Source organism: Triturus cristatus, chromosome 8, assembly GCF_964204655.1.
Source record: "Triturus cristatus chromosome 8, aTriCri1.1, whole genome shotgun sequence".
NCBI lineage: Eukaryota > Metazoa > Chordata > Amphibia > Caudata > Salamandridae > Triturus > Triturus cristatus.
Genome location: NC_140591.1, coordinates 455248041 through 455320129, shown reverse-complemented (window position 1 = coordinate 455320129; position 72089 = coordinate 455248041).

Sequence of the window (72089 nt, the reverse complement as noted above, 5' to 3'; positions counted from 1 at the left end):
TCTGTACTGGGGTGAATGTATGACATTGTTCTGCATTCTGTCCATCAATTGTTGTTGTTGCATTTGCCACCCCGAGTGGGACGGGTATGCTCAGACGTGAGTCCCGTGCTCTCCATGCCACTGGAATCAAGCTATTCTGGCTGAAGAGGGGTGAAACCCCGAAACCGGTCCTAGGATGCTTGTTTCCAGTCCAGGGAGGACCTGGCTTGGCAGTTCGGGCTGGACTGTTCCCATGAGGCACAGGGTCAAGACTGATTTGCATATGGCTGGGTTCAAACTGGAATGGCATGGTGAGCAAAAAAACGATGGATTTAGGCCCTGATCTCTGTACTGGGGTGAATGTATGACATTGTTCTGCATTCTGTCCATCAATTGTTGTTGTTGCATTTGTCACCCCGTGTGGGACGGGTATGCTCAGACGTGAGTCCCGTGCTCTCCATGCCACTGGAATCAAGCTATTCTGGCTGAAGAGGGGTGAAACCCCGAAACCGGTCCTAGGATGCTTGTTTCCAGTCCAGGGAGGACCTGGCTTGGCAGTTCGGGCTGGACTGTTCCCATGAGGCACAGGGTCAAGACTGATTTGCATATGGCTGGGTTCAAACTGGAATGGCATGGTGAGCAAAAAAACGATGGATTTAGGCCCAGATCTCTGTACTGGGGTGAATGTATGACATTGTTCTGCATTCTGTCCATCAATTGTTGTTGTTGCATTTGTTACCCCGAGTGGGACGGGTATGCTCAGACGTGAGTCCCATGCTCTCCATGCCACTGGAATCAAGCTATTCTGGCTGAAGAGGGGTTAAATCCCGAAACCGGTCCTAGGATGCTTGTTTCCAGTTCAGGGAGGACCTGGCTTGGCAGTTCGGGCTGGACTGTTCCCATGAGGCACGGGGTCAAGACTGATTTGCATATGGCTGGGTTCAAACTGGAATGGCATGGTGAGCAAAAAAACAATGGATTTAGGCCCAGATCTCTGTACTGGGGTGAATGTATGACATTGTTCTGCATTCTGTCCATCAATTTTTGTTGTTGCATTTGTCACCCCGAGTGGGACGGGTATGCTCAGACGTGAGTCCCGTGCTCTCCATGCCACTGGAATCAAGCTATTCTGGCTGAAGAGGGGTGAAACCCCGAAACCGGTCCTAGGATGCTTGTTTCCAGTCCAGGGAGGACCTGGCTTGGCAGTTCGGGCTGAAGTGTTCCCATGAGGCACTGGGTCAAGACTGATTTGCATATGGCTGGGTTCAAACTGGAATGGCATGGTGAGCAAAAAAACGATGGATTTAGGCCCAGATCTCTGTACTGGGGTGAATGTATGACATTGTTCTGCATTCTGTCCATCAATTGTTGTTGTTGCATTTGTCACCCCGAGTTGGACGGGTATGCTCAGACGTGAGTCCCGTGCTCTCCATGCCACTGGAATCAAGCTATTCTGGCTGAAGAGGGGTGAAACCCCGAAACCGGTCCTAGGATGCTTGTTTCCAGTCCAGGGAGGACCTGGCTTGGCAGTTCGGGCTGGACTGTTCCCATGAGGCACAGGGTCAAGACTGATTTGCATATGGCTGGGTTCAAACTGGAATGGCATGGTGAGCAAAAAAACGATGGATTTAGGCCCAGATCTCCGTACTGGGGTGAATGTATGACATTGTTCTGCATTCTGTCCATCAATTGTTGTTGTTGCATCTATCAATCCTGAGGGCAGGGTGCTTGGTTTGCAATGTGAGGGGGTGCCTCTGCCTGAGCAGGGCCCCTCTGCAGCTGGCAGGGTCTATTCCTTGTGGCTGTTTGTGGATGCGGTTACACCATATACTCTTAAGTGCATTATAAATGCTAACTTTGGAATGACTGCATCAAAACATGTCGTGTATGGTGTCAAACAACTTGCAATCATACCCCCACATCAGTCCATGATGTGAGGGCATTATCCCACCCTTCGAGAGGGGACGACATGTGCCTACTGTGGTAAAACGGTAGAAATCTGAAAGAGCCCTGGCATCACCAAAATGGATGCCACCAGCACAGACACTGGGCTGCCCTCCTGCTGCTGACTGAAACTCGCAGTGGAGGAGGCCCAACAATAGGCATCCTGTCACAGGGAGGTGTCACCACCTTCCAGACAGGATTTAGTGTTGGGGTTGGGTGGGTGCACTCCTAGAGTGCTTTGAAGGCCTGCACTGGGGGAGCAGTATGCTCCCCTGTGCATATGCCAGCTCAAACCGGTTCAGGGGCTACCTGCCCCTGCTCTGGCGCAAAACTGGACAAAGGGAAGTGGGTGTAACCACCCCCTACCCTGACCCTCCCAGGGGAGTGGTCTTAGAGCTAGTCCCTCCCCTATCTTCAGTATAAGATAGCAAACCTTGCCATTGCAAAGCTGATAACCCTGGACGACGCTCTACAAAGAAGAATCCTGGCCCTTTGATGTTCCACTACCTTTGAAAGACAGAAGAATCTCCCTTGGAGTCAAGGAGTGACTCCCCTGCTTGGCAGGCACCAAAACTTGAATCAACGGTCGCAAACTTTCCCGCTCCCGCCGGAGTCCGAAGTGCCTGCAGCCCTGGAAGTGTATTTTCGGACTTCTCGACGGCCATTGTGTGTCCCCAGCAGAGCTGAGGTGAGTGGACCCCACGAGTGACCAGGAACAGCAATACCCGGGTACCGTGCACTATTGTCGAGTGCAACCCCTTCACGACAATCTACGAACTTGTGCTTTGGACCACTTGTGGCCCAAGCCTCCAGCAGGTTTTGCAGCGAAAATCAGAGGCCTACCCGTCCCGAGTGACCGTGGGCTCCTGTGAAGCATTTCCTCAAGAGGCGCCTTCGCGATCACTTGCCCGTTGGCTTGTGGGTCCCCCGAAGACTTTCTTATTGACTAAAAGGGCTCCCCTGATTGCTCTAGGCCTGCCCTCACTCACCCTCACTGGGTGAGTCCCTCAGACCTTGCTGGTCTGCACCATCGACTTTCTTCACTCTAAACAAGACTTGCTGTTGCCAAGGCTTGTTGGCTCCAATCCGGTTGCCGACACCGCCATCAGCTGTAGACGTTGTGGGACACTCCGAATCCAGCTGCTGGTCATCGTCGATCTCTCCTGGACCTCGTGAGCGAAGAGTCAAAACACCCTTGATCACCTGAAATCACCCGACAACCGTGGGCATCGATCATCCTGGCCCCGGGTCACTGGCAAGTGACTGTGAACACTGTCCCTTCAATTTTCAGGTCATCTGCATCTAGAATCCTCCCTTGGATTCCACCGGAGACGTCTTCAGTCGCCGTAAGCAGCAAGTCTTCTTTGGTTTCCATAGAAAACAGCGACTCAACCCGACACCAAAAGACACCTATGCACCTGGCTTCCCTGGGTGAGGTAACTCTGGCACTCCGGTGCCCTAGTGTGTGTTGGCCCTCAAATTACTTACCTTGTAAGTGGCTTGCTTGTAGGTTTCCTCGAAGTACCCTAAAACTTTAAAAATCAAACCGCGACTTGCTTCTTTGTAATCAATAGGGAACCCGCGGCTGTGTTCAAACACTGCATGCGTCTCCCGTGGGTCTGTTACTTACCTGCTTTCACTACAGTAGTGAAGCCCCAGCGATTCTACAGGCCCTAGGCCTTGCCATTCTGCAAGTCAACTTTCCTAAACCTCTTTTTTAGTATATGGTCTGGTAGGCCCGAGGGCCCCACCCATATTTGTGCTTAAATTATTGTGAAACGTTGATATTTGAATGTGTTCCTGGCTTCTAATCTCATAAAGAGATTAGTAGAGTGTGTCGAGAAATAAATACATATATATTTGATATATATACCTGTGTGGTGTCCTTTCATTTGGTAATTCAAGAAATTATAAGGTAAAACAAGCTGCTTTACATTCCTCTGAGACTTAGCCTGAAGGCTGCTCTCCACAGCTACCACTAGGATAGCTTTCTTTAAAAGGTTGTCTTTGTCAGGTTATCAGGAGCTCACCTGTATTTTCTGCAGAAATGCCCAGGAACTGAAGACAAGATCCGCAACTTCCCTCAATCACCTATTGCGCCGATCAGACTTTATGCTACAATGGTGACTAGGGGAAGAAGGGAGACAAAACAAGGAAAAAAGGGGAAGAATCCCTTGTGTGATTTCAGCATCTGGGAGACTCTCTTCAAAGGAACTAAAAGAAAGTAGGGGTGGGTTAGATGACAGTGTCGGTAATCATTTATGTATCTAACTATATGTAACCACTCTTAGTACCTTAATTCTCCCTTCTTCCTAACTGTATCTGAAAAACAATAACTCTGTGCAGAATGCGGGGCTGTGAAAAGAAGGAGAGAAAGCAGGACTATCATACAGTTTGTGCCTATATTCTATTAGTAGTCACTATTATCAATGATCATGCTCACCAGTCTAATTACCCGATGGCTTGGTGAAAATTCTCGTGATCTAACCTTCTGTGATACACTACTGGTTAGACGTCTGTACTTCTTTGCTTAAGAAACTGTTCCTTCTATCTTCAGGGACAAAGGAAGTTTAAATGCATGAAGAAAAAATAAGAAAGCAGCGAATCCTCGCTGTTACCGTTACTCAGAGTCCACTTGGTAGTTCATACTGCAGCTCGGGGCATGCACCAGAGATCCACAAGAATGTTCAGGGCTACTTTACAAGAACCTGTAGCAGTATTCAGATGGGTAGAAATCCAGCGTGGTCCGCCACTGGTTTACCAGGAGTCTTTGCAATACCGTGAAGAGCCGTAGGTGGGAAGTGATATGGTGGCAGTGTGGCGGGACCACAGAGTAGAGGTAGTCCGGCAGACAAGCAGAGCGGCAAACCCGTAGTCCGGCCGGCGGGCGGGACAACTAAGTCCGGCTGACAGGCGGAACCAAAAGCCCCCGCTCTACCCGACCACGGAACTCCCCTCTCTGGAAACCGGCCACCGGGCAGAATGGATACCACTCCTTGTCGGGCGGACCGCACTGCTACACAAACGGTCCGAGAGCACTGAGGTCTCACTTCTGAGAGACCATTCGGGGAAAACCAGGTCCGTAGAAAGCAAGGGACAGGAGTTCCAAGTACTAGAAAAGTTACGGGACGTAGATCAGGCTTCGGGAAACTGAGGTTCGGGAATCTCGTACGCAAAGCGCGATATCCGGTGGAAGCCAGGCTTTTGTGCCTGCCTGACTTCCTCGCGCATGCGCAGTCTTGGGCCGCCATCTTGGATCAGGAACGACGGCAATCGTGACAGTACAGCCCTCCTAACGACCCTCCCACAGGTTTGGGTTTATCCGGATATCTTCTATGAAAAGTACGCAGCAAACAGGGTGCATGCACATTACTTGCAGGTTCCCATGTGCGTTCTTCAACTCCATACCCTTTCCAATGTATTAAATATTGCAATTTTCGTCTAACTCTCCTAGAATCTATGATTTTCTCAACCTCATATTCAGGTTCTCCATCAATAATCTCTGGAGCAGGGGTAAGTGGAAGACGAGTTCCTGGCTCTAATGGTTTCAATAAGGAGACATGGAAGACGGGGTGTATCTTTAGTGATGTTGGGAGGTCTAATTTCATGGCCACCGGGTTTACTACCTTGAGTATTTCATACGAGCCTATGTATTTGGATTTAAACTTACAAGACCCTCTCAATGACAAGTTCTTAGAAGACAACCATACCTTGTCTCCCTGTTTATACTCGGGTTCTGGTTTTCGGTGTGCGTCTGCGCCTTCCTTATACCTAGCCTTCGCGTGTTCTAGATTTGTTCTAGCTGTCTTATGTAGTGTTTGTAGTTCTTGTATTAACTCAATTGCAGTTGGCGTTGAACAAGAGGAGTATGCCGGACTACATATTGTTCGTGGATGATAACCATAAGTGCACAAATACGGTGTGGCTTTGATTGACATATGGTAACTGTTGTTATAGGAGATCTCTGCTAACCAAACCAATTCATCCCAATCCCTAGGGGAATGCATGATCTGACATCTAATGTATTGCTCAAAACACTGGTTCACCCTCTCTGTTTGTCCGTCTGTCTGGGGATGGTGACTGGAGGACAAACGGGCATCTATGTGTAACAGGGTACATAATCCCTTCCAAAATTTAGAAAGGAACTGAGCTCCCCTATCTGAAATTAACACCGATGGAAGGCCATGTAAGCAGACTACCTGTTGCCAAAACACTGAAGCTAATTTCTGTGAGGTAGGGAGTTGTGTCAGAGGAATGAAGTGAGCCAGTTTAGTGAATAAATCCGCTACCACCAATAAGGTGTTATGTCCCCTTGCAGTAAGTGGTAAGTCTACTATAAAGTCTAGGGATACAGTATGCCATTGGCGACTAGGTGTAGGTAATGGTTGTAATAGTCCCACCGGTCTTTGGTGAGAAGACTTGCCTTGAGCACATATACTACACTGTTGAATGAACTGCTTTGTGTCCTTTCCCATCTCTGGCCACCAAAAGTGTCTACGTAGGGACTCTAGTGTCTTCTTGTACCCTGGATGACCTGCAAGGGGATGCGAGTGACACCACTCCAACGCTTGTCTTTGTAACTCTGATGTGGGAAATACCAGGCCTCCGTCTACATAGAGACACCCTGAATCCTTCGTGGCTACATGTGTACCTATTATTCTCTCCATGTTTATAGAGATTTTTCGTGCTGGACCCTTTCGAAATAGTCTTCTTCAGAACAGATCCCTCCAACTATTCTCTCCCTGGCTATAATGAGTGGTGGTTCAGTTGGTGTCTCTTCATGACCATATCCAAAGCGGGATAATGCATCCGCCTTCCCATTCTTCCTCCCTGCATGGTATCGAATAAGGAAGTCATATTAGTTGAAAAATTGAGTCCATCGCAATTACCTCAAGGAAAGGGCTCTTGCAGACTTTAGGAACTGCAAATTACGATGGTCTGTTAACACAGTAATGGTGTGATTGGCGCCCAATAAATACTGCCTCCATTCCTCAAAAACCTTTTTTATGGCCAAAAGTTCCTTATCCCCTATGGTGTAATTGATCTCCGCGGGGGTAAGTGTTCGTGAAAAAAAAGCCACCGGATGCAGTATCCCTGACTTGGGGTCAGTCTGTGAAAGAACACCCCCCACTGCCACTTGGGAGGCGTCCGCTTCAACCACGAAAGCGTTAGCATAATTTGGATGGCGCAATACAGGGGCCTGGGTAAATGCCTCTTTCAACTTCTGGAAGGCCTCTTCTGCTTCTGGAGTCCAGAGGAACTTAACTCCCTTTCTTAACAGTCTAGTGATGGGAGAGACTAGGTGGGAAGAGTTACATATAAACCGTCTATAAAAGTTGGCAAAGCCGAGGAAGCTCTGCGTCTCTTTTACAGTTTGTGGTGCTGGCCATCGGTGGATTGCTGTCACCTTTTGTGGATCCATACTGAGACCTTGCGGGGAGATAATGAATCCCAAAAAGGCCACTTGTTGTACATGAAATAGACATTTCTCTAGTTTACAATAGAGCTTGTTGTCTCTTAGCCGCTCTAAGACGTTTCTCACATGTTTTTCATGTTCTTGCATGGAGGAGGAAAAAATCAACAAATCATCAATGTAAGCAATGACATAGTCGTCTATCATCTCTTTGAGGGTTTCATTGATAAAAAATTGGAAGGCGAAAGGGGCCTTACACAGCCCAAACGGCATCACTAAGTACTCATATAATCCATACTTAGTGCAAAAAGCCGTCTTTCATTCATCCCCCTCCCTGACACGTACAAGGTGATAGGCTCCGCGTAAATCCAGTTTAGTGAAAATCTTCGCATCCCTTACTCGGTCAAGGAGGGCAGAAATCAAAGGCAAAGGATACCTATTCTTTATGGTGACGTTGTTTAGTGCTCTATAATCGATGCAACACCTCAGGCCACCCTCTCTCTTAGGTATAAAAAAAAGAGAAGGAGCGGCAGTAGACCGAGAAGGACGAATGAAACCTATCTGGAGCATTTTGTCTAGATACTCTCGTAGATATATATTTTCCTTTTCTGTAAGAGTATACACCCTACTACAAGGAATACAAGCTCCTGCCTGCAGATCAATCCGGCAGTCATAGACTCTGTGCGAGGGAAGACTTGTGGCTTCTTTTTCATCAAAGATAGATCAAAGATCTTGGTAGATGAGAGGCAAGGACCCTTCTTCAACCGTAGCAGAGGCTACGTGATTTGTAACAGTGTTCGTAAAAGAGGGAATATGGTCGCTACAGAGGTCAGACCTAAATTCCAAGGTCAGTTCTTTCCAATTTATCTGGGGTTGTGCAGTCTTAACCAAGGTAATCCTAATATGACCGGAAACTGCGGTGAACTTATTAAGTCAAATACCACAAGTTTGGAGTGTTTTTGTTCTATGTCTAACCGTAGAGGAATGGTGCTGTGGGTGATGGGACCAGATTTTAAGGTGCTACCATCAATTGTTGTTACGTCTTCCCATATCTTCTTGGATACACAATCTATGTTACACTTCTTAGCCCAAAGAAGGTCAATGAAATTACCTGACGCGCCTGAATCTATCATTACCCGGACCTCTAAATTCTTTTGTTCCCAAGATAGACAGGCAGAGACAAAAAAATGACGAGACTGACATAAGGATATGTCTGAGGAAGAGACAATTAACCCAGAAGTACCCGAGGACCCTGTCTCCTTAGGCCTCGGGTTCGTTAGTTTTCTGACTTTTTTGTCTGTTTCGGTTTCACTGGGCATTCTCTAAGGAAGTGACCTTGTTTCCCACAAAATAAACATAATTTGTTGTCTCTCCTTCTATGTCTTTCTTCGCCACTTAAAGGTCCCCTCAATATCCCGATTTGCATGGGTTCTGGGTCTTCTATACTCTTCTCTGTTTCAGGTTTCTTTTCTCGGTACGTTACCCATTTGTTGTCTCCCTTACTTTTTTCTCTTTTTCTCTCATTTAGACAATGGTCCAGTTTCACTACCAGATCAATTAAGGCTGAACAAGTTTCAGGAGGGTTCACTACCTGCGCCAAGGCGTCCTTTAATTCGTCCCTCAAACCCTTATAGAACAGTGCACTTCGCTTCTCCTCGGGCCATCCCACTTCTGCTACTAATCTATGAAACATAGTAATATAGATAGCTAATTCCTTGGTTCCCTGTCTTAAATTCAAGAGGTCCTTGTCTGCTGAATGAGTAAATGTATGCCTGTCAAACAATTTTCTAAGTTCTCTTCGGAAAGCGTTGTAATCGTGTAATAAGGGATCGTCTCTCTCAATTAGAGGTATGGTCCAATTAGCCGCAGCACCCCCTAGATACGAAATAACAAAAGCCACCTTGGCCTGGTCTGTTGGAAAACAAGCAGCCTTGCACAAAAAATGCAGCTGACATTGACTAATAAACGCAGCAAATTTAGCAGTGTCACCTAGAAAACGTTCAGGGGGGGCTAAAGGAATGGTCTGGGGAGTGGACACATGTATCACCGACGGAGACGTGCTAGAACCTGGTCGATTTAAATCACCTTCCACTCTCCTCTCCCTCTGCAGGGCATCTACATGGGTTGCTAGGGATTGGGTTTCTGCCTGTAGGTTTCCGATCATGTTGGCCAAATCTGCCAACGTCACTTGGCTCAGTTCCATGGCGCTTGGGCAGAATTTATTTTCTATTTTGTTTGGGCTTTGCGTTCTGTCAGGTTATCAGGAGCTCACCTGTATTTTCTGCAGAAACGCCCAGGAACTGAAGACAAGATCCGCAACTTCCCTCAATCACCTATTGCGCCTATCAGACTCTATGCTACAATGGTGACTAGGGGAAGAAGGGGGAATGATTTCAGCATCTGGGAGACTCTCTTCAAAGGAACTAAAAGAAAGAAGGGGTGGGTTAGATGACAGTGTCGGTAATCATTTATGTATCTAACTATATGTAACCACTCTTAGTACCTTAATTCTCCCTTCTTCCTAACTGGATCTGAAAAACAATAACTCTGTGCAGAATGCGGGGCTGTGAAAAGAAGGAGAGAAAGCAGGACTATCATACAGTTTGTGCCTATATTCTATTGGTAGTCACTATTATCAATGATCATGCTCACCAGTCTAATTACCCGATGGCTTGGTGAAAATTCTCGTGATCTAACCTTCTGTGATACACTACTGGTTAGACTTCTGTACTTCTTTGCTTAAGAAACTGTTCCTTCTATCTTCAGGGACAAAGGAAGTTTAAATGCATGAAGAAAAAATAAGAAAGCAGCGAATCCTCGCTGTTACCGTTACTCAGAGTCCACTTGGTAGTTCATACTGCAGCTCGGGGCATGCACCAGAGATCCACAATAATGTTCAGGGCTACTTTACAAGAACCTGTAGCAGTATTCAGATGGGTAGAAATCCAGCGTGGTCCGCCACTGGTTTTCCAGGAGTCTTTGCAATACCGTGAAGAGCCGTAGGTGGGAAGTGATATGGTGGCAGTGTGGCGGGACCACAGAGTAGAGGTAGTCCGGCAGACAAGCAGAGCGGCAAAGCCGTAGTCCGGCCGGCGGGCGGGACAACTAAGTCCGGCCGACAGGCGGAACCAAAAGCCCCCGCTCTACCCGACCACGGAACTCCCCTCTCTGGAAACCGGCCACCGGGCAGAATTGATACCACTCCTTGTCGGGCGGACCGCACTGCTACACAAACGGTCCGAGAGCACTGAGGTCTCACTTCTGAGAGACCATTCGGGGAAAACCAGGTCCGTAGAAAGCAAGGGGCAGGAGTTCCAAGTACTAGAAAAGTTACGGGACGTAGATCAGGCTTCGGGAAACTGAGGTTCGGGAATCTCGTACGCAAAGCGCGATATCCGGTGGAAGCCAGGCTTTTGTGCCTGCTTGACTTCCTCGCGCATGCGCAGTCTTGGGCCGCCATCTTGGATCAGGAACGACGGCAATCGTGACAGTACAGCCCTCCTAACGACCCTCCCACAGGTTTGGGTTTATCCGGATGTCTTCTATGAAAAGTACGCTGCAAACGGGGTGCATGCACATTACTAGCAGGTTCCCATGTGCGTTCTTCAACTCATACCCTTTCCAATGTATTAAATATTGCAATTTTCGTCTAACTCTCCTAGAATCTATGATTTTCTCAACCTCATATTCAGGTTCTCCATCAATAATCTCTGGAGCAGGGGTAAGTGGAAGACAAGTTCCTGGCTCTAATGGTTTCAATAAGGAGACATGGAAGACGGGGTGTATCTTTAGTGATGTTGGGAGGTCTAATTTCATGGCCACCGGGTTCACTACCTTGAGTATTTCATACGAGCCTATGTATTTGGATTTAAACTTACAAGACCCTCTCAATGACAAGTTCTTAGAAGACAACCATACCTTGTCTCCTTGTTTATACTCGGGTTCTGGTTTTCTGTGTGCGTCTGCGCCTTCCTTATACCTAGCCTTCGCGTGTTCTAGATTCGTTCTAGCTGTCTTATGTAGTGTTTGTAGTTCTTGTATTAACTCAATTGCAGTTGGCGTTGAACAAGAGGAGTATGCCGGACTACATATTGTTCGTGGATGATAACCATAAGTGCACAAATACGGTGTGGCTTTGATTGACATATGGTAACTGTTGTTATAGGAGATCTCTGCTAACCAAACCAATTTATCCCAATCCCTAGGGGAATGCATGATCTTACATCTAATGTATTGCTCAAAACACTGGTTCACCCTCTCTGTTTGTCCGTCTGTCTGGGGATGGTGACTGGAGGACAAACGGGCATCTATGTGTAACAGGGTACATAATCCCTTCCAAAATTTAGAAAGGAACTGAGCTCCCCTATCTGAAATTAACACCGATGGAAGGCCATGTAAGCGGACTACCTGTTGCAAAAACACTGAAGCTAATTTCTGTGAGGTAGGGAGTTGTGTCAGAGGAATGAAGTGAGCCAGTTTAGTGAATAAATCCACTACCACCAATAAGGTGTTATGTCCCCTTGCAGTAAGTAGTAAGTCTACTATAAAGTCTAGGGATACAGTATGCCATGGGCGACTAGGTGTAGGTAATGGTTGTAATAGTCCCACCGGTCTTTGGTGGGAAGACTTGCCTTGAGCACATATACTACACTGTTGAATGAACTGCTTTGTGTCCTTTCCCATCTCTGGCCACCAAAAGTGTCTACGTAGGGACTCTAGTGTCTTCTTGTACCCTGGATGACCTGCAAGGGGATGCGAGTGACACCACTCCAACGCTTGTCTTTGTAACTCTGATGTGGGAAATACCAGGCCTCCGTCTACATAGAGACACCCTGAATCCTTCGTGGCTACATGTGAACCTATTATTCTCTCCATGTTTATAGAGGCTTGTTCGTGCTGGACCCTTTCGAAATAGTCTTCTTCAGAACAGATCCCTCCAACTATTCTCTCCCTGGCTATAATGAGTGGTGGTTCAGTTGGTGTCTCTTCGTGACCATATCCAAAGCGGGATAGTGCATCCGCCTTCCCATTCTTCCTCCCTGCATGGTATCGAATAAGGAAGTCATATTAGTTGAAAAATTGAGTCCATCGCAATTGCCTCAAGGAAAGGGCTCTTGCAGACTTTAGGAACTGCAAATTACGATGGTCTGTTAACACAGTAATGGTGTGATTGGCGCCCAATAAATACTGCCTCCATTCCTCAAAAACCTTTTTTATGGCCAAAAGTTCCTTATCCCCTATGGTGTAATTGATCTCCGCGGGGGTAAGTTTTCGTGAAAAAAAAGCCACCGGATGCAGTATCCCTGACTTGGGGTCAGTCTGTGAAAGAACACCCCCCACTGCCACTTGGGAGGCGTCCGCTTCAACCACGAAAGCATTAGCATAATTTGGATGGCGCAATACAGGGGCCTGGGTAAACGCCTCTTTCAACTTCTGGAAGGCCTCTTCTGCTTCTGGAGTCCAGAGGAACTTAACTCCCTCTCTTAACAGTCTAGTGATGGGAGAGACTAGGTGGGAAAAGTTACATATAAACCGTCTATAAAAGTTGGCAAAGCCGAGGAAGCTCTGCGTCTCTTTTACAGTTTGTGGTGCTGGCCATCGGTGGATTGCTGTCACCTTTTGTGGATCCATACTGAGACCTTGCGGGGAGATAATGAATCCCAAAAAGGCCACTTGTTGTACATGAAATAGACATTTCTCTAGTTTACAATAGAGCTTGTTGTCTCTTAGCCGCTCTAAGACGTTTCTCACATGTTTTTCATGTTCTTGCATGGAGGAGGAAAAAATCAACAAATCATCAATGTAAGCAATTACATAGTCGTCTATCATCTCTTTGAGGGTTTCATTGATAAAAAATTGGAGGCCGAAGGGGCGTTACACAGCCCAAACGGCATCACTAAGTACTCATATAATCCATACTTAGTGCAAAAAGCCGTCTTCCATTCATCCCCCTCCCTGACACGTACAAGGTGATAGGCTCCGCGTAAATCCAGTTTAGTGAAAATCTTCGCATCTCTTACTCGGTCAAGGAGGGCAGAAATCAAAGGCAAAGGATACCTATTCTTTATGGTGACGTTGTTTAGTGCTCTATAATCGATGCAACACCTCAGGCCACCCTCTCTCTTAGGTATAAAAAAAAGAGAAGAAGAGGCAGGAGACCGAGAAGGACGAATGAAACCTATCTGGAGCATTTTGTCTAGATACTCTCGTAGATATATATTTTCCTTTTCTGTAAGAGTATACACCCTACTACAAGGAATACGAGCTCCTGCCTGCAGATCAATCCGGCAGTCATAGAGTCTGTGCGGGGGAAGACTTGTGGCTTCTTTTTCATCAAAGATAGATCGAAGATCTTGGTATATGAGAGGCAAGGACCCTTCTTCAACCGTAGCAGAGGCTACGTGATTTGTAACAGTGTTTGTAAAAGAGGGAATATGGTCGCTACAGAGGTCAGACCTAAATTCCAAGGTCAGTTCTTTCCAATTTATCAGGGGTTGTGCAGTCTTAACCAAGGTAATCCTAATATGACCGGAAACTGCGGTGAACTTATTAAGTCAAATACCACAAATTTGGAGTGTTTTTGTTCTATGTCTACCCGTAGAGGAATGGTGCTGTGGGTGATGGGACCAGATTTTAAGGTGCTACCATCAATTGTTGTTACGTCTTCCCATATCTTCTTGGATACACAATCTATGTTACACTTCTTAGCCCAAAGAAGGTCAATGAAATTACCTGACGCGCCTGTATCTATCATTACCCGGACCTTTAAATTCTGTTGTTCCCAAGATAGACAGGCAGAGACAAAAAAATTACGAGACTGACATAAGGATATGTCTGAGGAAGAGACAATTAACCCAGAAGTACCCGAGGACCCTGTCTCCTTAGGCCTCGGGTTTGTTAGTTTTCCGACTTTTTTGTCTGTTTCGGTTTCACTGGGCATTCTCTAAGGAAGTGACCTTGTTTCCCACAATATAAACATAATTTGTTGTCTCTCCTTCTCTGTCTTTCTTCGCCACTTAAAGGTCCCCTCAATATCCCGATTTGCATGGGTTCTGGGTCTTCTATACTCTTCTCTGTTTCAGGTTTCTTTTCTCGGTACGTTACCCATTTGTTGTCTCCCTTACTTTTTTCTCTTTTTCTCTCATTTAGACAATGGTCCAGTTTCACTACCAGATCAATTAAGGCTGAACAAGTTTCAGGAGGGTCCACTACCTGCGCAAAGGCGTCCTTTAATTCGTCCCTCAAACCCTTATAGAACAGTGCACTTCGCTTGTCCTCGGGCCATCCCGCTTCTGCTACTAATCTATGAAACGTAGTAATATAGATAGCTAATTCCTTGGTTCCCTGTCTTAAATTCAAGAGGTCCGTGTCTGCTGAATGAGTAAATGTATGCCTGTCAAACAATTTTCTAAGTTCTCTTCGGAAAGCGTTTTAATCGTGTAATAAGGGATCGTGTCTCTCAATTAGAGGTATGGTCCAATTAGCCGCAGCACCCCCTAGATACGAAATAACAAAAGCCACCTTGGCCTGGTCTGTTGGAAAACAAGCAGCCTTGCACAAAAAATGCAGCTGACATTGACTAATAAACGCAGCAAATTTAGCAGTGTCACCTAGAAAACGTTCGGGGGGGCTAAAGGAATGGTCTGGGGAGTGGACACATGTATCACCGACGGAGACGTGCTAGAACCTGGTCGATTTAAATCACCTTCCACTCTCCTCTCCCTCTGCAGGGCATCTACACGGGTTGCTAGGGATTGGGTTTCTGCCTGTAGGTTTCCGATCATGTTGGCCAAATCTGCCAACGTCACTTGGCTCAGCTCCATGGCGCTTGGGCAGAATTTATTTTCTATTTTGTTTGGGCTTTGCGTTCTGTCAGGTTATCAGGAGCTCACCTGTATTTTCTGCAGAAACGCCCAGGAACTGAAGACAAGATCCGCAACTTCCCTCAATCACCTATTGCGCCTATCAGACTCTATGCTACAATGGTGACTAGGGCAAGAAGGGGGAATGATTTCAGCATCTGGGAGACGCTCTTCAAAGGAACTAAAAGAAAGAAGGGGTGGGTTAGATGACAGTGTCGGTAATCATTTATGTATCTAACTATATGTAACCACTCTTAGGGCCATATGTAGGTAGCCTCACATTTACCGATTCATAAATACCGAATTTTACCGATTCGGTATTTATGAATTGGTAAATGTGATGTAGGTAATGATTCGGTAAAGTTTACCGAATCGGAAAAATTCGGTACTTATGAATCGGTATTTACCGATTCGGTAATGAGGTATACCTTCCCATTGATTCCTATGGGCATGGCGGCAAAAATCGGCTGACCAACAAGGAAACGAACGGATACTCCGCTCCGGAAACCCTCTGACTTATACAGAGTCGGCTAAGAACTCTCCTGAGGAAAAGCAGCGTCCATACACCGAACGTACAGACCCAAAATAACCACAAGATACTTCTACTAAAGTTTTCCAACGAGGACTAGCCCAACACGCTCCCTTCCTGTTTTTCTTAAGCATAAAGCAATCTCTTTTCGGTCGAGTCACTCCACACCACAATTTATTCCGTCCGTCTCCATCTGATACAAGGTCCTGACGAGAGACCCAATGATCTAAGGGTCTCGAAACGCGTAGACCTTATATTGTGACCACAAGAAGTTAAAACACTGAAAATTAAGAATTGTCTGTAGCTAAGCTTGTTACTCTAACAATTGACTCTGTGGCCCTTTGACTGTAAAAAACGTTTTTCTATTTGTGTGCCAATGAACAAGCCTGTGTGAGTGTAGGAATGGATGTGAATGCATGAGACGTGTTTGTGATATGACAGTATTGAATGTATAATTGTTGTAATGTAAATATTGTATTAATCATTTTTTCTAAAATTCAGCCCCTCTGGCAACAGGAAGGTTCTAAAAATCTATAAATTAGATTACTAAAACATTGATTTAATCAAACAAAAGAATAAATTCATTTTTTGTGACACATTTCGTTTCATTTTCTCTAAATGTGTCTTCCAGAATAATACGGAAGCTTTAAATTTTAGGGCAGTATTAGCACTCTAATCGTTTACAATGGTGACTAGGGCAAGAAGGGGGAATGATTTCAGCATCTGGGAGATGCTCTTCAAAGGAACTAAAAGAAAGAAGGGGTGGGTTAGATGACAGTGTCGGTAATCATTTATGTATCTAACTATATCTAACCACTCTTAGGGCCATATGTAGGTAGCCTCACATTTACCGATTCATAAATACCGAATTTTACCGATTCGGTATTTATGAATTGGTAAATGTGATGTAGGTAAAGATTCGGTAAAGTTTACTGAATCGGAAAAATTCGGTACTTATGAATCGGTATTTACCGATTCGGTAATGAGGCATACCTTCCCATTGATTCCTATGGGCCTGGAGGCCCATAGCAATCAATGGGAAGGTATGCCTCATTACCGAATCGGTAAATACCGATTCGGTAATGGGGGGAGCATATGCAAGGGTGGCAGGGTGTCACATTGACACCCTGTTGCACCCCTGAATCTTGCATGTGTGCACATGTGGCGCACATACATGCCCTAAGGGCATGTATGTCTGCCACATGGCACTCTTAAATCTGCAAAATATTGCTTTTTGCAAGGTATTCGTTATTTATCACCAACCTATATTTGGTGGTAAATAACGAATTTCTAATACTAATTTTCACTCTTTAGAGTGCTCCCTACATCTGATTTCTGGATTCGGTATTTACCGAATCGGTATTTTACCGATTTCTTAATTTCCGATTCGGTAAATACCGAATCCAGAAATCAGCCCCCTACATAGCAAATGCCTAAATACCGGTCGGTAACGGGATATTTACCGAATTTCGGCCGTTACCGACCGGTATTTGGCTTCCTACATGAGGCCCTTAGTACCTTAATTCTCCCTTCTTCCTAACTGGATCTGAAAAACAATAACTCTGTGCAGAATGCGGGGCTGTGAAAAGAAGGAGAGAAAGCAGGACTAACATACAGTTTGTGCCTATATTCTATTAGTAGTCACTATTATCAATGATCATGCTCACCAGTCTAATTACCCGATGGCTTGGTGAAAATTCTCGTGATCTAACCTTCTGTGATACACTACTGGTTAGACTTCTGTACTTCTTTGCTTAAGAGACTGTTCCTTCTATTTTCAGGGACAAAGGAAGTTTAAATGCATGAAGAAAAAATAAGAAAGCAGCGAATCCTCGCTGTTACCGTTACTCAGAGTTCACTTGGTAGTTCATACTGCAGCTCGGGGCATGCACCAGAGATCCACAAGAATGTTCAGGGCTACTTTACAAGAACCTGCAGCAGTATTCAGATGGGTAGAGATCCAGCGTGGTCCGCCACTGGTTTTCCAGGAGTCTTTGCAATACCGTGAAGAGCCGTAGGTGGGAAGTGATATGGTGGCAGTGTGGCGGGACCACAGAGTAGAGGTAGTCCGGCAGACAAGCAGAGCGGCAAACCCGTAGTCCGGCCGGCGGGCGGGACAACTAAGTCCGGCCGACAGGCGGAACCAAAAGCCCCCGCTCTACCCGACCACGGAACTCCCCTCTCTGGAAACCGGCCACTGGGCAGAATGGATACCACTCCTTGTCGGGCGGACTGCACTGCTACACAAACGGTCCGAGAGCACTGAGGTCTCACTTCTGAGAGACCATTCGGGGAAAACCAGGTCCGTAGAAAGCAAGGGGCAGGAGTTCTAAGTACTAGAAACGTTACGGGACGTAGATCAGGCTTCGGGAAACTGAGGTTCGGGAATCTCGTACGCAAAGCGCGATATCCGGTGGAAGCCAGGCTTTTGTGCCTGCCTGACTTCCTCGCGCATGCGCAGTCTTGGGCCGCCATCTTGGATCAGGAACGACGGCAATCGTGACAGTCTTAAACCTATCTACCATAAGAATTGTGACTTCATACCTGGTGCCACCTCCATTTTCTTCATCTATCTACCATAAGAGTCAAATTGGACTGGTGCAAGGTGGCCACTATAACTAGTGACCAGCATATGCCAGGCCAACTTCTCACATTGGTGGGCCGCATGTGGAATTCCAGCTTGCCATTGGTTTACCAGAAAATCTCTATTTGAATTACTAACTGAAAACCACTAAAGGTACTCAAGGTACATATAAAAGTCAAGCTTAGTATCAGTAAGTTCTACTGAACTTAGAGTTGTTTGTGAAGGGATAGCACACCCTTGCTACAGCTCAAGCTAGGATCAGTAGGCCACAAACTAGTGTAGGTAGTGCAACACTGCATAGCACTAGAATGTCCTCAAGGGATGGAGCCAGTGGGTCCACCCAACCCCAGTATAAGAACATGACCTTCTTTGACTTGAGGGCCATGTGTGTTGCAAGACACCTGGGATTAGGACAGAGTCCCTCCACACAACACCTGATAAATCTACTAGTAGCAGATGATCTTAGACTAGCTATAGGAGCTAGTGGATCTGGATCAGGGGATGGGTCAGCCATAGTCTCTGGGTCTGATGATGAAAATCAAAATGACCTGGAGTCTGTGATTGAATGGCCAGACCCAGAAAGGTCTGAACAGGACAGAGGAATTCTCCCTAAGAGAGTTGACAGAGTGGGAGAGAGGCCTAGGTCCCCTTTAAGGGAATCTAACCATTCATATCACTCTGGCAAGGATTCTGTCCATCAGAGGAACTCCTACTTCCATAGGGAGACCTCCTCTGAAAGAAGGTACAAGATGCTCCAGTATGAGGAAGCTAGGCTTGCCCTCAGAACCAAGCAATTGGCCTTAAATAGAGAAGCCTTTGAGCTCCAGAGAGCTTCTAGAAAAGAGGGGTTAGATACCCCTGGTGGCAGCAACAGTGTCCCTAGAGGCAGAGATTACATTCCAGACCATAGGAACCTGTCCAAGGTTGTTCCTCCCTACCAGAGTGGGGATGATATCCACAAATGCATAACTGCTATGGAGAGGGCCTGTAAAGTTCAACAGGTCCCCCAGAAACAGTGGGCAGCAATCTTGTGGCTCTCCTTTTCTGATAAAGGAAGAGACAAGCTCCTCACTGTTAGAGAAGAGGATGCTAATTACTATGAAGCCCTGAAGAGTGCATTAATAGATGGGTTTGGCTTAACCACTGAACAGTACAGGTTGAAGTTCAGAGATACCCAGAAAGCACAGACTCAGGATGGGACTGACTTTGTTGATTGTGCAACCAAGGCTCTGGAAGGTTGGCTGGTTGGTAGTAGAGTTACTGATTTTAAGGGATTGTATAATCTTATCATGAGAGAACAGATCCTTAATAATTGCCAAAACCAGTTGTTGCATCAGTACCTGGTGGACTCTGATCTGACCTCTCCCCAAGAATTGGGAAAGAAGGCAGACAAATGGGTCAGAACCAGGGTGAGGCAGAAAACCCAGAACCAAGGGGGATGACACTAAGAAGCGGGATTCTAAAGGCTCAGATAAAGGTGGGGTTAAGGCAAAAGACCAGAAGTCTTCACAAGGACCCCAAAAATCTGCATCTGGTAGGGATTCACAGTCGACAAAGGGAAAAGGCCCAAAGAAGCCCTGGTGCAAATTCTGTAAACAGAAAGGGCACTGGACTTCTGATTGTGCCAAGTCCAAAGACCAAACCACCACCACTCCAGCCCCTAAGGCAGCTGTTCCCCCTAGTGCAGTCATTGGTGGAGGTGGTAATCAGAATAAGGGTGTAGTAGGGGTGACCCTGGGTTCTGATGTGGACTCTGGTCTAGTCAGAGTACCAACCCAGGCATTGCTAGTTTGTGATGGAGACCTTGATATGTCCTTCCTAGTAAGCCCCAGTAATCTGGGCAAGTACAAACAGCAGCCTATAATAAATGGCAAACAGGCTTTGGCATTCAGGGACACAGGTGCTAGTGTCACCATGGTGGCAGATGATCTAGTGGACCCTGCACAGATCATCCTGGGTGAAATGTACCAGGTTACCAATGCAAGCAATGTCAGGACCAACCATAGTCTGGCAGTTGTGACTTTCTCCTGGGGAGGGGTAACTGGCCTTAAGAAAGTAGTAGTCAGTGCAGACCTCCCTGTCGATTGTTTGTTGGGCAATGATCTGGAGACTTCAGCCTGGCCTGAAGTGGAGTTATGGACTCATGCTGAGATATTGGGCATACCTGCAGAGGTATTTGCTGTGACCAGGTCACATGCCAAAATGCATAAAACTGAACTAGCTCTGGATCCTGAAACTATGGACCAGATGCTACCCTAGAGGAGGAGCAGTAGGGTTAAGGCTGTGCCTTCCCCTCTGTCTCAGATCTCAGATTCCCCTCCTGAGGGAGGAGAAGCAGAGCCTGAAGAAGGACCTGCCCCAGAGAAACTTGAGCCTGGTCAGGTTGAGTTCTTGGTGGCAGGGGGACCTTCCAGGGAAGGAGCAATAGTGCTGCCCCTCTCTTGAACCCCTCAGACAGCAAGCTGCTGCTGAGGCTGCTGGGAGTGCTAGTGGGTCCCATAACGTTTATTGGGATGAGGGACTCCTATATTCTGAGGCTAGAGATCCTACCCCTGGAGCCACCAGGAGGTTGGTAATACCTCAGAAGTTTAGGGGGTTCCTCTTGACCCTAGCACATGATATCCCATTGGCAGGACACTTGGGCCAAAACAAGACTTGGGACAGGCTTGTCCCTCATTTTCATTGGCCACACATGTCAGAGGACGCCAAGGAGTTTTGTCGCTCCTGTGTCACTTGCCAAGCCAGTGGCAAGTCAGGTGGCACAACAAAGGCCCCCCTGATACCACTACCTGTGGTGGGGGTTCCCTTTGAAAGGGTAGGGATTGGCATAGTTGATCCCCTTGACCCTCCAACAGCATCTGGGCACAGGTTTATCCTGGTGGTAGTGGATCATGCCACCAGGTACCCATAAGCAATTCCCCTCAGGACCACTACAGCCCCTGTAGTGGCAAGAACCCTTATTGGAGTCTTCTCCAGAGTGGGTTTTCCTAAGGAGGTTATATCTGACAGAGGTACAAACTTCATGTCAGGGTATCTAAAAGCAATGTGGAAGGAGTGTGGTGTAAACTACAAGTTCACTACTCCCTATCACCCACAATGCAATGGGTTAGTTGAAAGGTTCAACAAAACCCTAAAGGGAATGATTAAAGGCCTCCCAGAAAAGCTTAGGCGAAAATGGGACCTTTTACTTCCCTGCCTTCTGTTTGCATACAGGGAGGTCCCACAGAAGGGGGTTGGCTACAGCCCTTTTGAACTTCTGTTTGGGCTCCCTGTCAGAGGCCCATTATGTTTGGTGAAGGAGGGCTGGGAGTTACCTCTCAAACCTCCCAAACAGGATGTGATGGACTATGTACTTGGTCTCCGCTCCCGGATGGCAGAGTACATGAAGAAGGCAACCAAAAACCTTGATTCTAGCCAAGAATTACAAAAACCTTGGCATGACCAAAAGGCTGTCCTGACCGTTTATCAGCCAGGCCAGAAAGTGTGGGTGTTGGAGCCTGTGGCCCCAGCAGCTCTCCAGGACAAATGGAGTGGCCCCCATACAATTGTTGAGAAAAAGGGAGAAGTTACCTACCTGGTGGATCTTGGAACTCCCAGGAGCCCTCTTAGGGAGCTCCATGTCAACAGATTAAAGCCATATGTGGACAGGGCTGACATGAGCTTGCTCATGGCAACTGATGAGGACTAGGAGGAGGAGAGTGACCCTCTCCCTGACCTGCTCTCACAGAACCCTGATGATGGGTCAGTTGATGGTGTTGCTTTGGCAAGCAGCCTCACTGATCATCAGCAAACTGAATGCAGACAAGTTCTGCAACAGTTCAGACATATGTTTAGCCTGACCCCAAGTCAGACTTCCTGGTGCACCCATGAGGTGGACACTGGAGACAGTCTGCCTGTCAAGAATAAAATCTACAGGCAACGTGACCATGTCAGGGACTGTATCAGGACTGAAGTCCAGAAAATGTTGGAACTAGGTGTTATTGAGCCTTCAGATAGCCCTTGGGCTAGTCCAGTAGTCCGTGTGCCCAAACCTCATACCCAGGGTGGTAAGAAAGAAATTAGGTTTTGTGTTGACTACAGAGGCCTCAATGCAGTCACCAGGACTGATGCGCATCCAATACCCAGGGCAGATGAACTAATAGATAATTTGGCCTCAGCCAAGTACCTCGGTACATTTGACCTAACTGCTGGCTACTGGTAAATCAAGTTAGCTGATGATGCCAAGCCCAAAACAGCATTTTCGACCCCTGGTGGGCACTATCACTTTGTGGTAATGCCCTTTGGTTTGAAAAATGCACCTGCCACTTTTCAGAGGTTGGTGAATAAAGTTCTGACTGGTATGGAAACTTATTGCTCAGCTTATCTAGATGATATTGCTGTCTTTAGTTCCACCTGGCTGGATCACCTGGTCCACCTCAGGAATGTTTTGGAGGCCCTGCAAAAAGCAGGCCTCACTATCAAGGCCACTAAGTGCCAGATAGGGCAGAGGTAGGTTGTGTACCTGGGCCACCTTGTAGGTGGAGGCCAGGTTCAACCATTGCAGAGCAAAATCCAGACCATAATGGAATGGGTAGCTCCAACAACCCAGACACAGGTTAGAGCCTTTTTAGGCCTGACTCGGTACTATAGGAGGTTTGTTAAGGGATATGGATCTATAGTGACCCCCTTAAATGATCTAACCTCTAAGAAAATGCCAAAAAAGGTTCAGTGGACAGCTAGCTGTCAAAAGGCATTTGATGACCTAAAGCAGGCATGGTGCACTGCCCCCATCTTGCAGAGTCCAGACTACAAAAAGAAGTTCATTGTCCAAACAGATGCTTCAGAGCTAGATGTGGGAGCTGTACTGTCTCAACTAAATGACAAAGGTCAAGACCAGCCAGTAGCTTTCATAAGCAGAAGGCTGACCCCTAGAGAGAAACGTTGGTCAGCTATATAGAGGGAGGCGTTTGCTGTGGTGTGGGCCCTGAAGAAGCTGAGGCCATACTTGTTTGGCACTCACTTCATAGTTCAGACTGACCACAAGCCCCTCCTATGGCTCAAACAGATGAAAGGTGAAAATCCTAAACTGCTCAGGTGGTCCATTTCCCTACAGGGGATGGACTATACAGTGGAACATAGACCTGGGACCCAACATGCCAATGCAGATGGACTCTCAAGGTATTTCCACTTAGAACATGAAGACTCAACTGGTCAAGGTTAGTTTAATGTCCCTAAGTTTGGGGGGGAGGGGGTTGTGTAGGAGAGTAGGATCTGCACTTATGTTGCCCCCACTTTTTTTCTGATGTATACACTGGTTTCTGGCTATAGTCTGGCTGGGTCCCTGCTAATCAGGGCCCCAGTCTCTCTGTTCTCTCTAAACAACTTTGAGTGCATACTAGATGCACTAGTGATTGGGTACTGTGGTACCTTATGAGCCCCTAGTATATGGTACCCTAGGTACCAAGGGCATAGGTACTTCACAGGCCTACCAGTGGCTGAAGCATGTATTATGCCACCCCTGGGAAGCAGACTAAATCTGACACCACAGGCCTGCTACTGCAGCCTGGGTGGGGTAGTGTTAGCACTCCTCACTGAGGTATAGGTTTCTATATCTCACCATACACACACATATAAATCTATCAGTCACCCCTAAGGCAGGCCCTATCAATCCTGAGGGCAGGGTGCTTGGTTTACAATGTGAGGGGGTGCCTCTGCCTGAGCAGGGCCCCTCTGCAGCTGGCAGGGTCTATTCCTTGTAGCTGTTTGTGTCAAACAACTTGGAATCATACCCCCACATCAGTCCATGGTGTGAGGGCATGATCCCACCCTTCTAGAGGGGACGACATGTGCCTACTGTGGTAACACGGTAGAAATCTGAAAGAACCCTGGCATCACAAAATGGATGCCACCAGCACAGACACTGGGCTGCCCTCCTGCTGCTGACTGAAACTCGCAGTGGAGGAGGCCCAACAATAGGCATCCTGTCACAGGGAGGTGTCACCACCTTCCAGACAGGATTTAGTGTATTGGGGCTGGGTGGGTGCACTCCTAGAGTGCTTTGAAGTCCTGCACTGGGGGAGCAGTAGGCTCCTCTGTGCATATGCCAGCTCAAACCGGTTCAGGGGCTACCTGCCCCTGCTCTGGCGGAAACTGGACAAAGGGAAGTGGGTGTAACCACCCCCTACCCTGACCCTCCCAGAGGAGTGGTCCTAGAACCAGTCCCTACCCTATCTTCAGTATAAGATAGCAAACCTTGCCATTGCAAAGCAGATAACCCTGGACGATGCTCTACAAAGAAGAATCCTGGCCCTTCGACGTTCCACTACCTTTGGAAGACAGAAGAATCTCCCTTGGAGTCAAGGAGTGACTCCCCTGCTTGGCAGGCACCAAAACTTGAATCAATGGTCGCAAACTTTCCCGCTCCCGCCAGAGTCCGAAGTCCCTGCAGCCCCGGAAATGGATTTCCTGACTTCTCGACGGCCATTGTGAATGAACCGCACGAGTGACGAGGAACAGCAATACCCGGGTACCATGCACTATTGTCGAGTGCAACCCCTTCATGACGTTCTACGAACTTGTGCTTTGGACCACTTGTGGCCCAAGCCTCCAGCAGGTTTTGCAGTGAAAATCAGAGGCCTACCCCGTCCCGAGTGACCGTGGGCTCCTGTGAAGTATTTCCTCAAGAGGCGCCTTCGCGATCCCTTGCCCGTTGGCTTGTGGGTCCCCCGAAGACTTTCTTATCAACTAAAAGGGCTCCCCTGGTTGCTCCAGGCCTGCCCTCACTCACCCTAACTGGGTGAGTCCCTCAGACTTTGCTGGTCTGCACCATCGGCTTTCTTCACTCTACACAAGACTTGCTGTTGCCAAGGCTTGTTGGCTCCAATCCGGTTGCCGACACCGCCATCAGCTGTAGACATTGTGGGACACTCTGAATCCAGCTGCTGGTCATCGTCGAGCTCTCCTGGACCTCGTGAGCGAAGAGTCAAAACACCCTTGATCACCTGAAATCACCCGACATCCGTGGGCATCCATCTTCCTGGCCCCGGGTCACTGGCAAGTGACTGTGAACACTGTCCCTTCAATTTTCAGGTCATCTGCATCTAGAATCCAGCCTTGGATTCCACCGGACACTTCTTCAGTCGCCGCAAGCAGCAAGTCTTCTTTGGTCTCCATAGAAAACAGCGACGCGACCCGACACCAAAAGACACCTATGCACCCGGCTTCCCTGGGTGAGGTAACTCGTGCACTCTGGTGATCTAGTGTGTGCTGGCCCTCGAATTACTTACCTTGTAAGTGGCTTGCTTGTAGGCTTCCTCGAAGTACCCTAAAACTTTAAAAATCTAACCGCGACTTGCTCCATTGTAATCAATAGGGAACCCGCGGCTGTGTTCACACACTTCATGCATCTCCCATGGGTCTGTTACTTACCTGCTTTCACTGCAGTAGTGAAGCCCCAGCGACTCTACAGGCCCTTGGCCTTGTCATTCTGCAAGTCGACTTTCCTAAACCTCTTTTTTAGGATATGGTCTGGTACACCCCTAGGGCCCCAGCCATATTTGTGCTTAACCTATTGTGAAACGTTGATATTTGAATGTATTCCTGGCTTCTAATCTCATAAAGAGATTAGTAGAGTGTGTCTAGAACTAAATACATATATATTTGATATATATACCTGTGTGGTGTCCTTTCATTTGATAATTCAAGATATTATAAGGTAAAACAAGCTGCTTTACATTCCTCTGAGACTTAGCCTGAAGGCTGCTCTCCACAGCTACCACTAGGATAGCTTTCTTTAAAAGGTTGTCTTAAACATATCTACCATAAGAGTCGAATTGGACCGGTGCAAGGTGGCCACTATAACTAGTGAAACCAAAGGGAATGATGGACGGAGTGTTGAACATTGCAAGCACTCACCCCCAGTCAACTAATCTGGGTTTAATCCATCACCGTTCTTTAGCCCACTCTGCCACCCCAGTTCGGACATGGCCATATGCAAATCAGTCTGACTCTGTGCCTCATGGGAACAGTCCAGCCCGAACTGCCAAGCCATGCCTTCCCTGGACCGGAAACAAGCTTCCTAGGACCGGTTTCTGGCATTTCAGCCGTCTTCAGCCAGGCTTGCTTGAATCCAGTGGCAAAGTGAGCAAGGGACTCACGTCTGAGCATACCCTGCCAACTTATGGCGAACAAAGCAAAACCAAAGGGAATGATGGACGGAGTGGTGAACATTGCAAGCACTCACCCCCAGTCAACTGATCTGGGTTTAATCCATCACCGTTCTTTAGCCCACTCTGCCACCCCAGTTCGGACATGGCCATATGCAAATCAGTCTGACCCTGTGCCTCATGGGAACAGTCCAGCCCGAACTGCCAAGCCATGCCTTCCCTGGACTGGTAACAAGCTTCCTAAGATCGGTTTCTGGCATTTCAGCCGTCTTCAGCCAGACTTGCTTGAATCCAGTGGCAAAGTGAGCAAGGGACTCACGTCTGAGCATACCCTGCCAACTTATGGCGAACAAAGCAAAACCAAAGGGAATGATGGACGGAGTGGTGAACATTGCAAGCACTCACCCCCAGTCAACTGATCTGGGTTTAATCCATCACCGTTCTTTAGCCCACTCTGCCACCCCAGTTCGGACATGGCCATATGCAAATCAGTCTGACCCTGTGCCTCATGGGAACAGTCCAGCCCGAACTGCCAAGCCATGCCTTCCCTGGACCGGAAACAAGCTTCCTAGGACCGGAGTCGAATTGGACCGGTGCAAGGTGGCCACTATAACTAGTGACCAGCATATGCCAGGCCAACTTCTCACAGCTCGTCTGAAGATTGGCACTCTGGCCCTGGGCTCAGCTTGCCCATGCCAAAAGCCGACCCTGTGACCAATTAACCAAGTTCAACAGGGCGATTTAGATTTGAATATTTTATAAGGAAGTGATCTGACAAGAAAGAGTGGCATAGCAGTACGATTTCCGAGTGAAAGAATCATGTAAAATTCGAAAACATTATCTGAAACAAATTATTTAATAATTCAAAGTAAGACGGAACTTGGTAAACCTGCACCTTGCACATCAGCCCCCCCCCCCCCCCCCACACCCATCACTGTAGTTTCCATCAGGGATCCATGATATCTCCTCATATTCAACTTCTACCTAACCCCCTGTTTAAACTCACCTGTTACAACAATGCAAATGAATCACAAATCATTCTTAAAAGGGATAGCCCAGAAGACCTCTACAAATCAAGACGTGACATGGCTGAAATGCATGGTTGATGAATAGCCACCAAAAATGCAACACCGCAAAGACAGAGATCATGACATATGAATAATGGTGCAAATACCAGCATACTGGTGCTCTTCAAACTACCTCAACAGAAATAAGAAACCTAGTGGTAACCTTAGATTCAGAACTATCCTCAAAACCACATTTCAACAAGGTCACAAAGCTCACCTTCTGCACATCTGTGCATCTTTGCATCTTCCCCATACCTTGGATACCAGCAAAAGCTACAATCTATCCTCAAACTCGTAATCTTCAAGCTTGACAACAGCTTATACCTCAGTGCCTCCAGTTTCCTCATACACAAAATACAATTAATCCAGAACGCTGATGCAAGATTCCTTCTCTGCCTTTAGCTCATAGAATGCATTACTTCAGTACTGCTAGCGCCCTACATGTGTAGCTTGGCAAGCAATGTGCATGACACGTTACGTCGTCAACAGAGCCTTTCAAGGAAAAGGACCACTGTACGTACAAATTAAATTTAAGTAATATAGGTAAAGTGGGATACTGTGCTCCAGGCTGGCCCTTAGGTCTTCGTGATGCTTTACTTTACAAACTGCCAAGCTCTGGAACTCATTACTAGACAAGATTCAAAGCATCCAGGAGCATTTACAGTTCAGAAGAGAGGTTAAAACATTGCTGTTTACAAGATACCAACACCATCTCATAACCCTGAGTAAGAAGCTGGAACAATAATCGCTCCTTTATGTTCAACTACAGTCCCCAGATCTGGAATAGCTCACCCATCACACTCTCCTCATATTGGCAAACACTCTAACAACTTTCTATGTCCAGGTAAGTTATGAAGGACTGATCTGTGTCTAGCCAGGGCATCATATAGTAATGTAAATTCATACATAATCCACTGGCTGTCACTAATACTATGATACTCAGCAATCATGCAGATGACTGTAGTTCAAACACGCTGCATAATAATTACCTTACACTGCTTGGCTCTCTTACACTTATATTAGACTGAACCCTGACGGGTCAATTGTGTCACACAGTATTGTACCTCTTAACAGCAGCAAACCATCCATCATCAAGTGAAAAAGCATTGAATACCTGTTGGCCACCCGAAGACTCTAATTTAGACCACCAATGCAGGTCCCAACTAACTACATATAGGGGTAACAAACACTATATACATGTTACCATTCAGTACTACTACCACAACAAGACCATTGCACAAGCACAAATTGCAATCATAAATGTAAGTCCTTAAATGATAATATATAAGATCAAACTTATCAGTAGGATATCCTACTTAACTATCAAATACAACAGCGAACCCAATACATTTCTCTCCTAATGGATCAATTCTGTTTATTCAAAGCCATAGCAAGTCGTAAACATGCACAGCTGGTCGCCTACAACCCAGGGGGCCAGCAGCATCAATTAAAACATTCAGATCTCAGTTAACACAGCTGCTGAGGCAATTTTGAAATGGTAAGACACTAAGAACCCAAACAACCCTTCACCCCACATATTCCTTCATAAGATATATCTGAGTGGTCTATGCTGGAAGTTTTTTGAGGCACGTGAAGGATATTTAGGTGTGTGATAGTTCAACCCCAGCTTAATCCTACTGCCTATCTGTGGGCTTGGCCACTGAGCACAATCGGAGCAGTTTAAGATAAGTCGGGCAGGTTAGTTAGTTGAATTCATATGAGAGTATGTAAATGAATGGTGTCCACATGTGGGGGTAAGTGGCGCCCTTTTGGTCAACAGCTAGGAACAATTTTTCCATTCCCAATATGAACCATAATTTATGGAGCCAAGCAGTGTAGTCTGGGATCTGGTCATTGCCCCATAAGACGAGAATCACCTGGTGGGCTGCCCCCAGTGCTATGGCGATTTATTTCCCTCTCATCGAGTAAAGTGGGTATGTCATTGTATTAGGAAGCCACAGAATGGTGTCAGGCGGTAACCTTGGGATTGCGGTATTGAAGGCTTGATCTATGTCATTCAGTATTTGATCCCTGTAGCTGGCTAGTTTTGGACAATGCCGTAGGTGATGGAGCAAGGTGCCCATACCCCCACAACCTCTCCTGCACTCTATCAAGCATTCAGGGTTCCATGCCTGGAGGCGTGCTGGGGTCAGGTACCAGTGTGGCACTTGTACGCTGATTCGGTGCTTGCCATGTTGTGGGCCGTGTGCTGGGCTCTGTAATAGATGTCTTCCCACACTTTGTCAGAGCGTGCCAAACCAAGTTCAGCCTCCCATCTAGTTTGTCCCACAGTTCTGGTCGGTAATACCCATTTACCCAGGATGGTGTAAAGCTCTATAGTGAGTGGCTTGTCGGTTTTTATAAAGAAGTACCCATTTTTCAAAGGGCTTAAGGCGCCTCTGTGTGTGGCTTCAGCCAGTGTCGTACCTGGAGCTATTGGATACGGTCTGCTTCTACCAGGCCATATGCAAAAAGAAAAGATGATGGAAGAAATGCTGAACAAATCAAAAATTCACCTCCAGTCACAGATCTGGGTTAAATCCATTGTTTTTTTTGCTCACCATGCCATTCCAAATTAGACCCATCCATCTTGACCCTGCTCCCCATGGGAACAGTCCAGATTAAGCTGCCAGGCCAGGTCCTCTCTGGACTGGAAACAAGCATCCTGGGACTGGTTTGGGGGTATCACCCTTCATTATTCAGACTAGCTTGAATCTGGTGGCATATCGAGCATTGGACCCACGTCTGAGCATACCCTTCCCACTTAGGGTGACAAATGCAAAAAGAACAGATGATGGATGGAATGCTGAACAAATCAAATATTCACCCCCAAACACAGATCTGTGTTTTATCCATCGTTTTGTTTTGCTCGCCATGACATTCCAGTTTGGACCAAGCCATATGCACATCAGTCTTGACCTTGCTCCCCATAGGAACAGTCCTTCCCAAACTGCCAGGCCAGGTCCTCCCTAGACTGGAATCAAGCATCCTGGGACTGGTTTCGGGTATCACCGCTCATCAGCCAGTCTAGCTTGAATCCAGCGGCATAGCGAGCACGAGACTCACATCTTGGCATACCCTTCCCACTTAGGGCAACAAATGCAAAAAGAACAGATGATGGATGGAATGCTGAACAAATCAAACTGTGACGGGGCGGGGTCAGACCACGAGAGATCCGAGGCTCATACAAACTGGTGGTCTCCAGTGCATCTCTCTCCCCCTCTTGTCTCCCTCCAGCAGGACGACTGGTGATCACACCACATCCCCCTGTGGAAGCCGTCACACGAGGAAGAAAATGCTGGTTCCTTTAACTGGGGCTACGAGGAGGTCGAAGCCCCGCCCCCGCCCGACGTCAGTGCCTTTCCAACAATAAGAACGGACGGATCCCGGAAGTCAGTGTGTGATGACACCGACCTGGAGGAGGTGGATTCGAGCAGAGCGGCACTTGGAGGAGGAAATGAAGACCGAGGACCAGAGCTGGGAACGAGACCCCCGGGTTCCGGAGCTGTGCCAGGAGGCCAACGTCCCCACAATTCGCCAAGCCACGCTCCAGGAGGAGCGTGGCTTAAGCAGGTACGAGACCGCGTCTCGGGGTGGGTGGGGAGGAGGGACCCTCCTAACACCTAGATCTAACGCCCCAAAGACCCGCTTGAGGAAACCTGCCCACTCCTTTTGTTGTATACACTTTTAGCACCGAGCACGCCTTTCTCTTAGACTCCGTTTTTTAAATTTGTTTAAGAGCACAAGAGTGTGTGGTGCCCCTTCACTCCCCGGCTCCTTGCCTGACTGTCATAAATAGGATACTGTCCTGACACTACTGTTCTCTCCCTTCTCTTTGCACGCCATTGAGACGGAGGACTCCACCCAAGTGCCCCCGACCCGGAGAACAAGAACTAAGGACCACGGATAGGAGCCAAAGAACTCGCGGCACGACGGATCCGGCGACCTTTGCCTCAAACAGACTGACCAGTCGGCACAAACGTGCTTTTGGGAAAATAAAACCATATATCGGTAGACCTGGCCTCAGACCCGTTATTTCAACCCCGCCACACAAACTTTCACCCTCAGTCACAGATCTGGGTTAAATCCATTGTGTTTTTGCTCACTATGTCTATCCTGCCAGGGCCGGAACCTGCCCTGTGTCTTCTCTGGAGTGAAATTTGGTTAGACAGGATTGGGGTCATAGGGGACAGAAAGGAGTTCAATCCAGCTTTGGTTGCTTCAGCATCTCATGTTCAGAAGACTGAGCTAGTCACCGGCGAGGAATAGAGACCCCAAGCCCTATGCTAACAGGGCAGTCAGGGTTCTTTCCATATAGGAGAGCCTGCTATAGCCTGATCCATGAAGCACATTGTTTCTCAGAGAGTGAATGGCTTCACTCTACTGGAAAGCAGAGCTGAGAGTCCTGGTAGTAGCGCATTAGAAGGGGCCCTGCGAGTCTGCCTTCCTACATCGAACGATATAGTAGGTGGTTCTGAAGGCAGGGTTTCTTCCCATCCCAGATAAACTTGTTAAGTTCTAATTGCAGGGACTGCAATGTGTGTTTCTCAGTGGGGTCAGTGGAAGGGCCCGAAAGAGGTAAAGAATCCGTGGCAAGATTGTCATTTTAATAGCCACTATTCTGCCGAGCGATGAAAGGTGGCGGCGGCACCAAGTGTTTAAGTAAGCTAATATTTGCAAGGAAAGGGCCACATAATCAAGTGTGATGGTTTTAGGTACAGAGTGCGCCAACTTGATCCCAAGGTAGGGTATAGAATCTTTTGCCCATGCAAAAGGGAAGTGTGAGCGAAGATGAGCTTCATGATGTGGTGTTACAGAGAGGTTTAAGATCTGAGACTTTTGCATATTTACCTTAAGATCGGATAGATTCCCAAAAGTTTGGAGTTCTGCTACGAGGACGGGGAGAGATGACATTGAGTCAATGATGGCTAGAATCACTTCTTTGACATGGAGGCTGATGGGATGGTGGTCTCTGCTGAACTGTATCCCAGAGATGGCTGGGTTGGACCTTATCTTTTAGGCTGGGAGTTCCATGTATATGGCGAAAAAGAGGGGGGAGTTGGGACATCCCTGTTGCCTGCCTTGAATAGGGAAGGGCTGACACATCTCCCCGTTGACTCTCACTTATGTCCTAAGATCACTGTAGATACAACTGGCCCATCTACTGAGTGGTAAAGGCGTGTGAGTACTGGGACCAGGTCTTGGCAAATGACCTTGTAGAATTGTGGGGAAAAGCCGTCGGGTCCAGTGGACTTCATCAGTTTCAGGTTGGCAATGGCTGATGTTACCTTCTCTATTCGTATGGGTTTCTCTAGCGCCTCAAAATCGTAGGGTGCAAGGGGGTAAGCAAGCTTTCCTCAAAATAACCCGAAAACGAATCGAAAGTGCCATTTGAAGCTATGTATAGTGTGCTACAGAAGTTCTGAAAAGTCTATGCAATTTTTGCATCTGTGTGCACCTCGCGGGCCGTGTGGGTTGAATCACTTGGACCAATCTTGTATGAATTTTGGCCCTGAGCGGTTGCTCTCTAGGTAGAATTTGTGCTTCAGTCATGCCATTGCACATTCTGCCCTATACAGATCTAGGCGCTTGAGGAGTAGTCGTGTTTTTTCCAGTTCCCTCCACATCCTTGGGGCCCAAGGGCGTTTGTGTATGACCTTAAGTTCTAAGACTTTCTGTTGTAAGCTCTGTTGTTTTTTTCCTCTGGTGGCAGTTGTCTACCGCTGATATAGCTATGAGTTCCCCTCGTACGGCTAGTTTCAACATTTCCCAAAGGGATGCCTCCCCAGTATCATTGTTTTGGAGATAGTCAGCGATCACCTCGCAGAGGAATGTAATCTTGGGTTGGAATTGGAGTAGGCTTTCTCTGAGATGCCATGACAAATGTCCTATTCTGATTAGAGTCGGTGCATGCCACTAGGGTCAGGGGGCATGGTCTGATAGAGATCTTGGCGCAATGAAAGTGTCGCAGTTGGGCTGGTGTTGCTAAGAAATGGTCGATATGGGCATATGAATGTGTCCTCGTGTAATGCAACTGGTGCTATGTAATGCGCTCTGATACCCGATTCGGGTCAAGTTCGTGCTATATAAAACTGTAAAATAAAAAAATAAAATATATGCTTTTTGGACAGCAGAGTAGAAGGTATAGTCCCGTGTGTTGGGATGTGAGCGCCACCAGACATCTCTTAGCCCACAGTCATCTAACCAGTGAAGCCCCTGAGCCGAAAAGGACCCAGTTTGGTTGAAGCATTGGCCAGATTGGTCTTGGTGATTGTCCATTACTGGATTCATGTCACACCGACTAATATGGCAGCATCAGGTGAGCGGAACACAGGTGCGAGTGCGCCTGTGAGAAACACCTCTTGTTGTTCATTGAGTATGTAAATGTTAGCAAGAGTAAAGTGAAAAGTGCCCACCTGAAACCTGTATGCTATGTGTCATCCCTTGATTTTGTCTATCTTAGATAGGATCTCGCCTTTTCAAACCTCTTGATAAAAGAATTGCCACCCCACCTTGCTTCTAGGAGTCGAAGGACCAAAGCTGGCATGGGAACCACGGTGTTTGCATTCTAGGAATATCTTTGGTGAGAAAATGGGTCTCTTGTAGGAAGCATAGATACAGGCATGGATTGGAAAGATGGTTCGTTCGACAGGCCGAGAACACGGCGGGCATCCCAGAATGTTTTGAGTTGGTGGAGCTGACCCTTCCTGCAGAAGACCAGTCTGAAGGAGTGCCCCTAATAGTAGGATTCTTCCTTGGAGCGCAGGAAGTCGATGATTGGTTTAAATTCCCTGCGATGCTGGAGGGTGAGGAGAGAGATATCTTGAAAAGTCAGATGGTGTGGCCGCGGAGGTGGATAGGGTGTTTGGCTCTGGCTTTCTTCAAAATGTCCTCTTTGGATTGGAAGATGTGCACACAGGCTAAGATATCCAGTGTTTTGGTGTTGGGACCCACAGGTCAGCTGACCTGATGGACTGTATCCAGCCGTAAGTAAGTCCTCCTCCCATTCCAGGATGGAGCGGAATAGCAACTGGGTGTATCCTCAGATGTCTGAGCCCTACGTGCCCATGGGGACCTCTATGAGGCGAATGTTATTGCTGCAAGACCTATTTTCGAGGTCTTTTGCTTGGGCTCTGAGGTGGTTGTGTTCACGAAGGCGGATGATCTCTTGGGGCAGCATTTCCACTTCTTCGCCTCTCGTGGTCTCATTATTCTCCAGGAGTTATCGTTTACTGCCAGCACTGATCGTGCTGCAGGCTCCTTGAATTCCTTTTCTGAGGTTCCCCGACCGCTTTACAAGACCAATGTGGGCAGCTGTGCTGGTAGGGGTCTGAAGGGGCCCTCCACTGCCACGGCTTCAGCCGCCCTCAAGTGATTGCTTCCTCAGGGGTCAGAGAGCTTCTTTGTAGAGCGGGCACTCATCGATGGGCCCAGGGTTCTGAGTGTGCGTGTTGGTGAGCAGGGCCTGGGCCTTCGTTGCGACACTGCGAGCCCCAGTGAGTCTGGGCATCCACAAGGTCACTGTCTGTGACCTGGAGTGCGCCAGATTTCAGGGACAGAGTTGGGCCTTCGTTGTGGGGATGGCGGTGTCCAGGAAAGCAGTCAGCACACCGCTCGCCCGAGCCCCAGTGGGGAGATAGCCTGCAGCACAGGTGGAGCTGCAAATCCTATGCGGCCACCATTTTAGGTGATCTCAGAGCACCACTCTGGGCAACCACAGCGGCCTAGCCAGGTGCCTCAATCCTGCACGGACCCCCCACCTCTCATGAGCTTTGTCAGCAGTCCAGGCAGGTGGAGGGAGCTAATGTCAGTCATGGGCTCGGAGCACCGCTTTACGCTGTGATTATAGGCCTGGGCAGCTGAGGAGTGTGAAGCACGACCTACTTCACTGCCACCTTGGCCATACCCTCCCCCATTTCTCTCCTTATAAAAGAAAAAGTCCAGTACAAAGATTTAATACATCAGTACACAACAAAATCTTCAAAACATTTAGGGCGTCTAAAAAATCTGGCAACATACAACCCTGTCCTCAACAAAACTCGCACTTTTCACAAACGTTCCTAGTCCCACCTTCCAACATCCACATAATCATCAACCCTCTGTGTCATCTTACGTGTTTGGACTCCACCTTTCTTGACCCCTGTTATGACACTATTCACACGAAGTCAACATCGCAATGGTAACCATTCAAAACTATGTGCTCTCTGGACAAATGCTGAAATACCTTTAACAGGCTGTAAAATCAAAATGTGATACTAATCCAGTTTGGATACCCACTGTCAACACTCTATTGACTTTTTCCTCCAGTTCAATTGATTTTGCACCATTTTCTGATACCAAAACCTACGAAATACCTTCTTTCACAAACAGGTCTTGCAAAAATCATATGACAACTTCTGTGGTAGGCCTCCTTACGAAATTGTAATGCACCCACTTTGAATAATATCCAACCACAACTATCAAATTGAGTAAGTGCTCAGGCAATCTGTTCAAAAGTCATCAAAGCCAAAAGCGACCCTATCCTAAGGTACTTTAAGCAACAGTAACTCTTGCAGTAGTATGTCCTCAACCTTCCAATTCTTATTAGAAAGCAAATACTCTCAGCAGGTCTCAGTAAATGGGTCTTTATCATAGTACATATGCTGTCATCAGTAGTAATCTCTTAGCATTTCCTTTGTGGAAGTGATGAAATGATGTCCTTGTTCTGTCAGGACCACAGTTTCACTCAGTCAATCGTGCATGCTTCGTTTCTACAGAGTTGCACAGAAATAGAGAGACGGGTGTTTCAATAAAAAGGGTTTATGGAACAGTCTTATTTCTCATGCAAGAGATATGAACTGCTACAATCGTGAGTACAATATGTACAGAGTTAGCAGTAAGATAAAATAATACTGCAATAGCATGGTTTGTAGCTATGACATATATATTAATTAAAATACATAAATAAATAACACAGCCTAAAATGTGGATACTCATCTGATGCTTCGAAATAGGTCTACCCCAGTGTACCTAACCTAAGTGTAGTACGAGGTAAGAAGTAGGTGCTGTTTTCTAAAGTATAGCTAGCTATAGCTATAGTTTTAGTTTAGCCAAGAGTTGCCAAAAGTTTCTCTAAGTTCTAGTCTGCTCCATACCTTAGAATGTGCGAGGTTGGAATCTCTTTCCGCGACTCGATATCTAACACCCCGCAAGGGGAGTCAGAAACACTGGAGCTTGATTCTCTGCGAGGAGGATGACAGCGTCTGGTCAGTGCATCAGGTTGGAACTCAATCTCCTTCCGAACTTGCTGTGGTGAACCGCATGTAGGCAGTCGAGCTGGACAGTACCGGAACCGTGGTTTGCCAGGGCAAGTGCAGGTATATTTATACCTTGAAGGTGTTTAGGAATGCCTGTATTGACGTAAAAGTTGGGCATCGGAACGTCATGAACGAACCCCTAAGGAATAGATGTTCATGCATACTAAATGAGTTCCTGGAGAAATCAATATCCAAGCAAGGGAAATTCCTAAAGGCTTAAGAGTCTGGTTTTCCAAGAACTCGTTGTGACGTGGATGGACGGATGTAGGAGACCATGCCTGTATTTGGTTTCCATGGACAATGCCTAAATAAGGGCTGGATTTTCTATGCCTAAATAAGGGTAATATGAATTGTACCTATATAAGGGCATAAATCAGGAAACCTATATACGGAATCTAAATCTACACACAACACCCACTCCAGTTTCTTATGAACGACATTACTAAATCCTAAACATACTAAACATGTCTAAAAGAGAATATCGCATGATAATCGAAAACATGCTAAAACATATCTAAAAACATATGTCCTAAAAATGCATTACAAACCCATTGATATGCATAAGGTGCTGTACATATTAAAAGCAATGTTTCATTCTAAGTATATGAGTGCATTGAAAATGCCAACAAGAATGAACCAGAAATATATACATATGATGAAATGGCTCAAGAATGAACCAGAAAGATATACATATGATGAAATGGCTTGTTAATACAGAAGAAAAAGGGCTGAAACCATTTCATATCAGGTTAACACAAGTCAATTGTTGATGTGACAAGGTGGGATAATGTCCCTGGAACAATTTCAAAGAATCCTGTTCTCTATGAATAGTTCTACTATAAGCAGATTACTGTGCCAAAAAATGAAAAAATACAAATTTGGATAAAAAAAATTAATCCTAGGAAAAAGTTCCAAAGTTAGTCCCTTGTCTGAAAAGAATGAAGGCCAAATTCAGAGTATCATTGGAACACTGTGTGCCTGAATCAAAAGTCAGTGTGTGGATCTGGAGAAAACATAAAATCGTCTAATCCTGTAGTCAAAAAGTCGTCTACCGCTGTAGGTGAAAGTTGGAATACCTTGTTTAGAAGATTAACTGCACATAGATGTGAACTATCGCCTTCAGTATTGGTTGCATCAGCAATGTTCGAATCGGATGTTACCTGTGTGCCTGTTGTTTCCTCTCGTACCTCAGCAGTAGCAATTTGCGTCTGTGAGATCTCAATGAATGCCGTCATCAGGATTGGTAGTCGCTGGGGACAACACAGAGCATGGGCCGTCACCGGGTCCAGCAGAGTATCGATATCCGTAGGCATGACTGATGGGAGTGTTAGACAGATGTCTAGCACGCATTCTTCACCGCAAAGCAGGCAGCGTAGAACAGGTAAGATGCAATCTTGCCAGATTGGTCTGAATGACAGAAATCATGTGGTGTTTAATTCTCGTAGATGAGGTAAACCCAAAATTTGGACGATGCGCTCACGACACTTCATCTCCAATAGAGCTCTCTCTATGGTGCCTGGAGTGACGCCGGTAATGAGGCTTGGTATATCGTAGCAAAAGAAGAAAAAATAGGATCACTGCAACGAGTGCTAAAAGGAGCGGCAGTCTGCCAAACACAGAGTGCACGAAATTTGGAAAAATTCCGAGGACTGCTTGAAAAGGTGCTAACAGTCCTGCACACACGTTCTTAAATACATGTATAATACCGCTTGTATCAGACATGTTTAAGATACGACCTAACATTTCCGAGAAATGTACAGGGCAGTTTGTATACAAAAGGGTATGTATCTCCGCAGAAGTCCTTGCGACTTGGAGATCATAGGTTTTTCTGGCCGAGGTCAGTGGCACTGTTTTGTGTAAAAGAATGGCTTTCATTGTGCTTAGAGTATCAATTCGTATAGAAGAGATGTTCAGTGAAGGCCACAAAGGCGACTCCCTGACTGTGTCTATTTGTGGAAACTAGACTTGCATACAGCAAGTGACCCTGGATGTAACCGTAACTAGATATGGAATACCTGGCAACATGCCACAGCAGCTGTGATCATTCAACATAATGTAACTCCCATTAGAAAGTTGGCAAAAAAGTGGATTAATCACTGCAGCCGGTGAACCTTGCAGGTGACAGGATAAGTTTGTCGTGGAACCATCACAGGCCCCGTGTAAGTTAATACCCTGACAAAGGAGAGAACCACTTAGTATGTGTTCACAGCTTTCACCGCTAAGAAACACTTCACATTCCCCACTCCAACATCCATGTGTGTAAGGTAAATCCCAGGATGTCTTGATGTATCCTTTACCCAACCTTTCATATTTGCCAACTGGTATATGTTTTAGGCAATACTGAAAATGGAAAGTTGTAACAGGCAGAGTAATTTTACCATGTATGATCAGTAGCTGGTTTTTCTGCCACTGTGAATGGTAATTTTTCCAGTTTTTCAATGCTCAGCATAGTGTAGTCTGCTCCCCTTTGTGCCAGTCTGATCTGTTTATCAGTGAGATTGAATTCTGAAAACAGTGGCGTAGTGTTGATTAAACGCCTATGCACATAGCCTGCACGCATGTTTTGTAGCGTCCAGCCCAATAGCATGATAGAACGTAGCTGAGACTGACCATGTTGCAACATGACCAAGTCCTGTTCCATGATGTCTATGACAGAAGACACAATGCTGTCCAATTAATATATTCTGGACGACAGAGTTGTTAACCCATTATCTACTACAGAGAGAGTGTTCTCTAAATGAATACGATCAATTTCTCGTATTCATTCTGGAGTCTCTGCTTGGGTAACCTTCCATGCTTCATTATAAGCAACGTAGATACCGGCATATATGAAACGTTTTTGACGCGGTTTTCTTGGTCCTAGCAAGACTTCCCTAAGGTCTGCGCCTTCTTGAAGTAAAGTTAAGTGTTGTTTAACATCCTTCTGTGTAGCTTTCTATAGCCAATCAAGGCAAAGTTTCCCTACACTGTATGTTGTTACTACCCCTGGATGCTGTCTTTGAACATAGCGTGGGTCTGGCCTATTGATAGTGAAACCCTGTGTTTTGTTCAGGAATCGATATTGACAGTTGTTTGTGTCTGTGGGCCAGAGCAAACATTTTTTCCATTCTGGATCTGATCTGTTGTGATGCAAAATATTATGTACGTCGACCTCCCTCTGTGTAGTGCTATTACTTGCAGGTATAGGTATGGTTGGTGTGTTCATGTCTTTGATCTTAGCTAACCCAAGACACGACGTCTGTTGGATAGTGTCATTCAAAAACATAATTTGCTCAGGTATGATACACGCTCCAAACAAAGCTTCTACTCCTTGCACTTGCCAATCTTTTGTACCCCAGACAGATTTTGCCTCAATGTTGTCTTTCCAAAAGTCGAAACCCTATCTAGACAGTTGGGCAATAAAGACTGCAGAATAAATCTGTTTTGTATTGGATAACATATTTTTTGTTCCTGTCTTGTTCACATTTTTAAAGTAAAACGTTTCTGGATTAGACAAATTAAACCCCGAAAAATATGGAAATTTCATTGCAAAAGTTTTTGAGCTACCCTTTGGAGGTGTAGGACAATGTTCCCATTGGTTATACATAAATACATTTGTAGGTGTTGCAGATTTATGTAAGAAATGATGACCATAGTGGTTATAACAATACATTTGTTCATAGTCTGATGAACCCTCTAAATATTCATGATTTGTGAATACTGTAGACATCTCTAGATCAGACATCATGTTATTAACAGTCTCGCAGTCCCAATCATCAGAAAAGGTACTAGAGGTAATAAAGTCACTTAATGAAATCTTAAATAAATGTGGAATGTTCAAAAGCTCAGACGGGCCAAAAATGTCATATTTGTTTTGGTCCCAAACTATACCATCATGTATAGGAACGGCTGTGATGTTCACTGCTGACAAGTCTCTTGCTTCACGATGGGATGATTTGTGTGGCTGGAGAAGTAAGTTCACTCGTTTACTTGCTGTGTCCATTTGAATATATCTTCCATTTATCAGCATACCCAGAGTTATTACCAGAGCTAACCATAGTAGAAAGAAGAATATTCCCAAAACAATCCATAGTTCAATCCATGGTGAAACCAGATAAGTATTTTTCAGGAGATGAAAAAAGTCTGTTGCTTGTTCTTTGAAAGTTCTTTGTGCTGGCGTCGTTTCAGGTTCGCTGGGATCCTCAGAAAACGTATCAAAGTTCATGAAATAGCCGGAGGCAGTTAGGTCAATGGTTGGAATTGCATCAGGATCTGTTGAATTCGCTGGAACCAGTTGATCACTTGTTACTTCATTGTACACCTGTGTACCAGGACGAACTGTTATTTGGGTTTCAAGAGGAACAAGTTTCATAGCTTTGTTGCTTAGTCCTTTACTTCTCACTGCAGAATCTTCAAAGGTGATGAGTCTCTCAGTTTGAACCTCTTGGATTGTAGCTAGAGGAGTGCGTCTGCTACATTGGCGGAGTCCACTTGGCCTACTGCTTAGTATCGGCCACATAGTGTGGTTTGATCAGGTCGATGGACACAAATCTTTTCTCCTTTTTACAAGCAAGGGGTGGCAAAAGTACTGTTCTTGATCCGTGGATTGCTAGGACAGGTACTGGTTGTCTGTAAGAGGGCCCAAATTCCTTCTTGTCCGCGATCTATTCTCTGACTAGATCACCAAGCTTTGGGATTCAGACAGGCCTTGCTGGAACGGCCGGTTTTTCCTCAGTGATGGTTGGCTTCAGGATCACATTGCTTTGTTTCGTTCTCAGTTCATTTAAGTCCTGTAAGACTGCCAAACGATCTTTGATATCAAATTTTTTATTTTCCATCACTGTGCCTTGCATATCAAGATCCGGTACCAACATTCTAGTTCCAAATAGAACTTCATATGGAGTGACACCCCCTAGAGAACTTCTTGGCAAGTTATTAAGTGCGCTCTGGATCCCATAAAGATGTTTGACCCACCCATCACCCGAACCTAATACCCTAGCTGTTATAGACTGCTTTATGTCCCGGTTTTTTCTTTCCACAACAGAATTTCCCTCAGGATGGAATGGAGAAGAATACCGCAATGCTACGCCCAAACAGGCCATGGCTTCTTTGTAAGCTCAAGAGCTAAACACAGGACCCTGGTCAGAATGTAGTGTGCCAATTGCGTATGTACCGATAAAGACTCGCAAATCTTTTATAACAGTTCGAGCGACAGCCGAGCGCTGAGGCCACATCCATAGGAACCTTGATTTAGTGTTTGTGGGACTGCATTTGTCCAAGAGGACGCCTGCACATAGATAGTCTAATGCTGTCTAATAATGGTGTCTGAACTGGGCTGGCTATGTTGTAGTCCGGTATCTGGTGGCGTTCTGTACTGCGATCTCTATTACAGTCTATGCAGTTATTGATGAAGATATGAATTAGTGTATTCATTCCTGGCCACCAGTACATCTCTTTTAGTTCTAAAATTGTCTTAGAGATCCCTTGATGTGTTAGACCCTCTCCCAGATGTGCTTCGCAAATCAAAGCTGCTCTTCGTTCCATGTTTGGTATTACCCTATCCCCCACTGCAGGGTTTTGAGCAAACGGAACATTGTTTGCATCAATTATATATGAGTATTTGAGTGGACATTTTTTAGGTAACACTGCACCGATGCCTTTGCTTGAAGCATTGACAGCCAGCATTATTTCACTGTCTATTTTTGTTTTTGAACGAGTGATTGCAGCTACGGAAGCCGTTTGCACATCTGCTTTCGCGGCTTCATCAGCCAATGAATTCCCTTCAACGTGAACGCCATCACGTTGATGACTCAGCATGTGCATCACGTGAGTGTTTTGTAGTCCGTTTCGCAACTGAACTACTTGCTCCCAAAGCATTTTATGCTTGATTGTGCCACCTTTTGCATCCTTGAAACCATTTTGAAGCCAATTCTGTAAATATTAATTGTAAGATTGAACACAGTAAAAAGAATCGCACACTATGAGTGTGGGGAATTTGCGATCCGTGTTTTCAAGTGCCATCTTGAATGCTTGTAGTTCAGCTCGCTGAGCTGTACAATCTCCTAGAGATTGCGTTTTTTTGACCATTGGTCTGAATTTGCCATCGCGCATATAACCTTTAACGATCGCGCATGCCGCACTGTAAGCTTGCTTACTCCCCATAGTGGGTTGTGCAGATCCGTCAGTATAAATTATAAATTCGTGCTGATCAAGAGGGAGAATTTCAGTAGGCAGAGGACATTCGTGTTCGTATTGCAGGAATGCTTGTGTTTTCAAATAAGGATCAAAAACATATTCAACATCAGTTACAGCAAGAGAATTAACCCTTTGTATCCATCTCAGATGTAAAGCTTTTGCATTTGGAATGCTAGCTTTGGTAACTGCCTCTAAGGCTGGTACAGGAGTCACGACCATTATGCGTTTCCCCTGTGCTAGGGCTCTTTCTTTTGCTACAGCGGTTTAAACTGCTGTTAGAATCTTTTCTGTAGAAGTGAATTTCATTTCTACTTGTGTATACAAGTGTGAATTGTATGCAATTGGTACTTTTTCACCTTCGTTAAAAGTTAAGTCAGTGAATCCGCATTGACCCGGAATGATTCGGATCACTAAGTTGCGTACGTTTACGCGTGTTTGCAAGTGTTTAGTTGCTAACATGTCTCTTTGAAGTGAACGCAGAATTTCTGTGTGTCCTTGTGTCCAAGTTGTGGCTTTGAAATCAGGTTTGATTAATTTGTAGAGAGGTTAACCCTATCTGCGTAGTTTAGAATGTATGTTCTTCCAAAATTCAGGAAACCTAGAATCGACTGTAAGTTCTTCAGCGTTTTTGGAGGTTGGAGCAGCGCACACTTTCCTAAAAAGTTGGCTGCCAGGCTTTTGCCTTCACTTGAAAGTTCATATCCTAAAAAAAGGACGTTGAGATGGGCAATTCTGGACTTTTTAACGTTGAATTTGTAACCCTCAGAGGCGAAGCCCAATATAATGGTGTTCACCCTGTTCAAATGTCTGTCCAGGTCCTCGTCTGTCAGATATATATCATCGACATATGACAATACCTCGTCATCATAAATTTGTAGTAACTCTGTTACTCTTGCTGAGAATAACCCCGGGCTGTTCTTGAACCCCTGTGGGAGTCGACAAAATTGACGCTGAGTCCCCATTATTGAGAAAGCGGTCAAATATCTACTTTCAGGTGCAATATTTTGACTAAAGAGACCATTTGAAATGTCTAATGTGGTTTTGTACTTTTTATGCACAATGTTATTCATTAATGCTGTACTGTGTGCATTTTGCACTGCAAATGTTTTACAACATGAGTTTAGGTGTCTGTAATCCAAAACTAGACGATATGTATTGTCTGGTTTGGAAATAGGAAACAAAGGATTGTTCATTGATGAGGTACATGTTTCAATCACCCCCTGGTATTCAAGTTGATCTAAGATCTCCCTGACTTGTTTTTTAGCTTCTTGCTTAATTGGGTACTGCCTTTGTACAGTTGGTTGATTTTGTAACTGGATTTTGGGGTGAGGTGAGTCCTCATCCCATCCTACATGATTCTTGTACAATGCTGGGGCTTGGGCCACTGCCCATTTCCTGGCATAAGTATATTTTAAATGTATTGGAACATCGTTGGAGAAGGCTGGCATACTGATGTCTTCGCCATGTGGGCACACCCTGACAAATTCTGGTGGCCAGTCTCATTCTGCTAGAAGTATATCATAACCCCTTGAAAGATGCTCCCAAAAGAGTGCTTTCACTTTTCTTGGTATGTCTCCCTCCATCCGGAGTGTTATTTCATATAACCTATGCGGAGAACTAACCCTGGTGTCTGCAGTTTCAACTTGAATATCCTCATTAATGTCCACTGTCTCCAGAAGCCCCTTCAGGTTCTGGCAAGCTACTGTAACTTCTGCTGCACTGTCCAACATTGTCTGAGCCCATTCTCCGTTCTTGAGTTGCGTTCTCAGAATCCTCGGCATGTCTGATCTTCAGACCTGCTACCTTCTTTTTGGAGAATTGAGGTTTCTGTTTGTTTTTCTGAACGTGTTAATCGTCTTTGGACTTCACGCGTTCTTGTTTGTTCTCTGACCGTCCTCTTCTTTCGGATGTCTGTGATGATATCTGAAAGGTACGAGAGGAACGTGTATCAGTGTCTTGATATCTGTCAGGTTTTCTCAAATTATCCCTATTCCTGAGGTTGTACCTCCTTTCAGAGGGCTCCTTTTGAGGAGACCTACCTCGGGATTGAGAACGTTTCTCTTTGGAATGCTGTTTGCTATTTTCCCACTTCTTTTTAGAAGAGGTAGGAGTGTTTTTAGGAAAGACCTTATCAGGACTTTCAGACATTTGTGGTTTAACTGGTTTCCCCCTAAACTGTCTCTGCCTAATTCTTCATAGGATTTTTCAATTATGCTGGCTAGTTCTTGTGGTTGTTCTGTTACATCAAATTCCCCTAATTTCTGGCGGATTGCCACTGATGCTGCTTCTCCTTTAATATTAGATAATATTATTGTTGAGACCAGGTCGAAATTTTTCAGTAACTTCATACCTAAATTCAGAGCAGGCTCTGCCCCGTATTCGTTTTGAATTTGTTTCAGGACATCAGGTATTACCACCATGGACGGAACACCATCTGTTTTTGTGTAGATTGCAGCAAAGACTGTGCCCCAAGTGGTGCAGTGTTTTGAATGTGGCTTCTCACCAATAAGCCACACCCAATCCCTGCACTCCCACCTGGGAGGCAAATATACCACTGCACCGTTGAATAATATACACTTTTGAGCATGTCTTACCACCCTTGGCACAGCAAGACTTCAACACAAAACAAACCGCACCTTTTGAAAAGAGGTTTTATTTAACAAAATGCAAAGACTCTATCACTTTTAGAATAAGGCTTGGGGTTTATTACATAAAACTCTCTAAACAAAGGCTATTTCAGATACCAAATGCATAAGATTCAAATATATTTAGCAAACTTATAATCTAAAGGCATGAATCAATAACTGAGCAAACTATAATACTGATTAATAAACAAGCAATAACTGATATAAGATAAGATACACTGGACGTCTACAATACGTAGGCAGCACTAAACTGCAAGTATATTTACGTATTTTACAACATCTACGAGCTATAGTAAACTCTGACCCCAGCTATCCAGTTGCTAGACATTTTAAATTGGCACACAACAATAATCTAAATGATATTAGCTATTTTGTAATTGATGCAGTATCAAGGTCAATAAGAGGAGGCAATAGAGATAAAAAACTGAGGCAACTAGAATCACGGTACATCTTACAATTAGATACAAAGATGCCCAACGGTTTGAATACGGGGGAAGATTTACATAATTTTTTATAATCAACTTCTTTTAATCAATGCGTTTTGACTCCCCCCACTGATGCAATTACTAAGGGTATTGAATTTACTTTTTGTCTCCCACATCTGAAACAGTGACCAATATAGAACCACTAAATATATCTTTCTGATAATTCTTACATTTTGTTTGATTGATTATAGATTGGTTTTTATCCCTGATTTTACCTTGTTTTTTAAGATCTTATTGGTTTTAAACGAGGTGTCTAAAGGGTTTTTAATGTTGAAACTGTTGTAGATATTATATAATTACATCAACTATACTTATTCTTAAATCTTATTTATTGCGATTGTTGCACCTCTCTACATACTGTTAAAGATTGAATCTGTGATTAGACATCATTGCTCTTTTTTGCACTATTGCGTATTTGCACACAAAATCTTTTGCAAGTCATTGTACTGTATTATATGTGATGTTTTGCACTTTATATTTGCAATTTGCACTATCTAAACATGTTAGGGCTGCTATATTTTATCCATTACAAATATTGGATTCATTGGAAATTCAATCTCCCTGAAATAACAAAATAACCCAAACAATGATGATGACCTTTTGGAAAAGGGCTTACAATGTGCACTATGAATTAATGATATATTAAGTTCGGTAAATTTGCATTTATGCACATTACACGTTGATATATTAATATATTATACATGTTCAGCACGATTAACAAACAATATTTATTATGATAACGTATGTAACTATGAAACAATAGTTTACATGTATCATATCACTTTGTTTGCACTAGCACTTTTTATGATTTATTGCACAGTCACTATTAGATACTCTGTTAGCTCTTTCAACATACTGACCCTTTGAGGTGACAATCTTACGGGTTTTTTTGGCACATATGCAAATATTGTACAGGCATTACCAGATATCGTTAATCGGCAGGAAGCAGCATCATTAAGATGCAATAGAAGTACTAACTTGAAATAAGTACTATGTTGTGGAGATAAAATATAAATATATATATTTTCTAAGTGTCTATAACTTGTAAAGAATACAATTGCCAGTTTGTATATTTTTATATTTGTATAATGATTTAGTGCCTGAAAAAACTATTTAGAAAAAAGACTAGGGATATAGTCTGTTGTTGAGTTTTAGTGAGCAATGGGAGGGATTTTACTCTCAGGAAGTGACTATTTATTCACATTGTGGTTCCTGGCAAGTCATGTGATCAAGACTGGGGTGACCTAGTCGAAACGCATCATGCTGTGGGATATTGCAATAAAGCACAAATAATCCATTGATACGCTGTGGTCTGTACCTGATTCTGCATGAGAAGATTGCTTCTGGACTGTGTTTTCTTCATATATATATATATTACCTACTGGCGGTCGCCAATAGGTAGTTATAGTTAGGACCCTCTTTCCATAGGATATCCGCAACATTCTATTTGGAATAACTTTGGCGCCAGTTGACGAATCCTCGCGAAATTTTCAAAACTAATGGGGCGCTACGCTCCGCTCCTACCCTGAAAGTCTCGGGGGGATTCGTCAAGCGGGGGCTGAGAAAAAAGGGGGGTCCCAAAACGCGTTTTCCCCATGCATTTTTCCATAGGACCTTTAGACACAGTTACAGCCCGAACGGCTGAACAGAATTACTTGAAATTTGGCAGAGAGGTAGTCCTCAGGTCAAGAAAGTGCCTTTTGTAGGTCTGGTGTAAATCTGTTCAGTATTTCCTGAGAAAATAGCATTTAAATCAATATATATATCTGTAAGCGCGCTCCGAGCGCGCACCGTAAGCTTACCGTACGCGTACGGTGCCGTGCGCGAGCGCAATTCTGATTGGCTGTTAGATCTTAGTAAACATTCGAATCGGTCGAAACCAGGAAGTGTCGGCCGCCATTTTCTCTCTCGCACTCTGAGGGTGGGGAGGAAAAACTAAGTTGGATAACAACGAAAAGGGGCAGACTAGACAGCTCCTGACCCCCTAGCCTTGGTCAGGGTGTCCCAGAAGGACCCCCCAGGCCAAAAATTAATTTTTTTTTTTTTAAACGCCGAATACGCTTACGCGTACGGTAAAAAAAAATTAAAAAAAAAAAAATTCCACTAATCCCTCCCCCCCGTGTGCAAAAGGTGCCCGCAGGGCACCTTTTGCCTTTAGTAATAACTAACCTTTCACATCTATGCGCACAATATGTACTCCGTGTGCGGACGGTGCGCGAAGCGCATCGTGCGTACATGGCCCATCCAGCGTAATGTGGGCACGCGGTGCGCGTAGCGCACCGCGTGCTCACTGTGCGCGCACGGTGCGCGAAGCGCACCGTGCGCGCACGGAACGAACTGTGTGAAGTGGGCGCGCACGGCACGAACGGCGTAAAGTAACTTAGCATTTAAAAAAACGTACAAATTCACTGAAAAAACCATAGGTTTCACACACGTTATAGTTAGGAATTAGCATTTAAAAAACCTTGCAAATTCACTGAAAAAACCATAGGTTTCACACAAGTTATAGTTAGCTGTACATTTCACGCGTAAAAAACCAATGAAATTCCACGTTATAGTTAGTGCAGGCAACTATAACTCACGCGACCGCAATCCTCTGCTGATGACATATGTGTCTTTATGAAAAAAAAATAATTGTAATATATGTATAGCTAAAATTTAATGGAAGAAGACATGGGCAAATAAGTGTCTAAATACAGTATTAGCATCAGCAGAGGATTGCGGTCGCATGAGTTATAGTTGCCTGCACTAACTATAACGTGGAATTTCATTGGTTTTTTACGCGTGAAATGTACAGCTAACTATAACTTGTGTGAAACCTATGGTTTTTTCAGTGAATATATATATATACAGTAGATGATCACTCTGGATGGGCACCTCCCACACCACAAAGAAAACACCTCAAACGATCACAGCCACTGGCTCACATCACAATGGCAATAACCACAAAACTTAATACATCACCTGGTGCATACACTGCCCACTTCTGACCGGGGGAATCACAGCCGGGTATCAGAGCTCTGCAAGCCAGGGTTCAATCCGAGATAGACACGTCTGCCCTCGCTCGGAATCCAAACTCGCACTTTCTCAGCCTTCAACCCTCAGCTTTAAACACACTAGAAGATTTGTGAAAGACCTCCTCCCACCGCCAGAGGAATTTTACCAGAACTGGCCAAGTTCCAAGCAAGCATCCTCATGGCAGTAAGGCGCTCTCAATTGTCTTTCTCCATTTTCACTTCTTCCAGCCTCTGTCTTGGCGAAGCTCTCACAAGGCCTTCCAGAATACATTTAATCAAAAGCAATCGCTCAGGAAAACAGCAAGACCTTGAATGTGAATAACCCAAACAACTTGCAAGCACTGCTGTGCACGCAGCAGCAAGGCAGAGTCAGACATGAGGCCCTGTCAAAGGCAATAGTCAGCACCTATAATTCTCATCCACACAACTTACAAGCACCACTGTGCACACAGAAAAGTGTGAAGCAAGGTAAAGTCAGAAGGCAGGATGACATGAGGCCATGTCAAAGAAAGACAGCAAGACTAAAGGATAGAAGAGAAGCAGATATATGCAGGACCATCCTACATTAAGGCTAGGGTAAAATAACACACTAAAGTCAGTTAAAATTGTGGTAGTTGGAGGTCATCATAGGGTCCCAAACCACAAGAGTGGCTCTTTCACTACATGCAGTCTTCCAGATGTGGTGTGATCCCCATTGGTAAACAGATTGTTAGAATTCTGTGTTTCTCATACCACATGTAGGCAGTCGAGCTGGACCGTACCGGTACCGTGCTTTGCCAGGGCAAGTGCAGGTATATTTATACCTTGAAGGTGTTTAACAATGCCTGTATTGACGTAAAAGTCGGGCATCGGAACGTCATGCATAAACCCCTAAGGAATAGATGTTCATGCATACTAAATGAGTTCCTGGAGAAATCAATATCCAAGCAAGGGAAATTCCTAAAGGCTTAAGAGTGTGGTTTTCCAAGACCTCGTTGTGACGTGGATGGACAGATGTAGGAGACCATGCCTGTATTTGGTTTGCATGGACAATGCCTAAATAAGGGCTGGATTTTCTATGCCTAAATAAGGGTAATATGAATTGTACCTATATAAGGGCATAAATCAGGAAACCTATGTACGGAATCTAAATCTACACACAACAACCCTGGTGTGCAAGAGCGCTTTCCAGATTTAAACAGGAGCATAACATTGGCATATAAAATAAATAGGTGATTCTCATAATTCTATACAAAGCAACAGAGATACTGAGATTAGCAAAAAGAATCCACTCGAGTTGGTTACCCTGTGGCTGGTGAAGGACAAATCACACTCCGTATTGCTGTAAGACAATAAAGCCTTACTTTACCTGCCAATAGCTTGAGAGTGTCACCACTACATTTTGGCGACGATCACCAGCCACCCATGGTGACACTGGGATGATAGGGAGGTGTGAGGTGAACCAGTGCTGCTCCTCAGAGTGAGTCTTTTCTGTGCGCTGCACAAATCCAATGGCTGGGCAGTTCTCCTAGAGACTGACAAGACACAACGTGAGGGCGCAGTAAGTTAGCGGCAAGGGCGCGCTGAGGGATGCTGGTTGGCTGTATTAGAAACGGTGCTTGGAACCCACTGGCTGGTAGAGTAAGTCAAAACCAGCGCGTGTGGAGGTGGTTGGCGTCCATCTCGCCATTGACAGGTAAAGTAAGGCTTTATTGTAATACAAGAATACGGAGCGTGATTCCTCCTTCGCCAGCCACAGGGTAACCGACTCGAGTGGAATCCAGCGTCCACAACATTCTACAGCGCGTTACATGAAGAAAGGAGTGGGTTGCCCTGAATAGAACAGCACCATAAAAGAAACTCGAGTATAACACATTCCCCTCCCTTCTACCCAACATCAAAGAACACAAATGAGGCAAGGCAAACAAGAGAGAGAAGGTAGAACAAAGAAGTAAAGCTACATTGCAGTAAACGACTTACAACAGTTCTACTAAAGTTAAAAACAAAAGAAAGATACAATGCTTAAAAATATACAATAAGAGGGGAGCCCTAACCACGTTTGTACAGAGTGATATCCTCTGGCCCCCTTGTGAGTAGAATGGTCATCGGGACAAGGAGCGGGAATATCACCAGCGCCACATCCTTCAAGCCCACCTCTGGCCCCATGCCTAGTTCAAATCAACACCTCATCACTCATCATGAATCCTTTCAAACTGTCACGCGGACCGACGCACACATGTTTGATCAATTTACTGCCCACATCTTCCCCTTTGAGATACAATGCCACTTTGCGCTCGTTTAATTTATTACCGTTGTTCAGAAGCACATGGTTGTCAAACACTTTCTTCACTTTGGATGGGCCCCAGAACACAGATAACTACTTGCAAGGCCTGCCATGTCTAATTTCGACCCAGTCACCAGGGCACACACCTCTATCATCATCCCTGACCACTTCTCCTTGGTTTTCTTCATGATTAGAGCATGTGAGCCATCCTGGTATCAATTTGGTGCCTGGCTTCCCTCCATGCATTTACTCAAACTGAGAAAATCCAGTCACACTATGGACAGTAGTACGAAGTGCCCACACCATATCACCATTGCCTTGATGTTCTTCCCACTCTGTATAGCCATGGATATGGTAGCCTTCACTAAGCGGTTGGCATGCTTCACCATACCATTGGCTTGAGAGTTGTATAGTGCTGTGCGATGGTAGGTAATACCACACCTATCCGGAAAGGATCTAATTTCATGCGTAACAAGTTGCGTGCCGTTGTCGGTAACCAGGACACGAGGTAACCCTTTGTCTTGAAAGATATCCTTCAACAGGTCCACAGTCCTTCTAGTGGTTACATCAGGCATAAATCTGTCAATCAGCTACTTAGAATGCACATCCATCAGAACGAATGCGCTTCTCAATCCTTTCTCCACACCCTGCATGGGCCTAATGAAATCTAAGTACACAGTGCTCCAGGGTGAACCCGGATCCTTGATGTGCCCCTGAATAGCATGACAACAAGTCTTAAGTCTTTTTTCGCTCTCCCTACACACTTCGCAATCCACCACCCACGACGTGATCTGCTCATCCATACATGGCCACCAAAACTTTTATCTTACCCATTTTTTCATCATAGTTTGATCAATATGACCGTCATGAGCCATCTTAATAATCTTTGTCCTTTAGTCTTTAGGTGGTACAAATGTGTAATTTCTCATAAGAACTTTAGTGTCACTCACACTCAACTCATCCAGGATTTTCACAAATGGTCTCACTGAAGGAGCTACTGTGGTCTCTCTCCGCTCACCCTGCACCAACATATGCTCAACACTCTTAAGAACTACATCCTTATCCATGAACTTGCACCACTCATCCGCAGAGAATGAGCTGCCAATGCATTTTTCCACATCTCCCAAAGAAGCCACGGCACCATCTTGATCCCAAGTATAAACACCATGCCTATGCTCCCTGGAATCCTTCAAAGACAAATGTAATAGACAGCTTGTGCTTTTTTCCACCACGGAATGTGTGCCACCCGGTAACGGTATTCTTGTAGTCTAGAAGCTAGTCTGGCCAGCCTAGCAGAGCCCTTACTAGCACTGCCAGGACTCAATACTTTGACCAAGGGTTTGTGGTCAGTACGAATACAAAAGTTCACATCCCCTAAAAAGGTCCTAAAATGCTCGACAGACCAAGCTGTTGCTAGATCTACGCGTTCGATGACAGAATAGTTGCTCTCACATTATTCAAAGAGCGCAAGGTGAACACTACAGTTTTTTCAGAATCTGCATCAGCCTGGGACAACACTGCCCCTAAACCACTCACACTTGCATCAACTGTTAAAAATGTTTTAAGATGAATGTCAAAAGGTGCAAGAATATCTTCTTCACATATGTCCTTCCTAATCAAATCAAAGGCTTTTTGTTGAACATTGCTCCACTCAAATGTGCACCCCTTCCTCAACAGCATTCTGAGAGCTTTCGTTTTGCCCGCAAAATTGTTTACAAATTTGGCATAGTACTCGATCAAATGCATGAATGATCGCATCTGATCTTTATCACGAGGAATAGGTGCAGCTCTGATTGCTTACAACAAGTCAATTTTGGGACGAACACCCTGCCCTGAAATGCTATGACCAAGGTATTCTATTTCTTCTTCCAGGAACTTACATTTATCCTTCCTCTAGGTAAGACCAGCCTCCCTCAGTCCACCTAAGACCTCCTTCAAAGTGTTGTGTTCCTGGATAGACCCACCAAAGACTATGATGTCACCCTGAATTTGTTTTAAGTTATCCAATCCCCTGAAAATTTCGGCCATAATTAGCTGAAAAATGCTAGATGCGGAGCACAGTCCAAAGGGCATCCTCATAAAGTGAAAGGTGCCCTCCAGAGTGATAAAAGCTGTGAGATTTTTAGACTCCTCGTGCAACTTAATTTGGTGATAAGCACTTTTCAAATCAAATTTGGAGAAGTACTTACCACCTTTCAACAATAACAACAGTTTGTTGATATTGGGAGGTGGAAAAGTATCTGTTACCACATGCTGGTTTAAGTGACCGCTGCCCCTCTCACCCGGCCGGGTCACCCCCTTGCTCCCCCTGCCGCCTCCTGCTCCTGCCTGCCAGCCTTGCCGCAGAGCCGCCCGCTCGCCAGTTTCCCGCCGCAGCTCGCCACAGGCCCCGCCCACCACCGGCCCATTGGCCGAGCCGCTCCCGCCGCCCAGCTGACCCGCCCTCTCGGCCCCCTTCTTATGACGCCCCCAGAGCGACCGCGCAGCGGACGCGCGCAGCGGGAGCGCCGACTGAGCGCCGAAGGTGCGCCAAAGGTAAGCCCGTCTGCGCCCGTCCGCGCCTGGCCCGTGCCCAGCGCCAGGACCCCTGGCCCCCGCAGACCCCAGCCCATCCGCCGGACGTACGACGCCGCCACCCTCAACGCACTCAACGCAGGCCGAATCCCAGGATGCTACCGAGCCACCCCGAGACGCACCCACGGACCCTTCTGCTGCAACGCCTGCAAGTTCACCTGCATCCGGACCAGCACTACTCCAGCACCAACCAAGACCAAGACGAGCAACAGCAGCAGCCACCTGAAATGCATCCTACTCAACACCCGCTCCGTCCACAGACACGCCATCGAGCTCTGGAACCTGCTCGACACAACCTCACCAGACGTCGCCTTCCTCACGGAAACCTGGATGAACGCCTCTTCAGCGCCCGACATCGCCATCGCCATCCCAGACGGCTACAAGATCATCCGAAGGGACCGCATCAACCAGACCGGAGGAGGCATCACCATCATCCACAGGAACACCATCCGCATCACGACCAACACCGACGACACCCTCGCACCCGCCGAGCACCTGCACTTCCAGGTCCACATTAACCCCAAGACCACCCTCAGAGGCACCCTCATCTACAGACCCCCAGGACCACGCACACAATTCAGCGAAGACATCGCCGACTTCATCAGCCCGCACGCCCTCCTCTCCGCTGACTACATCCTCCTCGGGGACCTCAACTTCCACCTGGAGAACAACAACGACCGCAACACCACCACCCTGCTGGACAACCTCGCAAACCTGGGACTCAAGCAGCTGGTCACCACCCCCACCCACTCCGCCGGACACACACTCGACCCCGTCTTCTCTTCCAGCAAGGACATCGCCTTCAGCCACGCCACCGGACTCCACTGGACGGACCACAGCTGCATCCACTTCAGCTTCAGAAGGACCACGATCCACCACCACCAGCAACAGGTTGCACGCAGAAGCTGGAACAAGATCACAGCCGACCAGCTCGCGACCTCCCTGAGCATGAACCCTCCCACCAGCGCAACGAACCCAAGTCAGGCGGCCACCAACCTCGCGAAGTGGATCAGCAACTGCGCAGACGACCTCGCCCCTCTGAAGATCCCGCCTAGCAGACCCGGCAGCAAGAAAGCCCCATGGTTCACCGACGAACTTAAGAGCTCCAAGAAGAACTGCCGAGCCCTTGAGAGAACATGGCGCAGAGACCCAACACCGGACAACATGACTGCCCTCAAGCTCGCCACCCGAAAGCACCACCAACTCATCCACGCCACCAAGAAAACCGCATTCAAGGAACGACTGGACAACAACGCACACAACAGCAAGGAACTCTTCAACATCGTTAAAGAGCTCTCCAACCCCAACGCCGGAAACAACGACATCACCCCTTCGCAAGACCTCTGCAACTCCCTCGCCTCCTACTTCCACAACAAGATCGCGGACATACACAACAGCTTCAGCACTCAACCGACGCACGCCAAGACCGAACCACCGCCCCCCACCACCACCCTCCGCGCCTGGACCCCGATCAGCACCGAAGACACCGTCCGCACGATGAACTCCATCCACTCCGGATCTCCTACCGACCCCTGCCCTCACCACATCTTCAACAAGGCCGACGCTGTCATCGCACCCCACCTGCGGGACATCATCAACACCTCCTTCGACACCGCTACCTTCCCGGAGAGCTGGAAGCACGCCGAACTCAGCGCTCTACTTAAGAAGCCATCAGCAGACCCCACCGACCTCAAGAACTACCGCCCCATCTCGCTGCTCCCGTTTCCTGCAAAAGTCATTGAGAAGACCGTCAACAAGCAGCTGGCCACCTTCCTCGAGACGAACGGTTCCCTCGACCTCTCGCAGTCTGGCTTCCGGGCCAACCACAGCACCGAGACCGCCCTGATCGCAGCCACCGATGACATCCGAGCACTGCTTGACAACGGAGAAACAGCAGCCCTCATCCTCCTAGACCTCTCCGCGGCCTTCGACACTGTCTGCCACCGTACACTAGTGCAGCGACTCAGCAACGTCGGAATCCAGGAGAAGGCACTGGAGTGGATCATCTCCTTCCTCGCCGGAAGGACACAGAGAGTCCGCCTCCCCCCGTTCAGATCTGAAGCCACCGAAGTCATCTGCGGCGTTCCTCAAGGCTCCTCGCTCAGTCCAACCCTCTTCAACGTCTACATGAGCCCCCTCGCAGACATCGCACGCCAGCACAACCTCAACATCATCTCCTACGCCGACGACACCCAGCTGATTCTCTCCCTCACCAACGACCCCGCCACCGCCAGAGCCAACCTTCACGAAGGGATGAAAGAAGTAGCCGAATGGATGAAGAACAGCCGCCTGAAACTGAACTCGGACAAGACGGAAGTCCTCATCCTGGGATCCTCACCCTCCGCCTGGGACGACTCCTGGTGGCCCTCCGCCCTAGGCAGCGCACCCAAACCAACAGACCACGCACGCAACCTGGGCTTCATCCTGGACTCCTCCCTCTCCATGACCAGACAAGTCAACGCCGTCTCCTCGTCGTGCTTCAACATCCTGCGCATGCTACGTAAGATCTTCCGGTGGATCCCCACCGAGACCAGGAAGACGGTCACCCAGGCCCTCGTCACCAGCCGTCTGGACTACGGCAACTCCCTCTACGCCGGAACCACCGCCAAACTCCAGAAGAGACTCCAGCGAATCCAGAACGCCTCAGCACGACTCATCCTGGACATCCCCCGTCGCAGCCACATCTCCGGACATCTGAGAGACCTGCACTGGCTCCCGGTCAACAAGAGAATCACCTTCCGACTCCTCACCCACGCACACAAAGCCCTACACAACCAAGGCCCAAGATACCTCAACAGCCGCCTCAACTTCTACGCTCCCAAACGCCAGCTTCGATCGACCGGCCACGCCCTCGCCGCCGTCCCCCGCATCCGAAGAGCCACCACAGGGGGACGGTCCTTCTCCTACCTCGCCGCCAAGACATGGAACTCCCTCCCGACCCACCTCCGCCTGACCCAGGACCACCTCGCCTTCAGGAAGCAACTCAAGACCTGGCTGTTCGAGCAGTAGCGGACCCCCCTCCCCCAGCGCCTTGAGACCCTCTGGGTGAGTAGTGCGCTATATAAATGCTTTGATTGATTGATTGATTGATTGATTGATTGATTGAAGTTTCCCACAGAACTTAAGTTTGCCATCACTTTTCTTTGTAATTACCATGGGAGAGACCCATTCGGAGGCCTCAACGGGCTCAATGACCCCCTTCCCTGAGCCTGTTCTCTAACATTTGTTTACCTCATCCCTCACAATTACTGGTACACTTCCTAATTTGTGCTTGACCGGGATGATGCCCTCCTCTAACACAATTTTATGTGGGTACCTCTTCATTTCCCAAAGCTTCTCATTAAATACATCTTCCATCTCACCCAAAACTTGTTCGGTGATAACATCAGCTATACACAATAGCTGACCAGGGCCATGAGGATCAATAATAATGTGAAGATCAAATTGATGTCCCCATCCCAAAACCGGTGGTCCATCTTCAGCCACATAGATCTTCCCCACTACTTGTCTTGATTTGAACTCATTAGGAGAGGAAAACTAACTTAAAACATCAATTCTCTCTCCCTGGTACCCCCGAGGATCAATGTTTCTGGGTAAGAGTGAAACTAGTGGCCAATCTTTCTTCCACATCCACTTTGGCACGATAGTATATAACGAACCACAGTCCACCATCAGTTAGTTCCACTTGTCTGCCAAGAATCCCAAAAGACCCTTTCGGACAAAGCTTTCTCTCGCTTTCTCCAGTCCCAGGAAGAACCCTCAACACACGATCTTCATTGTCACCTTAAACATTGAAACTCCTCCGCAACCGATACACGGGATTTGGTGAAATCTTTTCACACACTGGCATAATGACCCTTACGTCCACATTTTCTGCACTGTTTGTTTGAAGCAAAGGACCATCTTGAATCACTGGTATGGTACGCTCTGCTACATCTGGAACAGCCCTTGGCTCTCACAGCCCCCTGTGCTCTGGGATTGTACTTGCTGATGGTACTTTAGGTCATTTCCTCTTTTTTGCCAACAGCTGCTTCTTCCCCTCCCACCCCCTCCTTCATGCGCCGCTCAGATTCTTCCACTACTTTGGCAATGGAAATGGCATCCTTCAAGGTAGGGGTTTTTGCAGCCTAGAGGCATTCTTCTGTTTTTTTGCTATGACATTGGACAATCAATTGGTCTCTGATTAGTTTGTTCGTCATTTGCCAAAATTGACACTTTATTGACAACTCACGTAAACTTGAGACAAACTCATCTAGATATTCGCCAGCTTTTTGAGATCTGGTGTAGAATTTGTACTGAGACATTACAATGTTCTCCTCCTTGGCAAACCTTTTCTCCAACCATAACTTGGCTTCCTTGAAAACATCCTCCACAGGCTGATTGTCATTACCTACCATCTGGGGTGAGTATTTGAAGACACAATGAGCCTCCTTCCCTATGGTGACCAACAACAATGCGTTCTTCCTCTCCGGTGTAAATTCCAGCCCATCGAGAGTTATAATGTAATTATCAAAAGTATCAATCCACTCTTCCCACTGCATGGATGGTTGACCAGGAATGAGGGTGGAATTACAATAGAGGAAACAGCCATATTTACCCTCAAAAGAGCTGGTGCAGAATTGAGTTAGACTCTTTTCCTGAAAAATTAAAACACTTGAGGCAGAACTGAACAGACAAAAGTTATACCCTTGACTTCCACAAGGTGGCGAGATTTGATAATATATATTTTTTAAAACAACACTTCTTGCCCATAAGCAATAGTCCTCCAATGTGCCACAAGGGACATGACATCTCTTTCATTCACCCAAATGAGGACATTTGAACCACGTTATTTCCTCTAACAGGTCACAAGGTCATATCCCAAGAGGAGCTGAGGGATCACTACTACCACAACTTCTGTGCTTTGATGCAGCCTGGGGACAGCCCGACTACACCTCAGTTCCTATATGCAGGTAAGTGACAGGCCCAGCAACAGCACACGTTGGCTCTGAATACACTGTGAAGCGCGTTCGGTGAGTGACGCGATGGATGCCAGCCGCCGCCACGCGCGCTGCTTTTGACTTACTCTGCCAGCCAATGGTTTCCAAGCGCTGTTTCTAAATACAGCCGAGCAGCAAACCTCTGCACACTGTGCCTCTAACTTACTGCGCCCTCACGTTGTGTCTTGTCAGCCTGTGGGACAACTGCCCAGCCGTTGGATTTGTGCAGCGCACGGAAAGGCCGCAGTCAGAGGAGCATCACCGGTTCACCTCACACCTCCGTATCGTCCCGGTGTCACCATGGGTGGCTGGCGATAGTTGCCAAAATGTAGTAGTGCCACTCTCACGCCATTGACAGGTAAAGTAAGGCTTTATTGTCATCAATACAGAGCGTGATTCCTCCTTCGCCAGCCACAGGGTAACCAACGTGAGTGGAATCATGCATCCACGACATTCTGCAGCGCGTTACATGAAGAAAGGACCACCAGGGCCGTTTCTACCATTAGGCAAGACTAGACGGCCGCCTAGGGTGGCAAAAGGGGGAGGGCGGCAAAAACATGAGTTTGGGAATCCCCTTGAACTGGGTAGCGCCTTATACGATTCGACGTGACCTGATGTCACGTTCGGCGCCACGTGCAGGGGCTGTGCGCGCCACTAGCTCTCCCCACGCCCCAACAGTACACTGTTTGCTGTACTCCAGGCGGTCTGCTGTAGAAATAAAAGAAGCTGATGTCTTCGTGAAGAACAACTTTATTGTTCCAACCAACACGGAGGCTCCAACAGCGGAGCCGGCAGAACATGTGGTGCGTTGCGTGGTCAGCTGTCAACTGTCTAAACAAACGGCAGCTGATCACGTCAAGGCACGAGCGTTCCAGCTGATACGGCGTATCAGCTGGGACAATTAGCAAAGGTGAATACGGTGTCCGCACAGGGACAAATGTAAAACACAACACATCCCCTTCCTTAAGGGAAGAAGAGATTCATTCACACACAAAGTCTTTAAGTCTAGCTGGTGGACCCAGGAGTCTGCCTGTTCTGCTTGTGGTGGCTAGTGGTGCACTGTCCAGACTGGGTGTCTCTGGTAACTTCCGTCTGACCACGTCTTTCACGGGTCTAGGCGCCAAACTTGGATTTGGTGGACTTGACACTGCTGGGTCTGCACCAGTCATCCCTTCCGTGGGCACTTCACCCTCTGAGTCGTAGTCTATGGTTCGCCTGCACCCCTGTGAGTTAACTGATTCAAAGCAGGGATAGTCTGATCCGACGGGTGTTTCATTAGTATGTTTGACTGCAGATAATTTCGAAAAATGCCACACCCTACCGTCACTCAGAAGTGCTGAGTTGCAATACACTTTCTTGACTTGGTACGGCAGGGTATACCTCTCTTCACCTTTAGCGATATGTCCACTTTTCTTCACTTTTACATAGTCCCCTTCATTGAGTTCTACCGCCTTACTACCATGGGTTTTGTCATAGTATGCCTTCGCCCTAGCTTGTGACTTGGCAAGTTTATTCAGTACCAACTTGGCCGACCAGTCAACCTTTCTCGCAGCCGTGATCCAGCCCACGTTGTCCTTCGACAATGGCGTTCTTCCTCGCATCAATTCAAATGGACTGTGTCCTGTAGACTCGCACGGGGTGATCCTGTACGCCCATACAGTCTTCATAGTTTCATTTCTCCATGGTAATCCATTGCTCTTGGCTATTTGTATTATGCCCTTGATGACTCTATTGAAACGTTCTACCGCACCGTTCCCCGCCGGGTGGTACACTGACGTGGTCTTGTGGCAGATGTTGTGCCTTTTCACGTATTCTTGGAATACATCTGACATGAATTGTGTTCCGTTGTCACTCACAACCACCTTGGGTAAACCTTCGCGGCAGAAGATGCTGTCCATGAATTTCACTATGTTCACTGCTTCGGGATTTTGAGTGAACAGCACTTCTGGCCACTTGGAGAAATGATCAATCATAACAACAACATACCATTTTTCAAGTTCCTCAGTGACGGGACCCATAACGTCTATGCCTATCCTCTCCCAAGGCATGTTGGGGCATGTGAGTGGATGAAGAGGTGGTCTAAATGTGACTTGCGTCTTGTCTGCCGACATGCATAGTGCACACTCTCTAACTGTTCGTTCAACCTCCAACCCAACACCAGGCCACCAGTACAGATTTTTTACCCTCTCTTTGGTTTTGCTGATGCCTAGATGGCCCTCATGACATGCACCCAGAAGTTTGCTCCTAAGACTGGAAGGAGGTATGAACCTTCCTCCTCTGAGAAGGAATCCGTCTTCAAGCGACAGTTCGTTTTTAACTTCCCAGTAAGCTTGTAGTTGGTCACTGAGTTCTCTTTTGTTGCACCAGCCGTTTTTCACGAATGTCATTACCTGTCTAATATTTCCATCTTTTTCTTGTTCCTTGAACCATTCGTCTCTGGTTATGTTACCAATCTGCTCCAGGACAGCAGCTATGGCATTTTCCTCCACATCTGTGGGTGTCTCAAGATTTTGATGCTTTACTGGCATTCTACTGAGAAAATCAGCGACCACATTTTTTACTCCAGGCACGTATTCAATCTCATAAATATAATCAAATAACCGGACAGATAGCCTAGCTAGACGTGGTGAGGCAGTGTACAAACCTTTAGTGGTGAAGACCTTTGTCAACGGCTTGTGATCCGTACATAAGGTAACCTTGCGGCCCCACACAAAATGTCTAAAGTGTTCCAAGGCCCACACACACGCTAACGCTTCACGTTCAATTACTGAAAAATTTTCTTCAGAGGGTGTGAGGGAGCGTGATGCAAAGGCTATGGTGTACTCTGTCCCATCAATGTTTTTTTGCGAAAGTACCGCCCCCAACCCTTTGTTGCTTGCGTCTGTCGTTACGAAGCTATTTAGGTTCGTGTCGAATCCCTTGAGGGGAAGGGCTGCACACATTTCCTCTTTAATGTTCTTAAAGCTACTGTCACAGTCCTCTGACCATATGAATTTGTTCTTTAATTTGAGCAGTTGCCTTAGATCATATGTCTTGTGGGAAAAATTTCTAACAAATCTAGAATAGAATTCTACCATTCCAAGGAACGATCTCAGTTCATCCTTGTTGGCTGGTACTGGTGCATTATGTATAGCATCCATGAGTTCTTTCTTGGGGCTTATGCCATCACCAGTTATGCGATGGCCCAGGTAGTTAACGGAGTTGCATCCAAATTTACATTTGTTGTACTCGGCTGTCAACCCTTTTTGTTTTAAAATATCTAGCACCTGTCTCACCTTCACATCATGTTCCTCTTTCGTCTTTCCCATGACTAAAATGTCGTCTTGGAAGATCAAAATGTCACTAACGCCATCAAACACATTGTGCATTAAGCGCTGAAACATTGCGGCTGCAGAGGCCAACCCAAACGGTACTCGCGTGAACCTATAGCAACCAAATGGTGTGATAAATGTCGTTAGTTTTTTGCTCTCCTTGTGGAGTGGCACTTGATGGTAGGCTGACTTTAAGTCAATTGTAGAAAACCACCGAACCCCCTTGGTGGTTGCAAGCATCTCATTTATTTTAGGTAATGGGTACTGTTCAATCACAATGTTCTTGTTGAGATCACGTAAGTCGACACACAACCTCAATTTGCCATTTGGTCGTTTGGCAACAACTAAAGGTGCGACCCATTCAGACGCCTCTACTCTCTCTATTATCCCTTCATCCAGCAGTTTCTGTAATTGCTCCTTGACTTCCCCCTTGATGGCGAAAGGTATGTTGCGTACCTTGTGTACAGTTGGAATGGTGACTGGTTTCAGTCTGATCTTATGCTGATAACCCTTTAGAGCACCGATCTCTTTGCTGAAAACCTGTGGATACTCGCAACATAAACTTTCACTTGAACCTTCCAACTCTGTCACCACCAGTACAGGGTCAAGTCTTCTTGGATCCAGTATGATACCTAGCTCTCCCTGGTCCATCCAACCTAGAACCGATGGCCCCACTTTTGACACATAGAGCTTGCTTCGCGCCTCCCTTCCTTTGTAGACAAACAAAAGTTCTCGGAAACCGCACACTTCTATGGGTTCACCCGTGAATGACTTTATCTTTATGTCAGGTTTGTGTAATTTGTCACCCAATTTGTCTTTAAACTTTGCTATCCACACTTTCTCATTCACGATGGTGTATGGTGACCCAGAATCCGCCACAATACTTATGTTTACTCCTCCTATAGTCATTTCACACATGGGTTTTTTTGTCTTTGTGGCGCTCAGATAAGTACTGTCACCTCTGCCTCCATCTTTGATGTTAAGTACGAACATGTTCATATCTACCTCTTCCTGCTCCCCTTGTGCACTCTCATAATCTCCTGCCACTAATTTCACCTGTTTGGTTCTGCGTCTGTTGCATGCCTTGGCAAAGTGACCTTTCAGTCCGCAATTGGTACATTTCACCTCTCGAGCAGGGCACTTAGGGTCGTTCGCCAGGTGATATGTGCTTCCACATCTGTAACAACGCCCCCAAACTTTAGTTTCCTGCTTTTGACCAACAGATTTTTGACTGTTTCTGCCCCAATTTTGTTTAGAAGTTGGTTTATGGTCTGTCACTTTGCTTACACTTTCACTGGCTTTCTTATCCTTTTCCTCACTGAGGATCGCCTTAGCACAGCGTCCTGTAAGCTCGGCCTTGCGAGCAATATCAATTATATTTTGCAAAGGATACTCGCCTTTAGCCCACAAATTGTCCTGGATGTTTTCATTGGACCCTTGCATTACGATCTGGTCGCGTATAAACTCGTCATGCAGTGCTCCGAAACGACAGTTAATGGCAAGATTTTTCAACACAGACACGTAATCGTCTATTGATTCCTCCTTGCCCTGTTTTCTATGAAAAAATTTGTAGCGGTCAACCCCTACGCACACAGTGGGCTTATAATATGTGTTTAGATCGTCTATGGCATTGAGGAAAACATCGCCTTCATTCTCAGCTCTTATCTTTTTATTTATAGAGTTGTAAACCTTAATTCCCCCTGCTCCTAGACTATGCATTAGCATCTTGTATTTCCTTTCTGGCTTTACATCATCATCCTCCTCCAGTGTTGATATGTAATTCAAAAAATACTCCCTCCACTCTTCCCACTTAAGGGTGGGTTCACCTCCCCCACGTAAGAATGTCTCAGGTGGAGAAAGATTCCAAATGCAGCCAGAGGCCATGTTGCGGCTGCAGGTACTGAAGGAGAAAGGTTGACTACTGAGTGGTCAGAGGATAGGTAAAGATGCTAAAAAGGTGATGTTTAAAATGAGGAGGCAATATGATGGTTGCAGGGTACCTTGAAGTCTTAGCTTATAATTTAGGATCTGCACAGGCACCGCTAACGCGCAGGCTGAAGAGCTGAATGCTGCTCGAAAAGTCAGAAATGCTTAGAACAACAAGCGCCGGCAAGCTTTCACTGTTGCTGCTTGGAAAGTTAGAAATGCTTTAAGCACACAAGCGCCGGTAAGCTTTTACTGTTGTAGTCGCTCTAAAAGTCATAAAAGTACTAGAATTCAGGAGCGCTAGCAGGGTTTACCTTTTATCAGCCAGTTCCGCACTCCGATTTGAAATTTTCCTTCAAGCTCCGAACACGCGTAGGAAGACGTGCTCGGTGTTTGCACTAGAACGGAGGAAAAATCAATTTCAAAATGGCCGTCACGTTGCGTGCATAAGCTAGACTGCTGACTCTGACTCCTGTTGTCCTGGAAACGTCATGACGTGATAACGCCGCACCTGCGCACAGTTCTCAAGGATGACGCGCTGCTCAGCTGTGACAGTTGGAAACGAACGTTGGTGAATGACAGTTAAGGCCGTTGAAACTGACAATCACTGCTGAGGTGCAAAAGCTGTGAATACGGTTCCAGAATACAAAGAATAGCCAAACCTTCACACAGTCGTGACAACCAGCTCACCTCCACTTTTCGAAGCATGGAATGCGTGAAGCTCGCAAAGGTTCAATGTCCTTTCTAAGATGTGACGAGTAGACAGTCACTGTAATCACTATCCTTAGTTTCTCAATAGTGGAAATTTAACCAGTTCCACGCTGACACGACGATTATATACGCACCGAAAAATGTACTTTAGCGTCATATACTTCAGGGCACTCACGATAGAAGACGTATCAAAAGTCTTATAAAGGTGTTCCTTCCGTGGGTTCCCGTGTTGGCACTCGTCGCCAATTTGTAGAAATAAAAGAAGCTGATGTCTTCGTGAAGAACAACTTTATTGTTCCAACCAACACGGAGGCTCCAACAGCGGAGCCGGCAGAACATGTGGTGCGTTGCGTGGTCAGCTGTCAACTGTCTAAACAAACGGCAGCTGATCACGTCAAGGCACGAGCGTTCCAGCTGATACGGCGTATCAGCTGGGACAATTAGCAAAGGTGAATACGGTGTCCGCACAGGGACAAATGTAAAACACAACATCTGCCCTCACTGCCTGTCGGAATGAACATCCTGCTGGAGCTGCTGCTGGTCACCCTGAAGGTGCTCTGGGCCTTCGCACTGGCGGCAAGTCGCTGGCTGGTGCAGCCCTGGGAGAAGAGCGTGGTGGGCAAGTTGTGCCTGGTGACGGGTGCCGGCGGCAGCCTGGGCCAGCTCTTTGCCCTGGAGGTGGCTCGGCGCCGGGCTGTGCTGGTGCTGTGGAACATCAACAGCCAGAGTAATGAGGAGACGGTCGAGCTGGTGCGGGCTATGTACCGGGACATCTAGGCCAGCGACACCAAGTCAACGGCAAGGTAAGGAAGGTGTTGTGCGCTGGCCTGTGTATTCCACAAACCACACTTCTTGCTAAAGGGCATACTTGTAACTGCCAGCCATATGGGACTCTGCCCCACGGCACACTGCCATGCACTGGCATAGAGCAAGTGTCACAAGCCACCTGGCAAAAGTAGCCCTGAGAGCCGCTTGGGACTCTTCGCCTAAGGCACTCTCCGCCTTGCACTGACATATAAAGTGTGCCGCAGGGCACACCGCCTGGCACAAGGAGCATGAGTAATTCTGCCATTCTTATTAGACGGCACCCCCCTAACATAATGCATGCACAAACCACACGGCTTTGTACACAGGACGCTTCGCACTAAACAGGATCTTCTGCCTTGCACATGCCGACAATGTCACAAAACACACGTATGGCCACATGGCATATTGACACGTGCAGGCTAACCTCCACTCACACGACATGGTTCCAGCACACTAACACACCATCTGCAGCAGTAATGCTGACTGCTGTGCTTAGGTATTCGTTTCATGTCCCAGGCATAGCAGGTACAGAGGGCACTTCTCAATGGGCTGTGGCACTGCCTACCAGAAACGACAGCGTCTGGCACGGGTCACACGAGTAACTGCGACCGCTGGAAACTCTGCACCCAAACTACACTCTTGCATTCACTTACTTGAGCATTGCATAGCGCAACAAATCCGTGATTATAACAGACCACTCAAAGGCACCGCTGCCTGCATGCCACACTGCAGCACTGCCCGGCCTGTCGCACTCTGTACTGAAAGAACACTGGCCTGCAACAATAAACTGCATGCTGCATTGCACAATGCTGGCGCATGGCGCAGAAATCGCTTGCTTGTTACACAACGCTCTAAAATCCACAGGTCTCTTAACACCCCAAGGGTACCCTTCACTGACTGGGCTCTTTGCCTTGCACTGGCACACCAGCTGCACGAAATCACACCAGAAGCAGGAGAGCTTGTTACCTGGCAGTCTGCGCCCACCGTAAAATGTGCCAGGCGTTATGTGTGATATTGACCACAACTTGCTCAAACATACAGAGCTGTGAAGAAGTCACTTTGATTGACATTTGGCACAGACTGACCACTTGTAGTTTGGAGTAATCTAGCCAGGACAGATCACCTCAGAACCAAGTTTCTGTGTTCCATTTAGTAGCATCATGGTCGTTTGGTACTGGTCATCACCACTATTTGGCGCAGCCATGACCTTTTGTCCAAATCAGGTGCCGCACTATATTCATTTACCACACTGAACCATGCAGTGCATATTGTACACTGTCTAGTAACACTCTCAGACACGGCCGGCTGCGTCCACCAGTCACAATGGCCTACGCTGACGCACAATACGTGTCACGCTGCACAAAGCGCCCTTACTCTGTACTGCAAGTATCAGAGCATGGTCATGGTGACTTGAGAGGTACTGCCGTCTGTGCCAGAGCGGGTAGTGCTTGATTGTGCCATCAAGCGCAGTGTTTGGTTCTACAGTGGCTGCTGCTCGGATGACAGAAATGTCCGAAATCATCTATTCAGTCACTCAGTTATGTTCCAAGAACTCTTTAGTTTTACGTCACTTCATGCTGCATTACACCGAATGACCTAGATTCGAAGATAGACGAAAGCGCACATTTTCATTGCCGTGGTAATAGGCAATGGTGAACAAGTGAACGTTTGGGCAATTTGTGAAATTACTTTCACGACATGCTAGGAATTCCTTTAAATTGTGTTTAACAGGAGCTTCATTTAACTGCTCTGACTACATCCACGGCTCTGTTGTAGGGAGCTCTTTGATCCACAAGGCGGCGTGCCCTGTTTAGGCGCATAGGGCTTCTTGCCGCTTCCATTTGCAAGGCAAAGGGCACATAAATCAACTCGGTACTGCCTTCATCAAGTTACGCTGTCTCGCACCGGCACATAAACCATCTTTGCTCTCCGCTGTCCGCTGCCTTCCACCAGCTGTGCTGTGCTGCTCTGCATTGTGTTCCATCCCTGAGCGGCATTGCGCGCGGTGCCACTTATAAGCGCTTTGCATTACAAATCCACTCAGCATGTATGCTGGCCCTGCTTACGTTGCTGCCCACAAACCACAACACTGCAAGGAGAGCGTTATACCACCACCCACAAGCCTGCATTCGGCTACACATTGTCTGCCCATGGAACAATCAGCACAACACTGTCCAGCCTATTGCCTAAACAGGCATTACATGCATACCCGAAGATTGTCATCGGAAATGGGACACTTCTTGCTTAGATGGGTCATCCATCTTACAAGTTCTTTTATATCTAATGCATTCATTCTTCAAGCCTGGATGACGGGGGAGAGAGTGGTGGTAGTAAAAGGGAGGGGGCGGCAAATTTCAATTCTCACCTAGGGCAGGAAAACACCTAGAAACGGCCCTTGGACCACGTAGCCCTGAATAGAACAGCACCATAAAAGAAACCCAAGTATAACAGCCTCCTGACGAACTTGTAATGCACCCACTTTGAATAATATCCAACCTCAACTATCAAATTGAGTACATTCTCAGGCAATCTGTTCTAAAGTCTTCAAAGCCAATAGCGACCCTATCCTAGAGTACTTCAAGCAACAGCACCCCTTGCAGTAGTATGTCCTCAACCTTCTAATGCTTATTAGAAAGCAAATACTCTCAGCAGGTCTCAGTAAATGTATTTTTATCACAGTACACATGCTGTCATCAATAATAATCTCTCAGCATTTTCTTTGTGGAAGTGATGGCATGATGTCCTTGTCCAGTCAGGACCACCATATTTATTTATTTATTTTACTTGTAGTGTAGTATAGAGTGGGCAAGGCCCTGGTGTGCAAGAGCGCTTTCCAGATTTAAACAGGAGCATAACATTGGAATATAAAATAAATAGGAGATTCTCATAGTTCTATACAAAGCAGCAGAGATACTGAGATTAGCAAAAAGAATTATAATAAAACTAGTTCTGTTGAAATGGGAATGTCCACTGCATACTAAAAGCGCATGTATTCCTGCCCTGAGTGACCAGCCTAAATGAGAGACTGGTTTCTGGACCTTTTTCATTGGCCCAGCTAGCATGCTGATTCGGCATATGTGCTGGGGCCTATGTATGTCTGTGATGACTCTGAGGTCTAAAAACCTATTCTGTGACCTGGAAGGGGCATTAAGGGAGCCCTGTGTCTTGAAATGGAACTACTGTCCAAGTCCCGAGTTGTTCACATGAACCAGTGGTGGCATCATACCAATTTTTGTGGATTATAGTAGCCTCTGGTTCATTTAGACTACGGTGCCTACTGGCCCCCACTTGTAAAAACATCATGTATACTTGACCCCAGAACCATGTGCTGACATCCAGGTTACTTGTTGAATGCATGCGCATAAGATATGGATGGCAGGAAGCCTCCGTGTTGTGAATGATGAGTGGTTGCAGGGACCAGCAGGATTTATTTTGGGTTGCCCGTGGTTTGACATGGCAGAAGATGGAAGATGGAGTGCAGCCTCCCCAGACAGACAGTGGAATGTATTGCCTTAACTCCCAGTAGCGGCTGCTAACGGACGGGGTGGCTACCAGATAAGGGTGGTGGGGGGAAGCCAGGGGTTAATTAACCCAAAAAAAGACTTACCTTAAAACAGCTGGGTGGCTACCGCGCCCCCCCCCCCACCCTCCTCTTCCTTCTTCATTTCTGCAGTCCAGCCGGCAGCAGGAAGCACCCGGCACACAGGCCCCCCCTAAGCCAATCACAATGCTGCAGCATTGTGATTGGTATAAGTGCCGTGGATCAGTATTCAGACTGGAACGAGAAGGCTGTGCATTTTCCTGACCAGGCTGTGCAATGCAGCCTGGTAAGAACACGCAAAGTGCGCATGAACTGTTTGGTCGGCCCAAGAGGGCCGGCCAAGGAGTTCACGCGCCCTTTGGGAGTCCAGACCACGCCTCCCCTGCTCTGGCCAGCCCCGCCCCGCCCCACACTGCACACAGGCCGCTGGCTGCATGCAATACGAAAAATAAAAAGCCAATAATGATACTTTATTGTCATTTTACTTTTACTTTTTGTGCAGGAAGGAGGAGCTGCCACTGCTAACTCCTAGAGCTGAAGGGAGGAGCTCCAGACACTGTCGTGAGCGAGAATGGAGATCAGGCTACCCTTAGAAATGTCGTGAGACCCATTCAGCAGGCAATTGCTCATTAGAACTACCATCTGGTTGATATTACTAGAGTGGGAGCGAGGCAGCAGATTCCTTCAGCGGTGCGGAAGTTTCTAGGCAGAGCCTGCTCTTTCGTCTTTTCCAGAGTGCTGCTTCAGGAAGTCAAAATATCTTTCAGTCCCAAGTTCTTCCTGACCACGGGAGGGAGTGCTGCACAAATAGACCTTCCATGATCCAGGAAGGGTTTCTGCCTGAGGGTCTCCCTGAGGTGAGAGGACAACACCTGAAGTCTGAGCAGCTTGCAGGAGAGCTGTGGGCTTGCCTAAAGCCTGTCTGCCGTCTCAGAAGGGGGAGGGAGTGTGTCTGGCCTAGCAGGTGGAGAGAGGGTATAGGAGGAGAAGCTAGCCATATTCCCTAAATATGGAGCATCCAAAAGAGCATACTTGTTATCAGGAGTGTAACCAGCACCGACCCGAACTGTGAGGAATAACCTGCACCTCTGCGGTGTCGGTGTGGTAAAGTGTGCAAAGTATTGACAGCCCATCCGGTATTACCACAATGTAACAAAAGGCACCTGTTCTGATGCAGATCCCAAAATGCTGCAAGGCCTGGCAACACTGCTGTAGCAGAGGACCCTGCAGGCATGGATGTTGCAACTGATGGAGAGGAGCAACTACTACAGAGATCTGAGGTACTGTCCATGCCCAGGTTCAAGATCCGAGATGTTAGTTGGTCTGCAGCCTGCAATGCTGCACACGCTGGCTGAGGTGCTAACTTTGTGCCCGCAAGGGGGATCCACCGACCCTCACCCCTGACCACATCCAGACAGGTAACAAGAGGCCTGTAACAAAAGACACACGTGTTTTGATCTCAAAATATCACTCTGCATGTTAGAGGAATTAACGATGCATGACCGCTTGTATTCAAGATTCTAAACAAATTGATTTAGAGGGTTACTGACCCTATTATTTCCTCACACTGACTAATAGTGGACTCGCACCTGGGCAAGATTCCTGCCGAATGATCTTTAATTATTGCCAGAACACTGTAGGTGGTATGGAAACTGTAGAAACTGAATTTTGTAGAACCCTGTACCTCAACCTATATAGCTGTGCTTAGTATCTCTTTTTACTGTGATATTAAAGTACTACTCTTCTACTAATACAATATCTAAGATTGACCATAAGTTATTGTGTTGTTTGCCAGTGCTGGCACAATTGGATTACTTGGGTAGCAGACCCACTCAAGTAAGGAAGACGTGTGTTATTAGACGCAGGTGCAGTGAATCACCGAGTTACCTCCCGGGGATTGATGGATTTTTCCTGTGACATCCTGAGGGACATTGTTGGGAATCCAAGTCCTGGTTGTTCATTTGCTGCCCCCTCCTTATTTGGGCCCTTCAGGCTGAGGGCCCTGAAACCCATGACAGTCTCAAGGGACTGCCTCTGCTGGTTGAGCACGAGGTGTTCTGAGGACCCAGTGGGAAGCACCAGCCCACCACTGAGGACTAAGAGACTCCTATTGCTTTTAGCACAGACCTTTGTGCATGGCTGATATCTCCAAATCCCACAGATGAAGGCACCCAATGGAAGCAGGTTGCGGTAAGATGTGGTTGTTACAGGGATAGAATCAGACTTGCGTGGCTCCCAGGCCCAGTTATAGGGGGCGTCTGAAGGATGAGGTGAGCGAGGAAAGACACATGGAGGCTTGGGGCCATGCCACAGTGTTGGCACCAGAACTATCTATGAAACCTGTTTGCTTCACTTTCTGGATCTGGTCTATCTCGGTTGGTACCATCCCCCTCCTCCTCCTGTCCTGTTGCTTGGCCCTCTGGTGGCCAGTGTGTCTGAGCTGGAGTACTTTTGGAAGATTTTGTTTCCCCTTCCACTCTATGCTTGAATGGCCTCATGGGTGCCCTGTTGGTGAGTGATGTTCTCCCCTCTTCCCCTCCTTTTCGAGGTTGAGGGATTTCATTGGTGAGGACGTAGTGTCTGATTGACTTGGCACACATAGACTTTCTCATAACAGTGGAGACAGCAGGGGCAGCCAGCAGCCCTGTTTGTGTCCCAAGGGATTCACCACACTCATTCTCCTGACATTGTTCAATGGGAATACAGCAGCGCAGATTGGAGCAAGATGTGGAACAGCGAACGTGCCTTCAGTCCAGAGAACCCATGCGTTACCTTGGGGGATGACCTCAAATGTTCCAAATCCATAGCGCCTAAATCAGCTTTTCTTCCAGTCATCAC